Below are 72,089 nucleotides of genomic sequence, written 5' to 3' on the forward strand. Positions count from 1 at the left end.
GCCACAGGACTGGAAAAGGTCAGTTTTCATTCCAATCCCAAAGAAAGGCAATGCCAAAGAATGCTCAAACTACCGCACAATTGCACTCATCTCACAAACTAGTAAAGTAATGCTCAAAATTCTCCAAGCCAGGCTTCAGCAATATGTGAACCATGAACTTCCAGATGTTCAAGCTGGTTTTAGAAAAGGCAAAGGAACCAGAGATCAAATTGCCAACATCCGCTGGATCATCAAAAAAGCAAGAAAGTTCTGGAAACACATCTATTTCTGCTTTATTGACTATGCCAAAGCCTTTGACTGTGTGGGTCACAATAAACTGTGGAAAATTCTGAAAGAGATGGGAATACCAGACCACCTGACCTGCCTCTTGAGGAATCTGTATGCAGGTCAGGAAGCAACAGTTAGAACTGGACATGGAACAACAGACTGGTTCCAAATAGGAAAAGGAGTACGTCAAGGCTGTATACTGTCACCCTGCTTATTTAACTTATATGCAGAGTACATCATGAGAAATGCTGGACTGGAAGAAACACAAGCTGGAATCAAGATTGCCGGGAGAAACATCAATAACCTTAGATATGCAGATGACACCACCCTTATGGCAGAAAGTGAAGAGGAACTAAAAAGCCTCTTAATGAAAGTGAAGGAGGAGAGTGAAAAAGTTGGCTCAAAACTCAACATTCAGAAAATGAAGATCATGGCATCTGGTCCCATCACTTCATGGGAAATAGATGGGGAAACAGTGGAAACAGTGTCAGTCTTTATTTTTGGGACTCCACAATCACTGCAGATGGTGACTGCAGCCATGAAATTAAAAGATGCTTACTCCTTGGAAGGAAAGTTATGACCAACCTAGATAGCATATTCAAAAGCAGAGACATTACTTTGCCAACAAAGGTTCATCTAGTCAAGGCTATGGTTTTTCTAGTGGTCATGTATGGATGTGAGAGTTGGAATGTGAAGAAGGCTAAGCCCTGAAGAATTGATGCTTTTGAACTGTGGTGTTGGAGAAGACTCTTGAGAGTCCCTTGGACTGCAAGGAGATCCAACCAGTCCATTCTGAAGGAGATCAGCCCTGGGATTTCTTTGGAAGGAATGATGCTAAAGCTGAAACTCCAGTACTTTGGCCACCTCAGCGAAGAGTTGTCTATTGGAAAAGACTCTGATTCTGGGAGGGATTGGGGGCAGGAGGAGAGGGGACAACAGAGGATGAGATGGCTGGATGGCATCACTGACTGGATGGACGTGAGTCTGAGTGAACTCTGGGAGTTGGTGATAGACGGGAGGCCTGGCGTGCTGCGATTCATGGGGTCACAAAGAGTCGGACACGACTGAGCGACTGAACTGAACTGAACTGAACTGAATTACCAGTTAAAAAAAAAATAATAAGCCAATTGAAAAAAGGAAAAACTCCCAGTGAACAAAAGCCCAGGACCAGATAACTTCACAGGAGATTTCTACCAAACATTTAGTGAAGAGTTAACTCCTAACCTACTCAACGTTTCCCATAAATCTGCAGAGGAAGAAAGACTCCCAAACTCATTCTACAAGGTCTCTCCAAAGTACATGCTTTTATTTATTTATATACTTTTGTTGGCAATACTTTGGTTTGCATGTTTGTGGAGGGCTGTTAGGTCTTCCCTGTGGCTCAGCTGGTAAAGAATCCACCTGCAGTGCAGGAGACCTGGGTTCAGTCCCTGCGTTGGGAAGATTCCCTGGAGAAGGGAACGGCTACCCACTCCAGTATTCTTGCCTGGAGAATCTCACGGGCTGTAGCCCTGTCTGTGGGTTCACAAAGACTCAGACATGACTAACACTTTTACTTTTCAGAGGGCTGTTAATCATACTCCTCACTTCTTGATGCTCTGTCTTCATCATTCCCTGTAAGAGTGTGGGTTTCTCTGCTCCTTTTTTCTGTTTTTCCTTCATCCCAGATTGTGATCTTCCCAGTCCCTTCTTTTACACCCACTGACTCACTCTTTTTAATACATTTCTACCTGTCTTTAAATATTTGTGAAACTTCAAGAATCTCATTTTCAAAGAAATTTCCTTACACGCTGTTGTGCCACAGACCCCATTCTGTTTATTGCTTTTATTTTCTTATTCAACGCTACACTTTTTAAAATGTGCCTACCTACCTCCAGGGACTCCTGATCTTTGGTTCATCACTTGCACCTCCCACATCCCCCACATCTTACCTGCTCTCTTTCTCTCCCACGGACACTTGGGTATCTCTGGTGACCTCCCCACTCTCCCCTCAAACACTACGACCTTGTGTTTGACCTCTCTTGGTTCCCACCCAGGACAGGATTGCCGGGTCCTGCGTCACACGGTCAATCTCCCAGGGGCAGCCACCTGCTCTCCATGCTGGCGTGACGGGCTGTATCCCACCAGCAGTGCAAGAGGGCTTCTTCTCACCACATTGTCACTGACGTTTTCAGGCTCTCTGCAAGTTGTGCCAATCAGAGGGATGGGTGCGGAATGTAGTCTTAGGATTGCTTTAACTGGCACCTCTGGGGTTCCGGAAGAAGCTGTTCGTCTCTCCATCACATAGCAGCTGTTCAGCTTTCCCCTTCTATATGCTTCATTCACTTAACAAATGTGTGATCGTCATCTTATTGGGTTTTAACCATCCCTTGCACATTCCAGGTGTCAATTTCTTGCTGACTTCTTTTAAGAAGCACACTTCCCTGATCTGTCATCTACCTGTTTAATGATGTGATTCTGTAACTTGAACCCAAGTCTTTAATATGGTTTAATTGTCATGGTTAAATCCACCTATTAATATTTTTTACTAGATTTTATATTTTTGAGTATCATATGAAAGTGCGTATTCAGTTCAAGATAACATTTTTTTCTAGCACTTATTCTATTAGCATTATTATTATACTTACTGCATTTGTTTCTAACCAAGCTAGGGATCATTTTTCCTAGGGTGTGAGGGAATTTGTGTTTTATCCACAAAGTGAGCTCTTTGTACCCAATATTATCAATTAAAAAAATCTATTCATCTCACTGAAGTGTGACGTCATCTTTCTCAGAAAATAGGTCCCTGAATACACGAGTCTGCTGTTGAGCCTTCTGTCTTATTGTACTGGTGAGGAGAAGGGGGTGGCAGAGGTTGAGATGGCTGGATGGCATCACTGACTCAATGGACATGAGCTTGAGCAAACTCTGAGAGACAGTGAAGGACAGTGAAGCCTGGTGTGCTGCAGTTCATGGGGGTCACAAAGAGTCAGACACAACTGAGTGATTAAACAATTCAGTAATTCTATACCCAAACCACATTTCTTTAAAATCAGTGCTTTGTAGAATTTCTTCATATCTTGTAGGCCAAGTCCCCTTTCACTCTTCTCCTCTTTCTGAAATTGATTTCTTTCATAGACTTTATGCTTCCATATCAATGTTAAAATAAGATTGTTGAAGTTTGCAAAACTTACTCTTGAAAAATTTCATTGAACTCTCATTAAAATAAGGCTTTTGCAAAGAATTAGAATTGCCATCTCTCTGAAGGCTAAGCCATCCCATCATTGGATATGGTATGTTTTCCCTCTATTTTGATCTTTCTTTATATCCTTGAATAAATTTTACAACTTTTTCCATCAAAGTGTCATGAATTCTTTATTATATTTCTTCTTGGACACATTGTAGCTTTTCTGGCTATTGTAGAGGTTATACTGTTTTGCTATGATGTGTTTTAGTTAGAAATGACCAGTGGGAAGGAACACGATGGCATTGTAACATTGAACCTCTTAATTTTGTGGAACTTTTGTCAATTCTGATATTTTATCTATTGATTCTGATGACTTTTCTGTTTATGTGATCATATCATCTACAAATAAGGACCACTTTCACTCTTCTTGATAAGTTCTTCTAACTCTAGCTAAATTAAGATTGTTCTCTTAATTTTCCCTTGGTCAGGGTATTGCAAGGAAAGATAGAAATGGTTGATTTTTTGTTCAGGTCTTTAAGGAGTCATGTCTCAAATTAATTCACTGAATATGGTGATTGCTATAGAATATAAGTTCATGCTGCTAAGTCACTTCAGTTGTGTCCGACTCTGTGCAACCCCATAGACAGCAGCCCACCAGGCTCCTCCGTCCCTGGGATTCTCCAGACAAGAACACTGGAGTGGGTTGCCATTTCCTTCTCCAATGCATGAAAGTGAAAAGTGAAAGTGAAGTCGCTCAGTCATGTCCAACTCTCTGTGACCCCATGGACTGCCGCCTACCAGGCTCCTCCATCCATGGGATTTTCCAGGCAAGAGTACTGGAGTGGGGTGCCATTGCCTTCTCCATATAAGTTCACAGTTATCTGATAAAGAGAATTCCCCTTTATTTCCAGTTTTCTGAGTTTTTATTTAAAAATATGTTGTGTATTTCCAGGTACAACTTTTTTGGACTTCTACTGACCTAGTCAATATTTTTTGCTTTATTAACTTAGTACCTTACAGTGATAAATTGCGTTCATAGATTTTCTGATGTTCAACCTTCTTTTCATTCCTTTGATAAACGCTACTTATGATGATATATTATTTTTGACGCAATGTTAAAGTCAATTAGAAAATATATAAATAAGCTTATTTATAAGTGAAATGAGTCTGCACTTTGCTTTTTGAAGTGTTTTTTGACAGCTTTGGAATCAACAGAAGCCTAGGTGTTTAAAATTAATAAAAGCGTTCTCATTATCTGGAACAACTTGAAACTTCTGGAGACAGAAGTTCTCCTTTGAACTTCCGACGTGACTTTCTGTGGAGCTTTCTAGGCCTGGTTCTGTGGTTGTTTTGTTTTCCCTTGGGAGGAGTTTAATTACCATTGTACATTTTCAATTGAAATCTTCTACTTCTTGCTGCAATTGGGGATATTGTCTCTCTGAGGGATTGATCCATTTTACTTCTCTTTTCAAATGGATGGCTTCATCTCAGAAAATCTCTGCTGCTCATACAGCTGTTTTCTCTTTCGGGTTCTGTGTTCTGTAGATTTGCATCTTCCCCTCACTTTATTGATCAGGTTTCCCAGAGGTTTGTGTATTTTGCTAATCCTTTAGAGACAGAGGTTTTGGTTTTGCTAATCTTCTCTATTTCATTGATTTCTGTTCTTATCTGTTGCGCTTCCTTTCCCCTTGTTTCTTGGGTTGCTTCTGTTTCTCTTTTGTTTTCTCCTTGAGTTGAATGTTTAGCTCCTTTCTTCCGTGTTCTTCCTTATTCTCTGATGATGTTTAAACACGGGCAGCAGTCGCTATAGTCTGGCTGTATTGTCTTGCGTGTTTTTTTTTGCTTTACTCTGTCCTAGTGCTTTTTAAGCAGAATGATTGATTACTTTGTTTGTGGACATATGGGGTTTTATTTATTTTTAATCATCTTTTGTTATTGATTTCTAATCTTATTGCTCAGAGAATATATTATGCCTGGATGGATTGTTTGGGTGTCAGACCTTCCAATCTGCTTCCTTATCTGTGGTTGTGAAAGGTCCCCTATACACACACAGACACACACACACACATTTTACTTAGAGCTTTTTATTAATCTTGTCATTCAAACTTTATATGTATTTATGCCTTTTTGGTTTTGGCTTTTTTGTTCCTCTGATCTCCCAGTTTCTAAGAGGGCTTTGTTAAGATCTTGAATAATAAATTTTGCTGCCTCTATTTCCCCTCATAATTCTGTCAGTTGTTACTTTATATATTGTGATGTGATATTTTAAAAGGCATATATATTCACAACTACTATATCTTCTTGATCTATTATTCTGTTTTGTCAGGATATAACATTACTCTTTGTCACAGTGATGCTTCTTGCCTTAACAGCTACTTAGTCTAATAATGAAAAGTGTTACCTTGTATTTTTACAAATTTCTTATTGTAAAAATTGAACCACCTTTGTAAACTTTCCATACACCTCCTTTTAAGTGAGTTCATTCATTAGCTTATGTAGATGGTCAAACCTCTTTTTATTTCTCAGTATAAATGAATGCATAAGTACTCTGGACTTAGAGTCTTGGAGAACCTGCTGTTGGTGGCTGAGTAGTTCTCAGTGTGGGGGGCTGGAGCCCTGCTGAGGACCACAGTTCTGTCTTCTCCTCAGGTACTCCCTGACGCGAATCTCTTTCCCATCCCTCCCCCCTCCATCCCCCCACTCCCCTCCCTCCTCCCTTCTCCCCCCTTTCTTGCTTGCCTTCTTCCCTCCCTCCCTCTGTCCTCCCTTCCTCTCTATCTGATTTTTTACTTCTTCTCCTGAATTTTAACACAGATACGTTGTAAAGGGCACAGAACACATATACAGGTTGACAAATGGGTAAAGGAGACTCCCTTGGAGCCAGCTCCCTGGCCACGGGGTACAGTGTTACCCGCAGCCTAGGATCCCCAGCCCTTGCTCCTCTAGGTAACAACGGCCTTGGCTTTTGAGATATTCTTGTCCATGCTTTGTTGCTTTATCACCAGACATTTAATTCTGCATCGATGAGTTTCAATCTTCCCAGGTGGCGCTAGTGGTAAAGAGTCTGTCTGCCAAGACAGGAGATTTGAGAGATGCAGGTATGATCCTGGGTTGGGAAAATCCACTGGAGGAAGGCACAGCAACCCATTCTTGGACAGAGGAGCCTAGAAGGCTATAGTCCATAGGGTTGCTAAGAGTCAGACACAACTGAAGGGACTTAGCAAGCATGCCCTGATGAGCCTCACACACACGGAACCATCACCTGGATTTCACAAGGTGGAATCACAAATCTTCCTGTTTCGCTGAAAGGTGTGTTTTGGCATTGCATCCGTGCCTCACATGCATCCGTACCTCTCTTATATCCGGCACAGTCTAGTAGGTATTGTGAGTTTCACCGTGCTGATGGCTGCTGGTCAGTTTCCCGTTTCCGGCTTTGCAGGCCAGGCTGCTGTGAGCATGCCCGCGTGTCTTGGTGGGCATGCTGGTGAGAGAGGCACGAGTTGGCACGGTCTGCCTTGCCTTTCCCTGATTACTGATGAGAGAATATTTGTCATGTGCGATGCTAGCCACTCTGCTTCGCTGTTTTTAAGTATCTGAAGTATCTGTTCGCATTCTTTTACCCATTTTTCTTTTGAGTTGTTTCTCTTTTTTATTGACTGGTAAGATTTTTTTTTTTAAATAATATGCTCTGAATATGAACTTTTTTGGTTACAGGTACTGCAAAAATCTTTTCTATTCTGTGTCTTGTTTTTTCATTCTCCTAGAGTGTCTTTTGAGGAACAGAAGCTCCTAATTTCACTGTAGTCAAATTCATCAATCTTTTCATATGCCTGACAAATCTTATCTTACCCTAGCATTAAATAATAGATGAGGTTGCTCTAAGTCTGAGCATCATTTTTCCTTTAATATGTAAAGATGATTGTACCATTGCCTCGCTTGTGACACTGACACGTACAACTTGATTCTTATTCATATTTACGTGCAGGATTTTAAAAAACTTTTTCTGGAAGCATTTAGATGTTTTTATCTTTGATGTTTTGATATTGACTTTATCTACTTTTGCTTTCCCCCCCTATTTGTTGTTTTAGGGCATTCTGAATTCTTTCAATTCAAGGTTTACTATTTTCTATTTCTTGCTAATTTTTGGTGGTCAGTTTTATTTATTTATTTTTTTACCGCATTTTCTGTCTTCACTGTCCTCCTGGGACTACGATGTTCTTCTGGCATTTTTACCATTTTAAAAATAAGTATGTCTTGTTTCTATTTTGTCTATATAGATCCTTGTATTTTAATCACGGTCCCTCAATATCATTATTCACATTGTGACCTCAATTCCCTGGGGACATTAGCCACCTTAGCTGGTGAGGGGCTGTGGGCAGGGACGGTGTTCCCTCCAGCTGGTGGCCTTTCCCGCATGCTTGGCTCAGAGGAGTGAGGTCCTCCAGGGAGCAGCCGCCCGCTTCACTCTGAGCCTCCTGCTTTCTCGGGTTGCCTTTTATGATGTCTCCAGTCTCAGCGCTACCCGCCAGGTCTGGAGCCGGGTAGGGGTGGCTCGCCGCTGGGGGCTCGACCCCCAATGTTTAGTTCTTCTCTCTTACCTGTTGTGGCGCCCACGTTTGGACCCGCTAAGAGGGAGTAAAGGCGGAAGCCAGGGTGTGATCTTCATTTTGGAGGCTTGTTAGAGGACCAGGGCTCAGGTGGAGAGCACGCTGGGGGTTCTGGAGCGTCGCAGGGTCTGGGGGACCTTCAAGCTCAGGTGAGGTCTGGGCAGGTAACCTGCACAGGGGTCTGCGAGGACTCTCACCCCCGGAGGAAAGAGGCTCCCTCTGCAGCTTCCTGGGTCCCTTCGGCACGGCTGAGGGGGCTTCCGGGCTGAGCCCAGAGCTGGGCAGCCAGCGGCGCTGGGGGCTTAGGAGAAGGCCAGCCCCCCCCAGCCCTCACAGGAGATTCGAAATGATTCCAGCAAGGCCCCCGGTCTTGGCTCTTTTCAGGGAGTTACAGCAATCAAGAGCACGGGGAGGATCTCTTAGATACTTATCTATCTCCCTTGAAAAGTCAGTAGCTGCAGAAGAAGGGACGGATTTTAAAACTGCAACTGTAGTTGGCAGAGGGTCGCTGTGACTCACTCCTCACCCCTCCCTATTTCTGCGTTTGTCTGCAGCCTCCAAACACCCCCTGCGCCGCGCTGTCTTCTTCCACCCGGTGACGGAGAGGCGTCCGGCTGGTTTGGACTCCACTGGGAACTCACTGATTTTGAGGGATTAAAAAACACTAAACTTCCCCCCAGGGCAGAAATAAAAGGGAACCCCCTTTCTTTCTTCCTTACAAATCCTCCCTCCTTGCCACTAGAGGGGAAGGGCTGGGTGGAACCAAGGGTGGGGTTCGGGACGGGGAGGGGTGGCGGGTTGGGGGATGGTGGTATGGGGGAGGGGCAGCTCCTTGACTGACAGCTCCTGACATGTCCCACCCCCCACCCGCGCTTCCCCGCTTCCCCGGTGGCTCAGACGGTAAAGAATCTGCCTGCAATGCAGGAGGCCATGCAAGAGACCCGGGTTGATCCCCGAGTCAGGAACATCCCCTGAAGAAGGGCATGGCAACCCACTCCAGTGTTCTTGCCTGGAGAACTCCATGGACAGAGGAGCCTGGCGGGCTGCAGTCCACGGGATTGCAAAGAGTCAGACACAGCTGAGCTACTGACACCTTCACCCGCTGCCCAGAAAGTGCCCCCAGGACTCTGGGAAAATGTCTCTGACTAGTGCCACGCCCAGAGTTTGCACCTCCTTACCTGCCCCCTACTACTCCATCCCTGGTACCGTTACCAGAACCATCCAGAAGGCAGATCCGAGAGCGTCCACCCTTCTGGAAGCCCCAGTTAGGGCCACCTGACTTCTCCCAGCCCGGCTCCTGTGCACCTGCCCACTGCCTGGCCTCACCCGCCATCCCGCCCCTGGGGCTTCACCTCTATTGAGATGCAAGCGCTGGGTGCATTTTTCATCATCTGTGGTGGAGGAAGAATTTTTCTTTTCCCCTGTCCATCACAGATGGTATTTTGAAAATTACAGCAAAAAGAAATTACTCAGAAAATGAAATCAAAAGGCAATACAAAACAGACTCCACGCTTTTATTAATAATTTCAACAGACATAAAATTATTCTGTCAATTTTCCATAAACATCTCTAAATGCCTGCGCTCGATTTTCGTCCTCTCCCCCGCGCTCTGTGACAGCCCTTTTGGGGACCGGCGCACCCCACAGACCCACCGGGAGAGGCGCTTAAGGAAGCTTATGGGCGACCCTGATGCCTGCTGTCCGAGGGCTGATCCCGAGCGCCCTCTGCTGGGCGCCGCCCGCCCTCCGTGGACCACCCGCCTCTCGCCCCTTGCCAGTTGGCAGTCTCCCTGGGGCACGCTCCTGCACCCTCGTCCAAGCGGAGAGCCCTCCCTCTGTGCTTGTGCCCGACCGCTGCTGGGCCCTTCTGGGGATGCTCACTATGTGTTTCTTAAGTGAATGGATGTGCAGCTGAGCACAGAAAGATCCAGGTGGGCCCTAGATGAGCGCGCCTCAAGGTGTGGGCCGCGGTCTTCACCTGAGTGTTGCCGCTTCCGGTTCAGAACAAGCGAACGCTTCCCTCCTGTGATCCAGGGAAGGACACAGCCTTGGCTGCGTGGACTCTAGGAGGTGATTTGCAAAGACGCCTGGCGCCGTCTGCCTACATGCCAGGAAAGTGCGCCGTGCTTGGTCGTCCATTTGTAGAGTCTGATGAGAAACATTAATGTGATGGGCCTTAGCATATGGCAGCCACAGCATTAAAACAGGATCACCGGAATCCATATGTTGAAAACGTCCCACAGAGGCACTGTAGATACCAAAAAGGCCCACATTAAACTTCTAGAGATGAAAGCTGCAACGCTAGAGGTGAAAAGTGTACTGGAGCAGGTGAAGAGCAGACCAGACCTCGCAGGTGATAACCTCAGCTTGAAGGTGTTCCTAGAGGAGCAACCCAAGATGAAACAGCAAGAGAAAAGAGGGAACTTTGGAACCCTCTTCATTAAGGAGAATTCCACTGTTAAGCTGGCTGACGCGCTGATGCTCTGTTCGACAGTGGATGGACCCTGGGCTTGTTTCCAACTTTGTGCTATCACAAGCAAAGCTGCAGGGACGTTTCCAGAACAAGCCTTTGTGTAGATAGATGCTTATGTTTATCTTGTGTGGAATCGATGCGTTTAGGATGAGTTGATTGATTTTTTTAATCGTGACATTTAAAAGTTTACTTGTTTGTCCGGTTGCACGGGGTCTTCGCTGATGCTCCCGGGCTTTCTCTCCTCGCGGGGGGCAGTGGCTGCTCTTTGCTGCAACACGTGGGTCTCACCGCGGTGCCTTCTCCTGTCCTGGCCCACAGGCTCTAGGGTGTGTGCGCTCCGTAGTTGCGGCTAACAGGGCTTTAGCTGCTCCGCGGCCGGTAGGATCTTCCTAGACAGGGGACTGAACCCGTGGCTGCTGCATTGGCAAGCTTAGAATGATTACGGTCAGGCCTCTGATACGTTTTGAGTTAATTCTGCAGACGGTGTAAGGTGAACATCTAAGTCTCCCTCCCCTGAACACCCATTCCTCCACAACTGACCCTGAATGTTGGGATTTATTTCTAGACTCTTAATTCTGTTCCAGTGATCTTTAGGTCTATCCTTATGCCAATACCACCAATGCCTAAGTTTGGAAATGGGGAAGAATAACTCCTCAAACGTTATTCTTCTTTTTCAAAATGACTTTTGCTCTTTTAGGACTTTTGTATTTGCATAAATGCTTTAGGGTCAACATGTCATATGAAGGAGCTTCCCTGATGGCTCAGATGGTAAAGAATCTGCCTGCAATGCAGGAGACCCAGGTTCAGTCTTTCGCTTGGGAAGATCCCCGGGAGAAGGAAATGGCAACCCACTCCAGTATTCTTGCCTTGGAAATTCCATGGACAGAGGAGCCTGGCAGGCTACAGTCCATGGGGTTGCAAAGAGTCGGACACAACTGAGTGACTAATTCTTTCTTTCTGTAATATTAAAAAAAATCTGAGAATATTATATTTAGGGCTTCACTGGATCTGTTAATCAGTTTGAGGAAGAATTATCATCCTAGCAAATAGAGTTTTTCAATCCATGAACATGGAATGTTTTTTATTTATATCTTTAATTTATCTCAGAAACTTTATAGTTTTAAATGTACAAGTTATACTTTTTTTGTTAAATTTATTCCTAAGTCTTTCGAAGGAATGATGCTAAAGCTAAAACTCCAGTACTTTGGCCACTCATGCGAAGAGTTGACTCACTGGAAAAGACTCTGATGCTGGGAGGGATTGGGGGCAGGAGGAGAAGGGGATGACAGAGGATGAGATGGCTGGATGGCATCACTGACTCCATGGACATGAGTCTCAGTGAACTCCAGGAGTTGGTGATGGACAAGGAGGCCTGGCGTGCTGCGATTCATGGGGTTGCAAAGAGTCGGACACGACTGAGTGACTGATCTGATCTGATCTGATTTTATTCCTTTCAATGCTATTTTGAGTGGAATTCTTTTTTAAAATTTCACTTTCAGTTAGCTCATTACTAGTATGTAGAAGTGTAATTAATTTTTGTGTATGGAAATTTTATCTTGTGATCTTGATGAATTCATTTTATTTGTTCTGTTGGGTTTTTGATGACTCCTTAGTATTTTCTTCATTGTGGAACCATATTGTTAATGAATTAAATACATGAAGCAGAAACTGGAAAACTAGAGGGAGAAAAGATATATTTATAATCTTATGTGGACATTTTAACACCTATATTTCTGTATGATAGAACAAATAGACACAGATTCATTAAAGATATGGAAAATTAAAAAAAAAACTATCAACAAACCTGATCTAATTGACATTTGTGAACACTCTGTTTGACAATTGCAGGGTACACATTCTTTTCCTCTATAAATAGGAAGTTCACCAGGGTGGAATGGCCATATGCTGTGGTGTAAAATAAGTCTCAGTAAATTTTGTAGGATTGAAATAACAACCATACTCTCTGGTCACAGTGCCATTAAATAGAGCAGGAGGGAATCGTTCACAGATTGTTCTGTGATGCCAGCATAACCATGATACCGAAACACGACAAAGACATCACAGTTAAATGAGAAATTAAATAACAGTAAAATACCCAAATAGTTGGCAAGTGGGTACACAGTTACAAATAACCCATGAGTCAAAGGCCAGATCACAGTGAAAATTTAAAAAATATTTTTAAATAGAGGAAATGATAGCACCACACATCAAAATTTATGAGCTGAGGTCAAACCAATGCTTGGAGAGAAACTGATAAATTTACATGAGTAATTATAAGGGAATAAAAATTTGAAGTTAATGATCTACCTTAAGAAGCTAGAAAAATAAGGGCAAATTATTTCCAGAGAAAGTAGTGTAATAAAAACAATAAAGGTAAGAGCAGAATTAAATGAAATAGAAAACCTGCAATTAAGACATTAACACAGTGAAAAAAGTTCTTTGAAAAGGTTAATAAAATTGGTAGAACCTCAGCAACACAGATAATAAAGAACACATTTACACACACATACACCCCACAAAGGGGAAGGGGAAAGAAAAGCTGCAAACGACCAATATCACGGTGAAGGCGAGGATATCACTCAAAGGTCCACAGTCAATGAACAATAAGAGAATAGTATGAATGTCTCTATGTCAGTTGCTTTTACAAATTAAAGATAATGAATACATTTCTTCAAGCAAAATATTTTTTTTTCCAAGCAAAATATTTATCAAAAAAAGAAGAAACAAAAACTTTGAACAGCTCTCTGTCTATAGTAACATTGAGTTCATCATTAAATACCTTTCTGCAATGAAAACCCTAGGCCAGAATAGTCTAAATAATGAATTCAGCCCTAGTATTGATGATGACACCACCCTTATGGCAGAAAGTGAAGAAGAACTAAAGAGCCTCTTGATGAAAGTGAAAGAGGAGAGTAAAAAAGTTGGCTTAAAGCTCAACATTCAGAAAACGAAGATCATGGCATCTGGTCCCATCACTTCATGGGAAATAGATGGGGAAACAGTGGAAACAGTGTCAGACTTTATTTTGGGGGGCTCCAAAATCACTGCAGATGGTGATTGCAGCCATGAAATTAAAAGACACTTACTCTTTGGAAGGAAAGTTATGACCAACCTAGAACAGCATATTAAAAAGCAGAGACATTACTTTGCCAACTAAGATCCATCTAGTCAAGGCTATGGTTTTTCCAGTATTCATGTATGGATGTGAGAGTTGGACTATTAAGAAAGCTGAGTGCCGAGGAATTGATGCTTTTGAACTGTGGTGTTGGAGAAGACTCTTGAGAGTCCCTCGGACTGCAAGGAGATCCAACCAGTCCATCCTAAAGGAGACCAGTCCTGGGTGTTCATTGGAAAGACTGATGCTGAGGCTGAAACTCCAGTACTTTGGCCACCTCATGTGAAGAGTTGACTCATTGGAAAAGACCCTGATGCTGGGAGGGATTGGGGGCAGGAGGAGAAGGGGACAACAGAGGATGAGATGGCTGGATGGCATCACTGACTCGATGGATGTGAGTTTGAGTGAACTCCGGGAGTTGGTGATGGACAGAGAGGCCTGGCGTGCTGCGATTCAGGGGGTCGCAAAGAGTCGGACACGACTGATTGACTGAACAGAACTGATTGATTATAAGAAGTATTACCAATCTCACACACTATTTCAAAGCATAACAGAAAAGAGACTGTGTTGCAAATTGCTGCATGATGCTAGTATAGCCTTGAGAATAAAGCCTAACAAGGATGTTACAAAAAGTAAAACCATAGACCAATCTCCTCGTCATTATAGGCACAAAAGCCCTAAACGTGACATTAGCGAGTAGAAAGCAATAATATATAAAAATAAGATATACCATGACTAAATGGCATTTATCCCAGGAACACAATGCTTGTTTTTCAAAAATCAATCAGTGTAATTCATCACATTAACAAATAAAGGGCGGATATGAAAAATCTACAGCTATGATGATGCTGTGGTGAGATGTTGAACATTTGTACTGTAATGACAGGAACAGGCAGCAGCATCTGCGTTGATCACTTCTATCTAACATTATACTGGAGGTCCTGACTGGAGTAAGGAACCAAGAAAAATATAAACGGTATGAATATCTGAAGGGAGAAAGTAAAACTATCTCTGTCCATATTATAGCATTATTGGCTGCATAGAAATTTCTTAAGTAATCTTAAAAAAAAATCAGATAATTTAGTACACTTAAGCATGGTCAAGGGAATCAAATCAACATAAAGTCCCTTTTTAATATAAAATAGCAGCAATCATTCTCTTTTAAATATCATCAATAATTTTTAAAGCAAAATAATTTGTATCAGGAAATAAAATACTTAAGGATAACATTAACAAAAGACGTATGTGACCTTTCTAATTAAAAAATACAAATACGGATTACTGATTTAAAGAAGAGCTAAATAAATGCAGAGATATACCATATTCATAGATTTGGAGAAATAATATTATTAGTATGTCAGTTCTCCCCAGACTGATGTGTAAAATAAATGCAATTTCATTCAAAATCTCGTCTCTCTCTCTCTCCCCACCACCTCCCTCTCTCTCTCTCTTCTTGTTTTTCTACTTGCTCTTTCTCTTCTTTGGTAGTAACAAATGACTCTCAAGCTTATAGTACCAGGCAAAGAAACTAGAATAAAATATTTTTAAGAACTAAGTTGGAAGTCTCGTAACAGTTATTGGTACTTATGCAGGAGATGCAAGAGACTTGGGTTTGATTCCTGGGTTTGATTCATCCTCCGATCCCCTGGAGGAGGGCATGGCCAGTATACTCGCCTAGAAATACTCCAGTATTCTCGCCTAGAAAATCCCATGGACAGAGGAAACTGGACGCAAAGAGTCAGACACGAACGCACTTTAAGGTTGTAATAAATAGAATAGTGTGTTAATGGCATACATTTAGATACATGGATCAATGAAAAATAATAGAGAATCCAGATCGACTCATACATATAAAGCAATTGATTTTTGACAAAGATGTCGAGATAATTCAATGGAGAAAGGAAAATCTCTTTAATAAATGGTACTCTAACAATTGGATATCCATACAGAAAAAAATGAAATTCAATCCCTATTTCACACCACTCACAAAAATTAATTGTGATTATAGTCTTTCGTGTAAAACTATCACTAAGACACTTTTAAAAGAAAATCAAAGAGTGCGATCATGATTTTGGAGTGGGCAAAGTTTCTTAGCAGGTTACAAAAAGCAATAACCATAAAAGAAAATAAATTGACAATTTGAGCTTCCTCAAAATTAAAAGCTTTTTCTCATCAAAAGACACCATTTCATTAAGAAAATTAAAGGCAAGACACAGACTGGGAGAAAATATTGGCAAAACAATATAGCAGCATGGCAGACTTCTATCTCAAGACAAATGGCTTATTTTACATAGTATATAAGAATATCGTTTAAATCAGTTATAAAAGGTCAAGAAAAGCAGAAAAATACTGAATGCCTTTCATAGCTACTGCACAAATGCAGATATCAGTGTATGGCAGTGCTGCTGTTGTTCAGTCGCTCAGTCATGTCCAACTCTTTGCGATCCCCATGAACCGCAGCACACCAGGCCTCCCTGTCCATCACCAACTTCTGGGGTCCACCCAAACCCATGCCCATTGAGCTGGTGATGCCATCCAACCATCTCATCCTCTGTCGTCCCCTTCTCCTTCTGCCTTCAATCTTTCCCAGCATCAGGGTCTTTTCCAATGAGTCAGTTTTTCACATCAGGTGGCCAAAGTATTGGAGCTTCAGCTTCATCATCAGTCCTTCAGGGTTGATACGTCAGTATGTGAATGGAAATGGGTTAAAAACTTGACTAGTAAGTGAAATACAAATTAAAACCACAACTAATTACCTCTTCCCATCCATATTAAAGATTGACAACAAACTGTATTCAGTATCCTGTAATAAATCCCAATGGGAAAATATGGACGCTGTGTACATACATAGATAAACACATACGTGTATATGTATGTATGCCTGAGTCACATTGCTGTACACCAGAGACTAACGCGACATTGTGAACTTACTATACTTCAATTGAAAAGAGATTGGCAACATCTGATGTTGTCAAGAATATAGATATATTAGAATTCTTTCATGTTGCTTGTTGAAGTAAGGGGTGATGCTTTGATTCTGGAGAACTACTGGTCAATTTCCTGTAAGTTTAGTGTATACCTACATGGCAATTTCTGTCCCAAGAGGAATAGAAATGTACTTTCTCAGAGGCTTGTGAATGAGTGCTATATTCATTTTATTCATAGAGGTCCAGAATGGCAAACAACTCAAATAGCCATCAGCTGGAGAAGGAATAAACAATTTTTGGAACACGAACGTAATGACGTATTCCTTATAAATAAAAATTTTATTTTTATGGAAAGACATAAAAACATGGGGAAACATGAATGAACCTTGGAAGCCTTGTGGTGAGTGAAAGAAGCCCGGTGCCAAGAGAGCACGTCTTCTGGGCACACATTCATGCAAAGCGCAAGAAGAGGCCAGTAAACCTGAACGGTGTGATGGAAATCAGAACAGCGATTGCCTGCAAGGGTGGGAGCGACTGGAGGGGTAGGTGAGGAGACTCTCGAGGTGATCAAAATGTGCTAAATCTTGATAGGTGTGTGTACTCCAAAATCTGTACCATCAACGTCTCTGCAATTCATAGCATGTAGATTTTTACCTCAAGGTTTTGAAAAAAGGGAATATGGAGAGCCTGATATAACTTACTCAGAGTGAGTCTACATTCTTTTCCCAATGTTCATTACATGCTTCCCTTTGAAACTACGGCCAATCATAAACCACTCTCCTGCTTCTTGTTGAGTCTCTAAGTCATGTCTGACTCTTTTCTACCCCATGGACTGTAGCCCATTAAGCTCTTCTGTGCATGGGATTTCCCAGGCAAGGATACTGGAGTGGGTTGCCATTTCCTTCTCCAGGGGATCTTCCTGACCCAGGGATCGAACCCATGTCTCTTGCATTGCAGGCAGATTCTTTACCAGCAAGCCACTTGGGAAGCCCATCCTTCTTCCGCTGACAAACATCAGGATGTTTTGAGCACTGACGATAAGGCAAGAGGACTTGGCCCTTTCCCTCAGATGATCTGTGCTTTCTCCCCAGCACGCTCCTCTGAGGATCACTGTGGTGAAGGAGGGCTGCTCCTCTAGTCCATTTTTTCAGTGGGAACCCCAATCCACAGTGGTACTCATTTAATTTCAAACGAAGCTCTTCACTGCTCCTGGAGTCAGTGGAAGAAGTTTGGAGACAGATATCTTGTTTTACTCAACGCTTGCGGAAGAACTGATGGATAGTTACTTGAAGGTGATGCTAGCGCCTTGGGAGGAAAGTTTCTTTAAAATACAGATCCATTCTCTCCTCCACAAAGAGGAAGGGGGATCCATGGCTCATTCTCCCAGCTCTGTCTTAGCTGTCCTGGTGGAGCACTTGGCCAGATCCTGTCCTTCCTGGGAGTAGCTCTCTGAGAGACCCTACATGTGATGGTGAAGTTTTCTGATGTTAGTATTAGGAAACAAACATCAGCCAACAACACTCCTTTTGTGAAAGGACAGACTTTTACATAAATGTGTAAACATAACTGTTTTTCAAGAATGTAAGCGGAGGGACTTCACTATGGTCCAAGTGGTTAAGAATCGGCCTTCCCGTGTAGGGAATGTGGGTTTTATTCCTGGTTGGGGAACTAAGACCCCATATGCTGCAGGGCAACTAAGCTGGAGCATGGCAACCACTGAGCCCATGCCCTGGAGCCTGTGCACCGCAGCTAGGGAAGCCTGCATGCTGCAATGAAAGGTCCCATGTGCCGCAACTGAGGCCCGATGCAGCCCAATAAATAAATATTTTAAAAAAGAATGTAAGTGGAAAAGAACACACACAGTTGTGATGTCTTCTCTTACAAATCCTGTCCACTTTGCTACTTTCTCCCCCCCCCCCTCCTTTTCTCCATTTTGGTCGCCATGAAAATGGGCTGCTTAAAATCTCCTGCTGAGAGGACCCTCATTCACTCATGGACCTGGATGGTGCCCCGTGGAGGCCCCACCATCTGTGACTCCATATCTTTTTGCATGATCCCTCCATCCGATGGTTGAGCACCGCAGGGGTGCTGATCTGGGCCCACGCATGCGAGAAGGGGACTCATCTGATGGGCAACTTCGGCTTGAGGACTTGCCATCAACCTGGCCAAAACTTTCTTGGAATGTGCTGCCGTCTGAGACTCTACATAATCCTCCTTCTTCCTCTCCCCCAAATTTGACCCACGCCACAGTCTGAAGCTTCTCCTTGCCTTCTCCTGCTCTCCGCTTTGTCCTTCACAGGCAGTTGCTCAAATCCTGACTTGGGGTCCATTTCTCAGCAGGTACCACTTAACATATTCCTCTTTATCCTCATCTTTTTCTCTCTTTTCCATCTACCTTTCTCATCCCCTTCTCTTCCTTTAATTCCTCCTTTGTCTTCCTTTGGGTTTTTTGCTGTGTTTACCCCACTTGACTATCTGTGGAATTCTGTTTCCAGAGATCTTGGAAATCAAACTGTCCATGGGATGGAACATGGCTGGATGACAGAACAGAGTTGACAAATTTGCCTTTTCTAGCCCAAATCAATAAACATGTGTTTAATTGACCATGAAGATATGAAGAACTGGGGAAGCTTGACCAGAAGATAAACACCTGGGTGGAGTTTGAGAGGGCAGGGATTGGTTAGGGTGCACAAACTCTCCAGAGGACAGTGTAATATGGAAGAATATTTTGGTTCAAGATGAGGAAAAATGTACCAAAGAAAGACTTACGCTTAAACAAAACCATTGCCTTAGAAAACCAACAGTTCTCCACTAGCAGACATTTTCACATTGATTCAAACTGAGAATTGGTTACGATTTTTAATGGCAAATGAGTTCTGGCAGGAAAACGTGAATGCAAAATCTTCCAAGCAGGGAAGTTCTTTCCTTGTCAACTGCTGGAAATTTAAGTGTACAACCACTGAGGATACTTTAACTATTTTGATAATTAACATTATGAATCAGCAAATAGTTGTATCAAAATACCCTTTGGTTGAGTTAGGTTATAACAACAGCAGCTGTAATAATAACAACAAAATCTTTAACTAATTTCACTGTCTGATGTAATAAATACAATGACTCAACTTGGTTTTCTGCAAGAAATCATGGTATACAACCTACTGAATAGTGAACATTCAGAATCCTTAATGGGAAGTGTCATGTATATGCAGATATGCTGCTAGTCAACATTTTTCTGAATACCTTGCCCAATGCAATAAGACAAGAAAAAAATTAGTATGTAATAAGGAAGAAATCAATGGCCATTTTTGAAGACAAGATGTTTGTCTATTTAAAAGTATCAAGCAAAAGAAAATAACAACACACTTGAAATACATTTTAGTAATAAAAGAGTTCAGTAAGAGGGCTGGATGAAAAAAATCAACATATGATAAAAGGTTTCCTCCTACAGAAAACCCCAATTCCTTCCTGAACTCTAGATTCATATATACATGATGCCTGCTCAGGAACACTTCTTGCATTTCTCCTTTCTTCCTTCCTATCACAGGTGTCTACGCAGCCCGTATTATGTGTCAGACCTTCTTTGAGTCACTGGTTAAGGAGTATAGTAAAAGAGAAAAGCAAATTCCTGCCCTCATGGATCTTGCACTGTAGGGTAACCAGATGATTGAAAATAAATATTACATACGGTGCATTTGATGGTGATAACCTCTAATGGAAAAATAAAGCAAGGAGAAGAAAGGGAGTATTTATGGGCAGGGGGTTAGGATTTTAGGTAGGATGGAAGAGGAGGCCTTACTGAGAGGGTGTAGTGATCTGAGGGAATGGAAAACCAGAAATCTGGCAGAAGAGCTGTCCAGACAGAAAGTATAGAAGCGTAAGGGCCCTGAGCTAGTGGCCATACTTGCATATTCTTGCAATGTTGAGAGCCACTGGATCTGGAGCAAGGGCAGGGGAGACGATGGCTGCAGGAAAGAGGGTCGTTTAGAAATGCCAAGCCACTGGAAGGAGGTTGCTTTAGTGAGAGAGAGGAGGATGCTATTGGCAGACTCTGAGTGCAAGAGTGGCCTGATTTCTACTGGACACTCAAGACAGGCTCTGGGAGGCTTCCTAGCACACTCTGAAGCTTGCTCTCTCCCAGCATTTCCACATGCGAGGTGGGTTCTCCCTTCCTGTCTCTCAGGCCCTGGTCCTTGGCTCCTCTGTCCTTCCGTAGGTCCACATCAAATCCACCATCACATCCTATTGTCCTTACCTTTAGTATATAAATGTAATCTTCCTTTCAAGATTTGGGCTGCTCATCTGAGATATAATTCTCTCTCTCTAGCGCTAGAGCAGGAGACTTTAACTGGTCCCCTACTTCCGTTCTTGACCATCTACACTGTATGTTTCATGGAAGTGTTCAGAAAGATTCTTTAAAATATAAAAACCAAACCACGCATTCCCCTGCTCAGAACTCTTTGATTGCTTCATATCACATTTGTGAAAAAACATCATAGTCTTTAACATGGACTGAAAGGCGTAGAGGATCTTCTCCTGACGCCTCCCCACCTCATCGCTTCCGTTTTTGCGTCGCTCCCTTTAGTTCCAAATCATCACACACCTTGTTATCTCTCAAACATTCTTAGCTCATGCCCCCCTGAACACCATTCCACTTTCTGTAACCTCTGCAGAGAATGCCCTTCTTCATGATTCACTAGCTCACTTAATGCCAGTCTCTGCTCAAGCTTCATCTCCTAAGAAAAGACTTCCCATGTAGCCTATTAAATAGAATCTCCTTATCAATGTATTTCAAATATGAAAGTTCTCTACAAATTAATCTACAGGATCAGAGAAATCCCTCTTCTAAAAAAAATTCCAATGAAATTTGTGTGCTGCTTGAAAGATTGATTTTGAAGTTTGTATGAAAGAAAAATTGCAAGATTAAGTAGACCAAAGACTAGAGATCTCTTCAAGAAAATTAGAGATACCAAGGGAATATTTCATGCAAAGATGATCTCGATAAAGGACAGAAATGGTATGGACCTAACAGAAGCAGAAGATATTAAGAAGAGGTGGCAAGAATACACAGAACTGTACAAAAAAGATCTTCATGACCCAGATAATCACGATGGTGTGATCACTAACCTAGAGCCAGACATCCTGGAATGTGAAGTCCAGTGGGCCTTAGGAAGCATCACCACGAACAAAGTTAGTGGAGGTGATGGAATTCCAGTGGAGCTATTTCAAATCCTCAAAGATGATGCTGTGAAAGTTCTGCACTCACTATGTCAGCAAATTTGGAAAACTCAGCAGTGGCCACAGGACTGGAAAAGGTCAGTTTTCATTCCAGTCCCAAAGAAAGGCAATGCCAAAGAATGCTCAAACTACCGCACAATTGCACTCATCTCACAGACTAGTAAAGTAATGCTCAAAATTCTCCAAGCCAGGATTCAGCAATATGTGAACCATGAACTTCCAGATGTTCAAGCTGGTTTTAGAAAAGGCAGAGGAACCAGAGATCAAATTGTCAACATCCGCTGGATCATGGAAAAAAGCAAGAGAGTTCCAGAAACACATCTATTTCTGCTTTATTGACTATGCCAAAGCCTTTGACTATGTGGATCACAATAAAAGGTGGAAAATTCTGAAAGAGATGGGAATACCAGACCACCTGACCTGCCTCTTGAGAAACCTATATGCAGGTCAGAAGCAACAGTTAGAACTGGACATGGAACAACAGACTGGTTCCAAATAGGAAAAGGAGTACGTCAAAGCTATATATTGTCACCCTGCTTATTTAACATATGCAGAGTACATCATGAGAAATGCTGGGCTGGAGGAAGCACAAGCTGGAATCAAGATTGCCGGGAGGAATATCAATAACCTCAGATATGCAGATGACACCACCATTATGGCAGAAAGTGAAGAGGAAATAAAAAGCCTCTTGATGAAAGTGAAGGAGGAGAGTGAAAAAGTTGGCTTAAAGCTCAATATTCAGAAAACGAAGATCATGGCATCTGGTCCCATCACTTCATGGCAAATAGATGGAGAAACAATGGAAACAGTGTCAGACTTCATTTTTTTGGGCTCCAAAATCACTGCAGATGGTGATTGCAGCCATGAAATTAAAAGATGCTTACTCCTTGGAAGAAAAGTTATGACCAACCTAGATAGCATATTCAAAAGCAGAGACATTACTCTGCCAACAAAGAGGTCTGTTTAGTCAAGGCTATGGTTTTTCCATTGGTCATGTATGGATGTGAGAGTTGGACTGTGAAGAAAGCTGAGTGCCGAGGAATTGATGCTTTTGAACTGTGGTGTTGGAGAAGACTCTTGAGAGTCCCTCGGATTGCAAGGAGATCCAACCAGTCCATTCTAAAGGAGATCAGCCCTGGGTGTTCTTTGGAAGGAATGATGCTAAAGCTGAAACTCCAGTACTTTGGCCACCTCATGCAAAGAGTTGACTCATTGGAAAAGACTCTGATGCTGGGAGAGATTGGGGGCAGGAGGAGAAGGGGACGACAGAGGATGAGATGGCTGGATGGCATCACTGACTCAATGGATGTGAGTTTGAGTGAACTCTGGGAGTTGGTGATGGACAGGGAGGCCTGGCGTGCTGTGATTCATGGGGTCGCAAAGAGTCGGACACGACTGAGCGACTGAACTAAACTGAACTGAACTGAAGTAGAGCAAATCATTGTTTTTTTGTCTTGATTTTATAAAGGCAAAGAAGAGAAGAGATGCTCCATGGAATATCAAAATATAGGACAATGCTTAAGTAGGTAAAGCAGCATTCTATTTGTGTGATAAATAATATTTAAGTGAATGGAACAAGGGCAAGAAATACAGTCATGTAAATATCAACTTCTAGTGTACGATATGGCTGTAAAGGAGGCATTTCAAATTCATGGAGAAAGGTTAGATTACTAAATAAAGGACACTGGAACAAATGTCTAATCATATAATGACAGATAATATCATACATCATAAAATAGGAGAAGAAAAGGTAAATGTTTTCTGTGTTTATTTGGTATATAAAAGTTCTTCCAAAACAAAGTACAGAATTTAGAAACCATGAGAAAATGAGAAATATAGGAAGATTTGACCTAATTAAAATAAAAATAAAATCTGATTAATAAATGACAACATAAACAAAAAAGGAATTTTTACTCCAATAAAAAATTATAATTACCTGGGATATTAAAAATAACACCTATTAACTAATAAGGAAAAGGTCACCCAGTGTGAATGGTCAAAGCATTTGGCTAAAGAAATTTTGTTTATGAAATATCAAATAGCAATGAACAAGATAAAAGATGATCAATGTCATGAATAGTCATGGGAGTGAAATGAAAATATTAATGCAACTTTTTCTGCTTATAAATTGTCATTTGAATGGACAGCATCAAGTGTTGGTCATATTTTAGTTTTGGGCTCATGAGTTTCCTTAATGTAGCTGCTAGATGAGCAGGTGCAGCCGTGAGAGTGACCACTGCTACTTGGACTCCTTGATTCCCAGGCCATGCGTTACGGGGAGAAAGTCCGTATGACTGTCTGACTTGCAGCGTGGCTGTATATCCTGTAGGATGCAACCATCCTCTCAGGACCTTGAATCCCACGGCCCCGTAGCTGTCTCCAGTGTATCATCTTACCTTTCACTCAGGCCATCTGCTTCCGGATGGGTGATGGAGCATGAGGTAAGACCACTTAATTCCGTGGGCACGGGCCCTCGACCGCCCCCTCTTTGCTGTGAAAGGGTTCCCTGACCAGCTGCAGTGCTGGGAGGAACTTCATGTTGGCAGATGATGCCTCCTGTGAGCCCACGGACGACGGTGGTGGAAGAAGCGTTCCAGGCAAGGAAAGGCAGATTCCACATCCACAAGACGTGTTTAGTGCGGCTGCATCTCTGCCTCCTCCGTGATGTGCGGTCCTTAATGTAATCAGCCTGTCACCAGGTGGCCAGCCAGTCCCCCAGGGATGGTTCTAAACCCTACGAAGCCCTAGCTATGGCCTCACGGCAAGTGGTGATGGGATGGGAATGGTGCTGGGTGGGTCTATGATGCTTGCTCAGTCTGGAAGGATGAGGGAAGGAAGGGCTCTGGGATGACCTGCGGCTGGAGCCCAGTCTCGTGAGATGAAGAGGAGTTTCTTGGGAGATGTGGTAGGTGAAGGTATGCCCAGCTGGATGCCAGAGATACTGCAAAAGGGCAGGGTAGCAGACCCTGGCATCAGTGCGGTTTCTCCCAAGAAATGGCTGCAGAGTTTGTGCAATGAGGGCTGGGGGCTGGCAGGTCTGTGAATCACAGGCCCTGGCATATCACTTGCTCTTAAATATGAGTGTGATTCACAGGGAAATAGGCTGAGAATCAATTCAAATATATTCAGAGTCTGTCCACATCTCACGCTGTCCACAAAGGGCTGTGTGTCACCGCTGAGCTGAGGGTTCCTGTGGTCCTTCCAGGGATCCCGGGTGGAGCCTGTGGGGAGGACCATGTCACCTGGGTCTTCCTCACCACCTCTGCTTCTCAGGGGCTGCTGGAGGCATGAGCTGAGCCAACACCAGCCCCGTCCTGTCCCTCCCTGGGACCCGGAGCAGGGGTGACCGGTGTTCTAGGTATGCCAGGTATTCCAGGGAAGCCACAAGTGTGCCTCTGAGGTATCGACAGAAAAAATCCTGGCTCCAGCTACTCCCTCGAGGAGCCAGAAATAGAAAAAAGAAATAGTCCATCTGTACGTATATAAACACAGGTGGCTCAGTGGTAAAGAATTTACCTACCATGCAGGAGATGCAGGTTCTATTCCTGAGCCGGGAAGAGCCCCTGGAGAAGGAAACGACAACCCACTCCAGTATTCTTGCCTGGGAAGTCCCATGCACAGAGGAGCCTGGCAGGATACAGTCTATAGGGGTCACAAAAGAGTTGGACACGATTTAGCCACTAAAACAACAGCAGTGATGTAAATAAAAGACCTCTGCATGTGAGTGTTATCCTGGATCACCCTGCCTAGTCTCACCCTTCAAGGGCAGGATGAGGAATCTCTGGGCTGCTCTTTGTCGAGCCTGGCAGGGGAGGCAGCTTCACGAAGGCGCAGGACCACATGCTCTCCCCAGTGCTCTGCTCACCGGGCCGTTTGCTTTTAGCAGGATCCAGGCTCCTCTTAGAGCAAGAGCAGTCTTGCAGAAATGCACGTGGTCGGTGTCCCGCAGGCCAGGCTCCGGGGCGATGGCCCTGCCTCTCTGGCCCATCCTGGCAGCAGCGCAGACTCCTCGCCCAGGCTGCTGAGTCATCTCCTGGGCTCGAGTTAGGATGGCCCAGGCCCGCTCCTGGCTTCTGGGTGAGTCCGGAGAGGTGGAGGGCTGCCTTCCGTGTGCTGTGAGCACAGTTCACTGCCGGCATGAGTCACCCCTGAGTGGCATTTTAAGGGAAAAGGAAACCGCACTCGGGACACGGAATGAACCCGCCAGACACCTTGGTTAGGATGTAGGGTGAGGCTGCGGGGGGCTCGGTACCGGGGCTGGGGGAGGGGCTCATCTGTGGTCAGAGAGGCCGTAGCAGGGACATCCGGAGACTGGTTGGCCGGCTGTGTGGAGGAGCCCGAGGGCACCCACGGGCTCCAGTGTCACCCGCTGGCTCCGGAACCAGCCTCACCAGGAGGTGGGAGGCATCCTCCAGGTCACCTGGAGGTCCCGGGCCCCTGGCTAGGTGTTGCCAGCTTGGGTAGTTCATCTTCTCCACCATCCTTTAACACTGGTGTGAGCAATCTCTCTTTTAAAGAAGTTTTTAAACACTGGAGTATTGTTGATTTATAATATTGTGTATGTTGCAGGCGTACAGCCCAGAGATTTAGTTTTAAATGTATATGTATATGGGCGTCACTGACAGCTCAAACAGTAGAGTCCGCCCGAAATGCAGGAGACCCGGGTTCGGTCCTTGGATTGGGAAGATCTCCTGGAGAAGAGAATGGCTACCCACTCCAGTGTTCTTGCCTGGAGAATTCCATGACAGAGGAACCCCACTCCATGGGGTTGCAAAGAGTCAGATGTGACTGAGCCGTTAACACTTTCACTATAAATATATATATGTACTGGTTTCCCAGGTGGCTCAGTGGTGAAGAATCCACCTGCTGATGTGCAAGGCGCGGGTTCGATCCCAGGATGGGGAAGATCCCCTGGAGAAGGAAATGAGAACCCACTCCACTGTTCTTGCCTGGAGAACCCCATGGACAGAAGAGCCTGGCAGGCTACGGTCCATGGGGTCACAGAGTCAGACATGGGTGAGGAACTGAGCAACAGCAAATGTATCACATGTCCTTTTCAGATTCTTCTCCCTAAGAGGTTATGCAGTTCCCTGTGCTACACAGTAGGTCACTGTTGTTTATCTCGTTTAGATGTTGTTGTTGTTTTTTGGTTGCTCAGTTGTGTCTGACTCTTCGTGACCCCGTGGACTGCAGCCCACCAGGCTCCTCTGTCCATAGGATTTCCTAGGATTTTATATGAATATGAAAATCACAGCCTCCTAAGCTATCCCTCCCCTCAGTCCCCTTTCTCTTTTTGTAACCGTAACTTTACCTTCTGTATCTGTTGAGTCTCTTACTGTTTTGGAAATCAGTTCCTTTGTGTCTTTTTCTTTTAGATTCCAAATATAAGTGATACCGGTTTTTCCAGTCGTCATGTATGGATGTGAGAGTTGGACCACAAAGAAAGCTGAGCGCCAAAGAATGGATGCTTTTGAACTGTGGTGTTGGAGAAGACTCTTGAGAGTCCCTTGGACAGCAAGGAGCTCCAACCAGTCCATCCTACTTAAAGGAGATCAGTCCTGGGTGTTCATTGGAAGGTCTCATGCTGAAGCTGCAACTCCAATACTTTGGCCACCTGATGCGAAGAACTGACTCATTTGAAAAGACTCTAATGCTGGGAAAGATTGAAAGTTGGGGGAGAAGGGGACGACAGAGGATGAGATGGTTGGATGGCATCACCGACTCTGAGTATACTCTGGGAGTTGGTGATGGACCGGGAGGCCTGGTGTGCTGCAGGCCATGGGGTCACAAAGAGTCGGACATGACTGAGCAACTGAACTGAACTGAACTGATAAGTGACATCACATGACGTTCGTCTCTGTCTGACTCACTTCACTTTGTAGGATAATCTCTAGGTCCATCCACGTTGCTTCAAACGGCATGATTTCATTCTTTTTTATATTAATCTCTCTTAGGAGGCAAGGACACAGACGGAAAGAGAGGAAGCAACTCACCTGTGACTATCGGGGCCTCAGGTGAAGGAGCCAGGATCATCCAGGGGCCCCGCCCTGTGCCCTTCAGCCGGCGCGTCCCCCCACCCCTCTCTGTGCCTCTGTCTCCCTCTCTGCCTCTCTCTCCCTCTGTACTCCTTTCTCCTGACTGCCCAGGCACCTGGGTGGACGTCTCCAGAGGCTCTTTTTCCATCGGGCCCTCAGAATGGCTTCTGTCTCTGGCAGCCTCGGGGACTGGGTCTTCCCCACCTGCCCTCGGAAGCCTTGTCACTTAGGTCGACAGAAGGTGCAGCCCACTTCCCCCATCAGCCAGCATGGCAGGAACCCAATCTTCCAGCAACGTCTGTTGAAAGAATGCCCACATGTGAACTGCTAAGTGCCCCCTCTCCTTAGCTGCGTGGCTCAGAGATGAGAGGCTGGGCGGGCCATGCCATGGACCACTTCTCCACAGCTCTGGATGCAGGGTGGAGGGCTTCTCACCTGGTGTCCGAGCTGCGATTCTGGGAGGGAGTCTCATGGCAGCCTGAGTTCCACGCGAGTCTGTCCCTGCTTCCCACTGGAAAGAGGTCTCCGTGCAGAGGACGGTGGTCACCGGGTCAGGTTTATTCCACGTGTGCCTGGTTGGCACTCACAGCGTGATGTGAGAGAGGAAGCCCAGCCCAGTAGTTTAGGCTCCAGGCTGCCACAAGCAGAGTGCTGGGGTGGGAGGAGGCCCCCCAACCTGTCCCGTGCCCCCAGGATTCCTGAGAGCTCCTGGTTCTGCTCTGCACCCCAGCACTGCAGGTCCGACGTCATGGGCTGGGAGTAGGTTGGCATTCAGCATGGTCTGTTCTTCCCCTTGAAGACTGCCTCAGACACGGTGAGCCATTTTTCTAATCTTCTCCGGTAAATCGAAGGTTCCACTGTCCTGTAGACCCGCGCCATTTCTGAGTCTCACCTGCCCCCCCGGCATTGCTCCATGAGATTTCAGTGTTTCCGTTCGAGGTGGGCCTGATGGTGGCCCTGCAGACCATGGCTCCCAACACCCCTCAGATCCCGCCCATCGCATCACTTCCTGCTGGGTCCTCACTTTCTGGAGGAGCTCTGGCGTGAGTTTTTGGCATTGCTGACGCCCTTAAGGGCTTCCCAGGTGGCTTGGTGGTAAAGAATCTGCCTGCCAATGCAGGAGCCACAAAAGACATGGGTTTGATCCCTGGGTTGGGAAGATCCCCGGAGAAGGAAATGGCAACCCACTCGAGAATTCTTGCCTGGAGAATCCCTTGGACAGAGGAGCCTGGTGGGCTACAGTCCATGGGGTTGCAAAGAGTCAGACACGACTGAAGCGACTTAACATGCATGCACACTGCTCTTAAAGGTGTCCCTCTCTCTGGAAATTTGACAGCTGGAAGCAGCTCCCTTGACCATCACTTCTGGGGAATCTAGTGATGTGCTGGTGACTCTTCTCTTGTCCTCAGCTTTCTAGTCTGGGAGGACATTTATGGTCCAAGGGCAGGAGGTACCATCCTGTTTTACCCCTGGACTCAGTGGGCTCACACTCGGCAGCAAGTGGGTCCCTGGGATCTCCTTCTGGTCCTTTGATTTCCTGATGCCTGGGATCCAGTGTGGGAGTCCCAGATGCTGGAACTGGTCCCAGGTGGACACAGGCTGTTAGGTGAGGCCGTGGGCAATCACCCCCATCCTGTCATCCCGTCACCCACCCCCGAGCTCTGACCTGCTGGGAGGGGAAAAGGGGGAGGACACAGGAGCCCCGAGCTGTAATGGTGGCCTCACTCTCGGCACATTAGGAAACAGCGGGGTCCAGTGGAGACTGCAGAGGTGTTGGGCTCTGATGAACTCAAGTTCAAGTCTTGGCTCCACCACCCACGACGGATCACTCGTGTCTAGAAATAGAAGTTCTCTCCGTCTCGTTTGCCTCATCTATACAAGAACGATGATTGTAGAATAAGAATTAACCATTAACAGTATCTCAGTAAGCACTTCTGTGTGCCACCAGGGAGCCCTGAATGCGGGCTCCATCTAACCCCACCCAGGAGGGTGGGGGGCACACCACAGGCAGCCAGGGCAGCTGAGCCTCAGGGAGACTGACACTTGTCCAGGTCCCACGGAGCCATGGAGGAGGGCAGGGTGCCCCCCATTCTGGGGCATGGCACCCACCCCCCAGGGTTGGTGCTCCACCGGGGAGGCAAGCAAACGTGAGCTCTCAGAGGGCGATGAAAGATAGCATCAGGGACACATGTACAGAGCCACCATTCTCAAACTCAGGTGAGTTTGCACAACCCCTGGGCACTGTGTGGGCAAGTGGTCTGGGCCTTGGCAAGGGAGGCATTTGAGACCCTGCCCGTGTAACCACATCCAGCTGGCCTGAGGGGCATCCTGTCTGGAGGTGGGCATGGGGGCTCCCTGTGAGCTGGGCGCTGCCCAGACACATGCCAGGGGGAAGCGGTTTATTCGGATCCTGGGAATCGGAGCCTTGGGAAAAGTGGGATGTCCCAGCAGGGGGGCCTCAGGGCCTCCAGCCGCCCTCCACCCGCCTCCACCCCAGCTGCCCCGTCCACAGCCAGTGGCTCAGACCCCCAGCCGCCAGCCTCTGCGGCCCCCTTCACAGCCCTTCCTGGGTGTGTGAACCCCGCCCTTCACTCCTCTTCGGGCTGAGTGCTCTCTGCAGCCCACCCGCAGGCGGAGGGGACGGGCCGCCCTGGCCCTGTGGGAAGCGGGGCTGGGCCCGGGGACATGTTTGAAGGGCAGCCACAGGGGACTGCCTTGTCTTGTCCAGTTTCTGCCTGACCTTGAGCTTACGGGGACCCTGGACATCTCACCTCACTCTGGTCCAGATGCCTGTGTGTGTGTGTGTGTGTGCGCACATGTGTGCGTGGCCGCGCCTGTGTGAGGGCACACGCTTGCCAGGGACCCACCCCGACCACATCCGTGCTGGATAAGGAGGGGGTCTCCCGGGGGTCTCCCCGCGTCTCCCTTCACTCCCTGCTCTGCTGACGGTGGTTCACTCACTGCCCAGGCCAGGGAGAGGAGTGGGCCGTCTTCTCCCCCACAGTCCCTCCCTCTGTGCTTAATAGTCTGGAGGTTTACTTATTGCAACGGCCTTTTTTTTTAACCAAAATAAATGTTCTTTGCTTTTCTGCACTCCCATTAATCATGATTTATATGAATTTAAAAGTCTTCCAGAACAGCATTTGTATTTGGAAGCCCTAAATCTCAAGAAGTAGCTTTCTCTCAGAACACACACCATCACACAAACACACACCTCACACACATACCATCACACAGACACCATAGCACACATGATCACGCAAACCCCATCACACACATCAAACATACATACACAAAACACACAACCACACACAGCACACAAACTTACACCCCATCACACGCATCAGACACCCCACACACACACCATCACATGCACACATCCCATCACACACATCAGACACACATACACATATGCACGCACACACCCTTCTTTTTTTTAAATTAATTTATCTTTTTATTGAAGGGTAATTGCTTTACAGAATTTTGCTGTTTTCTGTAAAAACTCAACATGAATCAGTCATCAGTTCGGTTCAGTTCAGTCGCTCAGTCATGTCCGACTCTTTGTGACCCCATGAATCGCAGCATGCCAGGCCTCCCTGTCCATCACCAACTCCCAGAGTTCACTCAGATTCACGTCCATCGAGTCGGTGATGCCATCCAGCCAGGTGTACATGTATGCCCTCTGTTTTGAAGCTCCTTCCCCATCCCACCCCTCTAGGTTGATACAGAGCCCCTGTTTGAATTTCCTGAGCCATACAGCAAATTCCCGTTGGCTATCTATTTCACATATGGTAATGTAAGTTTCCATGTTACTCTCTCCACACATCCCACCCTCTCCTCCCCTCTCCCCATGTCCATCAGTCTATTCTCTATGTCTGTTTCTCCATTGCTGCCCTGTAAATAAATTCTTCAGTACCATTTTTCTGGATTCTGTATATATGTGTTAGAATATGGTATTTATCTTTCTCTTTCTGACTCACTTCACTCTGTATAATAGCTTCTAGGTTCATCCACCACATTAGAACTGACTCAAATGTGTTCCTTTTCATGGCTGAGAAATATTCCATTGTGTATATGTACCACCACTTCTTTATCCATTCATCTGTCGATGGGCATCTAGGTTGCTTCCATGTTCTAGCTATCGGAGATAGTGCTGCAATGAACAATGGGATACATGTGTCTCTTTCAGTTTTGGTTTCCTCAAGGTATATGCCTAGGAGTGGGACTGCTGGGTCATATGATGTTTTTTCCTAGTTTTTTAAGGAATCTCCATACTGTCTTCCATAGTGGCTGTATCATTTTACATTCCCACCAACAGTGCAAGAGTGTTCCCTTTTCTCCACACCCTCTCCAGCAGTTATTGTCTGTAGACTTTTTGATGAGGGCCATTCTGACAGGGGGGAGGTGATATCTCATTGTAGTTTTGATTTGCATTTCTCTAGTAATGAGTGATGTTGAGCATCTTTTCACGTGTTTGTTAGCCATCTGTATGTCTTCTTTGGAGAAATGTCTGTTTAGGTCTTTTCCCTGCTTTTGGATTGGGGTGTTTGTTTTCTTGGTATTGAGTTGTATGAGCTGCTGTATATTTTGGAAATTAATCCCTTGTCAGTTGTTTCAGCTGCTGTTATTCTCTCCCATTCTGAAGGTTTTCTTTCACCTTGCTTATGGTTTCCTTTGCTGTGCAAAAGCTTTTAAGTTTAATCAGATCCCACTTGTTTACTTTTGTTTTTATTTCCTTTGCTCTAGGAGGTAGGAGGTGGGTCATTGGAGAAGGCAATGGCACCCTACTCCAGTACTCTTGCCTGGAAAATCCCATGGAGCTTGGTAGGCTGCAGTCCATGGGGTCACTAAGAGTCAGGCACGACTGAGCGACTTCACTTTCCCTTTTCACTTTCATGCATTGGAGAAGGAAATGGTAACCCACTTCAGTGTTCTTGCCTGGAGAATCCCAGGGACGGGGGAGCCTGGTGGGCTGCCGTCTATGGGGTGGCACAGAGTCGGACATGACTGAAGTGACTTAGCAGCAGCAGCAGGAGGTGGGTCATAGAGGGTCAAGCTTTGATTTCTGTCATCAAGTGTTCTGCCTATGTTTTCCTCTAAGAGTTTTATAGTTTCTGGTCTTACATTTAGGTCTTTAATCCATTTTGAGTTGATCTTTGTGTATGGTGTTAGGAAGTGTTCTAATTTCATTCTTTTACATGTGGCTGCCCAGTTTTCCCAGCAACATTTATTGAAGAGGCTGTCTTTGCCCCATTGTATATTCTTGCCTCTTTTGTTAAAAATAAGGTGCCCATAGGCGCATGGGTTTATCTCTGGGCTCTCTGCCTCGTTCCATCGGTCTATGCTTCTGTTTTTGCGCCAGTACCATACTGTCTTGATGACTGTAGCTTTGTAGTATAACCTGAAGTCAGGAAGCTTGATTCCTCCAGCTCCATTCTTCTTTCTCAAGACTGCTTTGGCTATTTGGGGTCTTTTGTGTTTCCATATGAGTTGTGGAATTTTTAGCTCTAGTTCTGTGAAAAACGCCATTGGTAATTTGATAGGGATTAGGGATTACATTGAATCTGTGGATTGCATTTGGTAGTACAGTCATTTTCACAATATTGATTCTTCCTACCCAGGAACATGGAATATCCTTTCATCTGTTTATGTCATCTTTGATTTCTTTCATCAGTGTCTTATAATTTTCTGTGTACAGTTCTTTCATCTCCTTAGATAAGTTTATTCCTAGATATTTAATTCTTTTTGTTGCAATGGTGAATGGGATCGATTCCTTAATTTCTCTTTCTGATTCTTCATTGTTAGTATATAGAATGCAACTGATTTCTGTGTATTGATTTTGTACCCTGCAACTTTGCTAAATTCACTGATTAGCTCTAGTAATTTTCTGATACTATCTTTAGGGTTTTCTATACACAGTATCATGCCATCTGCAAACAGTGAGAACTTTACTTCCTTTCCAATCTGGATTCCTTATTTCTTTTTCTTCTCTGATTGATGTAGCTAGGACCTCCAGAACTATGTTGAGTAACAGCGGCAAACGTGGACACACTTGTCTTGCTCCTGATCTTAGGGGGAATGCTTTTAGTTTTTCACCATTGAGAGTAATGTTTGCTGTAGGGTCATCATATGTGGCCTTTACTATGTTGAGGCAGGTTCCTTCTATGCCCATTTTTTGAAGAGTTTTAATCATAAATGGGTGCTGAATTTTGTCAAAGGCTTTTTCTGCATCTTTTGAGATGATCATATGGTTTTTATCTTTCAATTTGTTAATATGGTATATCACATATAGACTGATTTCTGTATATTGAAGAATCCTTGCATCCCTGGAATAAACGCAACTTGAGCATGCTGTCTGAGCTTTTTGATGTGTTGCTGAATTCTGTTTGGTAAATTCTGCTGAGGATTTTTGCATCTCTGCTCATCAGTGATGTTGGCCTGCTGTTTTCTTTTTTTGTGTGCTGTCTTTGTCTGGTTTTGGTATCAGGGTGATGGAGGCCTTGTAGAATGAGTTTGGACGTGTTCTTTCCTCTGCAGTTTTACTCACACCCTTCTTGATCCCAAAGTTGTTTCCCAGCTCTGTGCTCTTGTTCTTCCCTGGCCTGGGTGGGATGCAGGGCAAACGTTGCTGCCATTTTTAAGACAGGCGAGGCCTCATTCATGTGGCACCATGGCTGGGATAGGAGCCTCCAGATCCAGGCTTTTCCTCTCTGGCCAGAGACCTGGCCAAGAACTGAAGGCGGGCTCAGTGGTTTGTCCCTGACAAACACAGTCCAGGATAAGTCTTCAGCTGATTGAACGAGGCCCACCCACGTTACAGAGGGCGATCTGTTTTGCTCAGAGTCCAGATTGTAGATGGTCACCACAGCTGAAAAGTACCTTCTTGGCCACATGCAGACTGGTGTTCAGTCAAACATCTGTGCACTTCAGCCCAGCCTGATGGACGTGTGGAATGACCCAGCACTGTGCTCAGCCCTTACTACATCCAATGAGACAGGACACACTCGATTCTTAGTGATTATTTTTAGCTTGTACCAAGGGATACTTACTGTCTACGGAATTATTTACAAGACAATAGATTTCAATATGTTCATGGAATTAGACCATTGACATTAAAACCTAATGCAAATTGTACACAATATTCTATAGCATTTCAGGATGAAGTCTTGCTGAAAAAGCAATGTTCTGTCTAGATTAAGCACTCAGTAAAGTCCTTCCTGGTCATAATTTCTGTGATTTCATTGTGCTATTAGGCTTCTTTTGGCAAAAAAGCATCATTTGGGGGTAATAAAGAAAGCAAAACCTATATACCTGTGAGGTTATAAGCAAGCATAATGTTGTCTCTACTTGGAAGCATTTTGCATGCCTGCTCCCTAGCGTGGACATGACACTCACCCAGCTAGAGCTTCATCCTCACGGCCAGTGTGATGCCTTGTCTGTGAGGATGAGCAGAGGAAAACTGTAGAAATCCTGATTCCATGTAAGCAGTTCTGTGGGGAGGTGGTGTTTTCACAAAGAAGAAACACTTGCCAGTGAAGTGGATGGAGAATTGCATGACTTTTCCTTTTTCTCTTTCAGACTTTCAAGATATTGAAAAAACCCCACCAATATTGATATAATTATTATACTTTTCTTTCTTATTTGTTCAGAGAAAAATTTTTTCAGCCCAAATTGTTTCACAGGTAAATGTCCTCAACAGACTTTTGTATTAAATTCCCTAAAACTTTTAACTCTCTAAAGGAGAATGATGGTGGTGTATCCTAGCGCCACTGTGATTTTCTGCATGAGCTGTTAATGGCCCCTGGAAATTTCTAGCAGTGGATGGGGCTTCAGGATGTGCAAAGCCATTTTGGAATTATTGTTGATACTGTCGCACATGCTTAAAGTAAACAAATGCTTGTTTACATTGGACAAAATTTAATTTAAAAAATTTAGCAGGAATTTGTGTGAATTTCACAAATATATCTTACACGTTTGAATAACTTCCTCATTCAGATTATGTTCCCTGACCCAAGATGAGGCAATACGATATTTTCATGACTCTACAACTCTCATATAAAAAAGATGAAGTTACACCATTGTACTTTGGAAAGCTTCTTGAATTCTCCATACTCTGCAGAAACGGGCAGACTCCTGCATCCTTGTGGCACATAAAGTGAAAGAGTGGGGAAAATAAGACAGCAAAGGAATTTTCCTGGTAGCGTTTGAACCAAAGAGATTTGAAATCTCTAAAAGCTAGACATTTGTGCTAAGAAATAGTTGAACTTTAGGCTGGACACATTGAACTTGTGGTAAATATTTATTTTACAGGTTTTATTTTTTGCATTTTTACTGAAAGAATCTCTAACCACTGTAAAGGATGCATGGGATAAATCTGATACATTAAAGCACATGCTGCGATTGTCTTTTCTGTTAATTTGACTGTTAGTGTACTAGCATCGCACACTTAGGAGAGATCTCTGGTCATTGACATGAAGCACACAAGAAGCACCTCTCCATCTCTACCTCTCTGTCTCTGCATCGTCACCTGCAAACACATGTGTCCACAGAAAATCTTGGAGTGGACCCAGGAGAAACTCCAGAAGAACCTCGCGCCACCTGCACACAATTGCTTGGGATGGATCGCTGCGTGGCGGGATCCGCTGGCACCTGAGACCTGAGGGCTCGCACGTGGGGCCAAGTGAGCAGGCGGACGAAGCCTAGTGTGCCATGTCTGACATCAGCACATCCGTGTCAAGCTGAGCTCTTCGGTTCCAGGTGAATAACCCTGCTGACTCCAGCCATGTTTGCTGAAGGGAGGGACTTGCTCCTCAGACATCAGCAAGGGAGAGGCGGGGCCCCAGGACTCACCAGTGCTGTAGGGACTCTGTCTTATCACCATCATCTCACTCCTCTCTGAGATCCCACCATATTCCCGGGGTTCTCTTACATACCTCTGAGGTGGGGCCGCCAGCGCCGGGGTCTCATTGCAGGGCTCCCAATGGCAGAGGCGCTGTGTGTCTGTATCTCCAGGTATTGAACATAGGGGAGCCCCAGAGCAGGCTTCCCATAGCAGGTCCAGGAGGAGAAGGCCTGGTGGCTGGCCTGGCTGGGTCCCTGGCACTCACCTGTGGGGCACTGGGCAGGAGGCAACACTGCAATGCACAACCCAGGCAGGGGAAGCACCATCACACCAAGAGAAGAGGTGGGGCCTGCTGGACAAGCCTGACCCCTGAGTCCACTTCCCCATTGCTTCTCAGACGCAGGTCTCTGAGAAGAGCACAGAGGTCCCCCAGGATCTGTGGGGTGCACAGAGGTCTGGTAGGGGAGGGCAATGATGTGTCAGTCAGCCTGGCTGGGCTGCGCTGTGTGGCAAGTACATGATGAAATCTCACACACTCAGCAGAAGAAACGTTTAAGCTGCTTCCATCACCCTCCCCAGAGGCTGGCGGTCAGGGCCAAGGGCACCTCCTCCATGCAGCCTTCCAGGGACCAGTGCTCCTTCTGCCGCCCTGGGATGGTGTCCTCCCCAATGCTTGGCTTCAGGAGTGTTTTCTAGGGCAGTGCATGAAGCTTCATATCATCATTTTTTTTCCTGCTGGTTGGAGGTAATCATACAGCCCCGTCCGCATGCAGTGGGGTGTGAGATGTGGCTTTCCTGTGTGCTCGGAGTGGAGGATCAAAATGTGTGAATACGCAGCATCAGCTCTGAAATAATAAGGAAGGCTGCTTCAGGCACAGGGGCAGATTTGGCAAAGACTCAGAGGCACGGCTGAGCCAGGCAGTAGGTCACACAGTGCCCTGGGCCAGGGATGAAGGGCGGCCGCTGTGTGGGGGCAGGCGAGTCAGGGCGGATGGAGCTGCGGATGCAGAATTTGCAGGAGGAGGACACGCACAGCACGTGAGCGTGGAGCTGTGTGCTCCAGGAAGGCCTGGCTCGTTGTGACCCAGGGACCATGATCCTGGTGGGATTGGCCATGGTGAGGATTCCAGGAGCCTATCACAGGCCTCCTTGCAAAGGAACATGGGGTCTGAATTTGGGGTGTCCAGAGATCAGCTGATGGCTGAGAAATATTTCCAACCTGGGAGACAGACTAGAGTCTGGGACCTGCAGGGGGAGGCCACTGAGGGCTTGGGAAGAGCAGCTAAGAGGAATCTAGTCTTGCATCTCCAAGAAGAAACGAGAAAAGTAATTGGAAGAAAGTGGTGGAAGAGTCAGCAACATTGGACCAAGACTAAAGAATGTTCTAGTCCATCAGGTCGCCGGGCTTGGCCCCCCTGAGTCTGGTTCTCTGTTCTTTCTGAGATACTCCACCGTCTCCTGTTACTTAAATTACATGTCTGTTTGACATGGACCCCTGACTTCCCGTGTGTGGCCTAGACCTCGCCCATGAGCTCCTAACATGTGTTTGCAACCGCCGACCAGAAAATTCCACCTGGGTGTCTCCCAAGGGGCATTGGCTCAATCTGTCAGAAACTTGTCTCGAAAACTTGTCTCAGAAACTTCCTTTCCAAACCAGTGTTCTCCTCCCAGGACTGATGCCTGTCTCCTCGGTCGCTCATGGCAAGAATGTAAGAGTATTTTCACATCAGTCTCTACTGAAACCCGAGTCGCCAAGGACCAAGTCCTGCCCGTTGCTCCTTCTGAAATCGGCCCTGTGCTGTCCTTCTCTCTTCATCACCACCTCTAACGCCTTCCTCGGACTCAGCCCTGGGCTGTTCCCTCACCTGGGCCTCTTGCTCACCTGGACTCTCACCTGGGGCCTTGCTCACCTGGACGCTCACCTGGAGCCTTGCTCACCTGGATGCTCACCTGGGCCCTTGCTCACCTGGGGCCTTGCTCACCTGGACTCTCACCTGGAGCCTTGCTCACCTGGGCCCTTGCTCACCTGGGCCCTTGCTCACCTGGATGCTCACCTGGGCCCTTGCTCACCTGGGCCCTTGCTCACCTGGGCTACTCACTGCTTCAAGGCTTGCTTTCCTTCAGTGTGTTTTCTACAACACAAACAAATTGATCCATTAAAAATGCAACTTTACAGCTCTGATCATGCTGTTCCTGTCAATCCTTCCATGACTTTCCATCACTCATCAGTTAAATTCCAAATTTGTAACCTGGACATATTTTAATGTAACATGATCTGGTCCCCACTGAGTTCTCTTCCCTTTCTCTCTGGGTTTTCCTCCGGAGTAGATACCAGCAGTTGGATGACCTTCTTCCAGTTCCCTGAATGGTCCAGGCCCCTTCCAGCCCCACCTTCAGCCTCAGATCCTTGTGCATGCCAGTTCACCTGCTCTTGATCTTTCTAACAGGATTCAGCAGAAATGTTACTTCCATCAGAAAGCCATCTTTAGCCCTCCAGACGAACATGCGCCCTTGGCATGCTCCTTCCAAGTTTGGCATTCTCTCAGCTCAGTTCAGTCACTCAGTTGTGTCCGACTCTTTGCAACCCCAAGAATCGCAGCATGCCAGGCCTCCCTGTCCATCACCAACTCCTGGAGTTCACCCAGACTCACGTCCATCGAGTTAGTGATGCCATCCAGCCATCTCATCCTCTGTCGTCCCCTTCTCCTCCTGCCCTCAATCCCTCCCAGCATCAGGGTCTTTTCCAATGAGTCAACTCTTCATGTGAGGTGGCCAGAGTATTGGAGTTTCAGTTTCAGCATCAGTCCTTCCAATGGACACCCAGGACTGATCTCCTTTAGAATGGACTAGTTGGATCTCCTTGCAGTCCAAGAGACTCTCAAGAATCTTCTCCAACACCAGAGTTCAAAAGCATTCTCTACTTAACTGCAATTAAAAGCTACAGGTGTAAGCTTTGATGGGAGTCTTTCCTTCCCATAGACGAGGACTCAGTAGGGACAGGGGCCATGTGTAACTTTTGTTAACTTTGAGCTCCAGATTTTAAAACCATGAAAGTGAAAATGTTAGTCTCTTAGTCATGTCCGACTCTTTGTGACCCCAAGGATTGTAGCCTGCCACTCTCCTCTGTCCATGGGATTCTCCAGGCAAGAATACTGGAGTGGGTTGCCATTTCCTCCTCCAGGGGATCTTCCCCCACCCAGGAATCTAACCCAGGTCTCCCACATTGCAAAAAGATTCTTTACTGTCTGAGCCACCAGGGAAGCCATTTAAAACCATGATTGAATATAAATATGTTTAGTAAGTGCTTTTGCTTCACATTTGTGGAGTTAAAGGAGGACAAAAACATCTGTTGCTTGTGTGCTTGGGACCTCCCAGGGTTCCCAAGGTTGTATTTCAAGATCTGAATCTTTTCATGGCCTTGTGCAATCTCAGTCTTTGGCAGCTGTCCTACAACTGACAGGAAGCAGCAGAGCGCCTAGGAGCACAGAATGGGAGTCAGGCGGCCTTAGCCCAACCCCTGCTCTGCTGGCTACTAACCGTGGGACCCCGTGGGTGGTTCTTCATCTCTCTGTGCCTCACATTCTTTCTGTGTGAATGGGGGTCACAACAGTATCTATCCTACAGGTTTGCTGTGAGGAGGAAATGAAATAATTGATACAGAAGACTTAGAACCAAACGACATATGTTAATTGGTTGGTACGTATCCGTGGCTGTTGTTGTGTTATGATTATCATTATTAATATTACTATTCTATGCACCAAATTTACAAATAATGGCATCAATCAAAATGTCAGTGTATTAAATCAACTATCAAATATGCTAGAAAAACCAATGTCTGCTGTCTACGTGAAGCTCAATTATAACAGCAAAATATTTAATGTGAAGTTTTGATTTTGAAATATTGTCCTTAAGATTAATAGAAGTAATCATCGCTGTAATACTTTGTGAAGTATTTTAATTGTGTTGGTTGTGTTATTGGACACCTGTTCCGCAATATTCCCTGAATCAAATCACTTTCGCGTTTCTCGTGTTAGGATCACAGAAACCCTGGGAAGGATGCAGTCCCCTTGTAGCTATGATCAGCTGGCAGTAACGGATCATTCTTCCAACGGAAGCTTGAGGATATGGATTAAAAGAGAGCTTGGAGGCACGAGAGATGCAGCAGCATTTCTGGGGTAGTTTCCCAGGGAGAAAGAACGGACAGAAAAGTAAACCTAATGCTCTCAAGCCTCAAGCCATTAGCTGTTAGGCGGCCAAGAGCGAAAGCAGCAGAAAGGCTGGTGGAGGTCTGGACGGTCACCAGAGCTGGCGACCGAAGGTGGGTGTGGCACGTGCCGTGGAGGACACAGCCTGGAACCTTCCTCCTCACCCGCGGCCCGGCTATCAGCCAAGGCTCCGCAGCAGAGACACACAGGAGTGTCTGGACCAGGAAACACGTGACTGAATCCCAGCCTCGAAACACCTCATGGCCTGGCTGCGTTGTTCTCCTCTCCTCATATGGCTTGGGAGGCAACCAAGCCAAAGGCTTCAGGGGACAGATGGCATACAGAACCTCTAAAACCCCACACAGGGCTGGAATTGGTTTAAAAACTAATGGGAATGTCAGGAAATAGGAACAAGAGAAAGTACCAGGGATAGACTTAGATGCGTGGGTGACCCTTAGATCGGAGGTACCTGACGTGGGTTTAAAATAAAGAGTAGAAGGAAATAGCGCAAAATAACCAGAAGCCATGTGACACCGTGCTGTAGGAGGAGCCAGAACACTAGGTCCTTGCTTCAACTTCGCCTTTCACTGGTCTTATGAATGGAGCCAAGACAGTTCTTCCCCAAAGCTTCAGTTACTTACCAGCTAAGTTGGTTAATGCCCGTTGGCCTGGCTCAGGGCGTGGGGATGATATGAGATCTTGGGAAATGCACTCTCCAAACCCAAGACAATCCTGATGTTGCTGTTGATTGACCAGCACCTGTTTGGAAGTAAGAGAGGTGTACCCCTGGGCCCCTCTCCTGGTTTAGCAGCCAAACAATCTTGCCTGTTCTACAACGTGAGCGCTTCATAAAGGTTTAGTGATGAACTGCTTTTGACTTGAGAACGTCTATTTTCTTTTTTTACACCTATTTTAGCAATGAAAATATTTATTCTTATAGTTCATAAAAAGCTGAAGAAAAACATGTTTCTTTTTTCATATTTTCCCATTATGGTTTATTACAGGGATAAACCATATTGGGTAGAGTTCCCTGTGCTGTACAGTAGGGCCTTTCTGTTTATCCATTGTTTTTGGTTGAGTGTATGTTTTTCTAATGTTATATTTGTTTAATTAAAAAAGTTATTTGAATTATAACATTTGTTTTATAAAATAAATTGATGAGTTTATTTAAAAATTATTTGGGTGATACAAACAGCTCCTTAAAAGGCTTTTCTTTTTTTTTTTTAATTTGGCCAGGCCACATGGGATCTTTGTTCTTTAATTAGGATGGAACGCTCGGTTGCTCCTCTGGAAGCATGGAGTTTTAACCACTGGACTGCCAGGGAAGCCTATATAGTAGTTTGTATCTGCCAGTCCCAAACTTCTAATTTATCCCTCCCCCAAGAAATTCTATTTTCTCACTAACAATCCAGGTTCCCTTTTATTGATTATCATATTTTATTTATCCACCTGTCTATGTGTTTATTTATTTATCTGGATTGGATATCTTTATCCAAATGCATATTGGTAATAAATCAAAACATTTTGAAGATTCTAAAACTCTTTTAAAAATCTCCTGTTTTGGTAGATACTGCTCATTCCAAAAAGAGTTACGAAATGAATGGGCATGAGTTTAACAAGTTAACATGAGTGAAAGGAAACATTTGGAAGACTCATGTACAGTCATAGGTGAGCTAGACATACAGAATATGATTCTTGCCTCTGATTGTTTTCATTCAACATATATTCCCTTTTTGTGTGCATTTTCCACAGCTTCTGGAGTAATTGTTTCTGACGAGTTAAGCAGGGATGGAGGAGGAAATGGCAACCCACTCCAGTATTCCTGCCTGGAGAAGCCCATGGACAGAGGAGCCTGGCAGGCTACAGTCCATGTGGTCACAGAGAGTTGGACACGATGGAGTGACTAACGATGACGACAGCAAAGCAGGGAATATAAGCTGATGCACAAGTACACTGACTCTTTGGATTCGAAGAGGAAGCAGAATTGAGTTGCAGATTTTAGAGCATTTGGAGAAGTTCTTAAGCCCTAAATCTCCTAACAGAGTTTTCTGCTGTTGAATATGCACCAGTTCTTTCTGTGATAGTCAAGTCCACGTACTTACGCTCCATTCTGTTGGTGCTTGTCTTCGTGTTACTACTACTACTATTGTACTTGCCAAAAGGTCTTGTTTTCCTCACCCACCTGTGGAGGATGTTTGAGCCAAGTGAGTAGTACCAGGGTCACCGGGATGGATGCTGTTCACACAATCCTTGTGAAGGAAAGGTCTGGAGCCCAGGGCGGGTCTGTGCTGGAACATTTCCTGGTGTTTCAGCAAAAAGGACCAAGCATGTGGCTCCTGAGAAGCCAGGCAAGTCCCAAGTGCCTCCTATAAGCTTTGAGGTGAAAAATGGCCTTTGGCACAGCATTTCTAAAGGCAGAAAGAGATTAAAAAAGCTGATCAGCCACCATTTCCAGAACCTTTCAAGATGAGACCTAGAAGAAAAATAAAGAACTTTCTGAGGGAGAAGCTAAAAGTCAAAGAACAAGAGAACAGAACTTGGGCTTAAAGCAAAAAATCTCCACCCTCTACTAGAGGACCTCGCATTGCTCAGGACCTGGATTGCAGGATGATTGTGGACCAGGGACTCTGGGTACCTGCTGCTCTTCCAGTTTCAATGCAAGTGTCAGAGACAACAATCCTGTCTTTGGGCCACCATTGCTTTTTCTATGTGTGGGAGGCAGATAATTAAAAAAGCAATCCCCAGGTCCCCAGGTCTAGAGGAGTTACATCCAAACCCGCTGAAAAGATAGCTATAACTTCTGGGCTTTCAGGTCCTTTGGGGATGTCTTGCCTAGGGAGGAAGCAGGTGCATGTACAGACCAAGAGGATGCCTTTGGAGACTGCAGTATTGGTCAGAAGGTACGCACTCTCTTCTGCTGAGTTCTGCGCACTTCTCCTGCCCAAGAAGAGAATCCTTTCTGCATCACTGACATTGGGCTTGGCCACCTAATGTCTTGGCCATTGGAATGCGGGTGGAGACGACAGCAAATCAAACAAAGGTTCTAGGAGACAAAGGCCAGTCTTCCTTTCGTGCTCTCCCCTCGACCAGGAGGAATCCCAGCTCAGAGAGTGTCCAGTCCTTTAGGCCAGGCCCTGAAACTGGATAAACGCAGAGCGTACCTGAACCGCTTCCCTGCTGGAGCTGAAGTATCAAGATCTGGGCTGTTAGTGTGAAGTCGGTGTTTGTTGTTTTTAAGCTTCTGAGATACTGAAGGGCTGTTTGTGAAGTGACATCATTACAAGTAAACTGACTAATGCAGGTAGATTAAGCAATAAATGACACGTTGGATGTTTGGAAGACTAATCTTCACTTACGCTCTGCACCAAGATGTACACAGGAATTAAAAATGCAACATGTTTAAAGTACACAAACCTATGAATAAAATATGGGTGCAAATAATCAACTGATACCAGAGCAGGGAAGACCCTTGTAGGGATGAGCTAATGGAAGAAATCACAGAGGAAATCAAAATAGTTTTGACTCCATCAAAATACTTGAAATTCTAAAATGGATAACCAACACGGACCTTCTTATAGAAAAATAATAATGATGATAATAAAATAAAATTTGTAAAAAAAAAAAGTCAAGCTATCTTTTAGCTTCTGGGGTTGTGATGGAGGAGGAATCCCCCTGTATAAATAATAACTCTAGAGAAAGAAAAAAGAAGAAAAGAAGGGAGCCAGTGCTGCCCCAAGCCAAGTAAACATCATGTCTGATCCTAAAACTTTTGCCCTGAGAGATAAACGACAGCATGTAATAAGGCAGTAATAATCTGCGCATGGAATTAGTGATATTTTATTTTGACTTGATTGTAGAAGATAATAAAACACAGTTGTTAAATTTAAAAACGCTTAAACTTCTGTAGATCTTAAAAAATCATCAAATAAAAATTCACAAAATATGGGGGGAAATGTCTACGAGGTAAGAGTCATTTAATCCACACTTGATGCATGGAAAAGTGAGGCTCGGAGTGGTCCCATGACTTGCACTTTAAGTCGACATAAGCCGAGTCCTTGTGACGACATCAGACCTTGAGAGGACAGTTAGGTAACAGCACACCTGACACCCGGAGGCTGGCCTCACCCCTGCGTCCTCTTGGATCCAGTCCAGCTTTACAGAAGTTACTAATGGACTGGGCAGTTTCCTTCTTCTGTGAAGGAGTCTGAGTTATCGTGTATTAAATTCCACGTGGACGATTGACTGCCCAGCACAAATTACACCCTTCAGATGTGTGCCTCACCGAACAGTATAAAAGCCATTCCCAGGGTGGAAAATACGAAGATTTCTTATTACAGACAAAGAGACTGGAAAACAAAATCTGGTGCAATGAGGTTTTAAGTTTGAGGTTGTTTAAGCCTGGCAAGGACCACACTGGAAATCTCATTCACCATCACCCCAAATTCCATCTTCAGCAGAATCTAGACGAGAGCTGATAGCAAGTAAAACTCAAGTTTTCTCTAATTGGAACTGAATAGAATATCCTGGACAATGAACCCGTGGGAGAGAGTTGTGAAATATTTGAGAACCTTTCATATTGTGTTGGGCACTTTGAAAAACAGATAAAATACTCAGTGCTACTTTATTCTGTTTAGATTAAGTCGGAGGTTTTCTCCCATGGGTCAAGCGTGTGGCACAGGTCCTCCACAATCTGACCAGGATCCTGGCTATTTTCCTCTCTGTCTGTGGCAGATGACACATGGACCCAGGTGTGGAGGACTCCGCGAGATGGAGGGAAATGAGAAGGTGGGGCAGACAGACCCTGGGGTGACTCCTTGACCCCATCTCCTGGGGTGTCAACCCCCCGCCGGAATGTGGGACAGGGGGCTGTGAATTGCGGCTAGCAGTGGAGTATGGCACGTGCCTCGCACTCCAATGGTGGGTGAGACCCATTTTGCTGGCACACTCTTTGCTGGCTGGAGACCTCAGTGACCAGGTTGGGGGATCCCCTGTGGCAAGGTCCTCTGCACGGCCTCTAGGGGCTGAGGGTAGTCTCCTGCATACGGTCATCAAGAAACCAGCACCTTCGGTCCTGCACAAATAAGAAAATGAATTCCTCTGATGACTCCAGGGAGCTTGCAAGCAGACCCTTCATGCTCTGATCCTCCAGGGAAGCCCCCAGACTTGGCTAATGCAAGGAGCAGCCTCTTGAGACACTAAGCCGAGCGTCTAGCTAAGTTCTGCTAGACCCCTGATCCTCGGGGACGGTGAGATAGCAAACGTGTGCTGTTTTAAGCCATTAAGCTTGTGGTTGTTGATGATACGCGATGGACAGCATACAGAGGAAGAGAGACGCAGGCATGCAGGGAGGGGACGGGGCGAGGTGCGCCAGGCGTGCCCGGGGCTTCCCGGCTGCGCTGTGCTCACTACCTCGGCGTTTGCTTGGAGTGGGATGGTGCGGTGGTCAGTTGTTCGTCTCCACCTGACCGGGTCTGGGATGCCCAGGACCTGGCCCAGCTTTTGTTCTGAATGTACCTGTGAGGGTGTTTCTGGAAGAGCTTAGCCTTTGAATTGGTGAGCCAAGTAGATCAGACTGTCCTGCCGAAGATGGCGGACTCTTATCCATCCACCAAGGGCTGAACAGGACAGAAACGTGAAAGGAGGAGGGGTTTGCTGCCTCTTCCCGACAGCTTGAGCTGAGACCTTCGTCTCCTGGGCTCAGGCCTTCAGACCGGGACTGGAGTCCACATTTTGGCTCTGCTCGGTGGTCTTCCAGCCACACTGTCCTCTGTAGGGCTCGCCATGCAGACGGCAGACCGTGGACTTCTCAGCCTCCATCATCCGTGTGAGTCAGTTCCTCATAACAAATGTCTTTCTAGGCGTCTGTATATACTGTTGGTTCTCTTTCTCTCGGGAACCCTAACTGACACAAGTTTTGGTTCTGAGAGGCATTCTAGAGGACAACATTTTAAAGATGGCTTTTTTTTCTTTTGAACTCTGTGTTTTGTATGGGGTGTGCGTGTGTGTGTGTGTGTGTGTGTGTGTTAAGTCGCTCAGCTGTGCCCCACTCTTTGCGACTCCATGGACTGTAGCCCGCCAGGCTCCTCTGTCCGTGGGATTCTCCAGGCCAGAATACTGGGGTGGGTGGCCGTGCCCTTCTCCAGGGGATCTTCCTGACCCAGGGATCAAACCCGTCTCTTATGTCTCCCGCATTGGCAGGTGGATTCTTTACCACCAGTGCCACCTGTAAAGCCCATATTGGGGTACAGCTGATTAACGATGCTCTAATAGTTTCAGTGAAGGGACTCAGCCATACATATGCATGTATCCATCCTCCCCCAAGCTCCACTCCCATCCAGTCAGCCACATAACATCGAGCAGAGTTCCCTGCTCTACACAGTAGGTCCTTGGTGCTTATCCATTTTACATATAGCAGCGTGTAAAGATCAGCTTTATTGAACTGGGTCTGGGGTTCCTGGAATCTGCTCTCTAATCCAATTAGACTTAAAGACGTCACTCTGGTGACTCTATTTCTGGTGGTAAGTGGAACACAGGCAGCCTGTGTGGTGTAAACCAGCAGTAGACACACAGAGTATCTGCATTGGATTCTCTTAGTCAACGGCTTATAAAAAGCAAGGAGCTGGGTGGTTCTGTAAATGATACTTTCAATTATTTTTGGAAAACCAACAAATGCAATGATTTTGGTTGGTGGCTCCTGATATTGTCACCTTGCTTATTTAACTTATATGCAGAGTACACCATGCCTCATGTCAGACTGGAGGAAGCACAAGCTGGAATCAAGATTGCCGGGAGAAATATCAATAACCTCAGGTATGCAGATGACACCACCCTTATGGCAGAAAGTGAAGAGGAACTGAAGAGCCTCTTGATGAAAGTGAAAGAGGAGAGTGAAAAAGCTGCTTTAAAACTCAGCATTCAAAAAATTAAGATCATAGCATCCAGTCCCAACACTTCATGCAAATAGATGGGGAAACAATGGAAACAGTGGCAGACTTTATTTTGGGGGGCTCCAAAATCACTGCAGATGGTGACTGCAGCCATGAAATTAAAAGACGTCTGCTCCTTGGAAGAGAAGTTACCAACCTAGACAGAGTATTAAAAAGCAGAGACATTACTGACAAATGTCCGTCTAGTCAAGGCTATGGTTTTTCCAGTAGTCATGTATGGATGTGAGAGTTGGACTATAAAGAAAGCTGAGCACTGAAGAATTGATGCTTTTGAACTGTGGTGTTGGAGAAGATTCTTGAGTCCCTTGGACTTCAAGGAGATCCAGCCAGTCCATCCTAAAGGAAATCAGTCCTGAATATTCATTGGAAGGACTGATGCTGAAGCTCTAATCCTTTGGTCACCTGATATGAAGAACTGATTCATCTGAAAAGACCCTGATGCTGAGAAAGATTGAAGGCGGGAGGAGAAGGGGATGACAGAGGATGAGAGGCTGGATGGCATCACTGACTAAATAGACATGAGTTTGAGCAAGCTCCAGGAGTTGGTGATGGACAGGGAAGACTGGGGTGCTGTAGTCCATGGGGTCGCAAAGCATCAGATATGGCTGAGATGGAATTACGCTGATGTCCCTGGACAAAGTAAAGAAGAAAAGGATGAGCTCAGGAATGGATTTCCCAGCTTGAGCTCAGCATAATCACGTGGAAGCTTCTGTGTGTGTCCTGGAGAATCTACCTCTCGTTGGAGCTGAGGGAGGACTTTGTGCAGAGGAACGACAAGATTTGATTTCTGCTTGTTCAGAAAGGACCATAGGAAACTGGTCAGAGCATCCCCAATGGTCCAGGTGAGAGCGTGGTGGCCTGAGTGAAGCAGGAGAGTCTGAGCTACTGTTGGGCAGACACTGGGGTTCTGGGTCTGTCCTGGATGAGGTTGGGGGGTGTTTGCCAATGACTTGGTCTTAGGTTATGGAAAGAAAAGAAGGAAAGGAAAGTTATGGATGACTTCAGGGCTTCCAGCCGCAGGGTGGATGGGATGGGCTGGCCTGGCCTTTGCTGCTGCGGTGCAGAGATTCAGTGGACCAGCGTCAAGAGCCCTGCATTGGCCATGGTGAGTCTGAGCTGACTGTGGGTCATTCCAGTGGAGATGACAGCCAGCAGACATTGTCACACGAGTGTCAAGGAGTCAGGGAGGAGCCTGGGCTCAAGACATGAGGCTGGGTCCGGAGAGGGCATATTTAAAGGCAGAGAGAGGTTGATGGAAGAGCAAGTGTAGCTCTGAGTCTCGAAGCTGCTTCTGTGCTGCTTGGATGACCTCATAGAGCATGGACCTCGCTGAATCACAGAGGCCGAGTTAGAGGATGAAGTCTCTCTGTGTGTGTTCCATCAGTCACTCTCGGTCTCAGGTGGTGGCGATGGGGCGGGAGGATGGGGAAGCCCGTTCTCCATGGACTGAAATGTTCCAGGCTCTCCGGCCTCAATTTTGCTTTCCAGACACTGCTGATCTGCCCACCATGACTTCCTTCTGAGGAGCAAGATTTCAGTGGGAAGCCAGGAGTTCACGGATTGCTGTAAAGTGAGGGATTCCACTTGGAGGCAGAGAAGAGAGCCTCCTCTCCCCGGGTGCTCTGCGTGCACTTCAATCTGAGGAGACGTGTGTCTTTAAATCCCCATCTTCAGTCACCTGCTGCCAGCACACTTCTGCACCCAAAGTCGGTTCCCATCAGATGCTCCTAAAATAGGCCCGTGCTGACCAGCCAGGCTGCTTATGTAAGATTCCGTGGAGTCCTCGGCCTGTGCCCATCAGGGATGCAGTGTGACAGGCTACGCTGGAGCAGCTCCTGGTGATGGATTTCCAGCCAGATGAGAGCTGACTCTCTGGGTGCCGAGGGCATGCCACGGAGGCAGGGGGAGGGGGGTAGGGGGTGGGGGAGGTGGGTGAGGCCTTGCCTTGGTGGGGAGGGGGGCCTGCCTCTTGGGAGGAGTAGGGGTGAGGCCCTGCCTGGGGGGGATGGGGTGAGGTCCTGCCTGCTGGGGTGGGGCGGGGAATAGATGCCTAGCCTCGCACGGGGCTCACACAGGCCCTCCTGATCACACATGGGCAGCTCTTAGGCTGTCACAGCTGTCAAATGTGCTCATGACTGATCCACAGTGAGGACCACAGAGAGGGCAGAGCCCCCGCCAAGTCCAGCAGGAGGGGGGCACTCATGGAGAGCCCTGCCGCACCCAGTCCAGGGTAATGCCAGGCTGGTGGAGTGACCACTGGCCGGACCAGGGTGGTGGTGAGACCCACGCTCCTCCCTGACCAGGAGAAGAGACCTGACGGTCTTCTAACCTGGACGCAGGAGGAAGCCCATATGGGTGCTGGTTGAGACGCATCTCCTCTGGTGTCCACATCTCTATCTGGGGATAAAGTGAGACCGCACAGCCGAGAGCACTTCCAGGGGGTCCTCACCCACTCTTCTCCCCCAGCCCCATGACCTCTGGTCCTCCCGCCCTGGGACCCCAGGGTGGACCGCTCAGCCCTCCGTCACTGTGTGGCTCATAGCACAGCAGCCTGGGAGGCTCTGTGGTCAGCTCTCCGCTGACCCTTGCTCCTGGTTCCTGAGCCCCTTCCTCCTGCTCTCTGGAGCCAGTGTTCAGGGTCAGCCGGCTCCCTGCATCCTAGCTCTTCTCCCTTGAGCTGAGGTCTCACCAGCAAGACTCCAGGCCACCCATCATCGGTCTTCCCGCCTGTGCCTTCTCATCTCGGATGGCCACTCTGCTGTCCCCACGTGACCGACTCTCAGATCCCATCTCGTGTTGCAACACGAATGCTATAATCAGGCAGAAACTTTCATTTCTCTGTTTTTTTTCTATTAAATTCATCTCTTGTGATTTATTGATTTTCTTAAAAGGAAAGCAAATCCATTTTTTATTTTTCTCAGCTTATTACCAGACACTTGGGTCTGGGACACACTGAACAAGAATTCTGTTAAAAGTGTTCAAAAATGTTTCCAAAGCAAGATCGATAAGGCTGCACGAATATATATATTTTTTAATCTTACAAAGAGCACATGTAGAAAATTTCATCAAAACATGCTACTTGACACCAGCAGGTAGAGCTCTGGTCTGAGCAGACATACAGCACGAGGGCTGAACAGAAGGAGCTCGAGAAGAACACGTGTGAACATCTCTGATGCAGAGTCAAGCATACTTGGCTCTGAATCTGGGTAAGTTGGATTAGCCACATTCCCCCTTGACTCTCCCACTGATTACCCCCATAAATGCTGGCTGGAATATGCGAGACAACTATTTAAAGACTTGGGAAAGTGGGGAGCAGCAGGTAACTTGGGAAAGATCTCCAGAATTTAATGCCACCGGATGAAAAGAGTTTACTGCTCCCCGCTCTCCGCCAGTCTACTCCAGCTTGAATTCACTGCACTGTGAACTCACAAATGGGCAGGTAGATGAAGCTCCAGGAGACGTTCCAGCTACGGCTCAAGGAGCAGGAAAGGGGACCCCTAACACAGAGGCAATTCCCTAGTGCTGTTTTCTTCCCTATTTTTAATTCTGCATGCTCCAGTTCCTCAAGCAGTAGCTTAGAGGTGGTGGCAGCAGCCAGAAATGAGAGTCCGCAGGAATCCTCACTGGAGGCAGGTAACTGTCCTCTGTACACAGTGGGTCAGGAGTTCCCGGAGGGGGAGGCCACACCACACGCTGCCCCCTCTTCCCTCTTCCTGGGCTGCTCGACCACAGATTAGAGTGGTCCAAGGAGTGGAAGGCAGAGCGGATGCTCTGAGAGCAGGATCCCTGTTTTATAGCTTGAAGAACCTGGGAAAGTGATCCTTTAGGACAATTTCTTAATTCCCAGGGCCAGTACCTCCCTCCACCAACAAGCTGTGCAAACATTTTGGGGACCGAACTAACAGAGAGATCACAGATCAGGTCCTAGGCTGGCTGCTGAGGGGCACGTGTGCAGAAAGAATACACCAGAGTTGCAAAGGCTTGGAAACCTGAACCGCCCATGTAAATACTGCAGAGGGCCCAGAGAAGGCAAGCTGGAACTCGTGGGCCACGTGTGAACAGGCCAACTGCCTGCGTCAACAAAAACCCAACATTCTCCTTTAGAGAATGACCCAGAGCCTCACAACGTAACATGGCACACGTGCAAGGTATAACCCAGGATGACTTGGCATATGGTGAATGAAACAGAGAAGCGGGCAGCAGAGGATGAGATGGTTAGATAGCATCATCAGCTAAATGGTCATAAATTTGAGCAAGCTCTGGGAGATAGTAGAGGACAGGGAAGCTAGTGTGCTGCCGTCCACGGGGCCGCAGAGTCAGACGTGAATTAGTGACTGAGCAGCAACAGCTGATGTACAATGTCGTGTTAGTTTCAGGTATACAGCAAAGCGATTCAGTTACACGCGCACGTGCACTCGCTCACTCTTTTTTTAGCTTCTTTTCCAGTACAGGTCATGACAGAGGATTGAGTAGAGATCTCTGTGCTGTACAGTAGTATCTCCTTATTAGTTACCTATTTTATGTGTTCAGTTCAGTCGCTCAGTCGTGTCCGACTCTTTGTGACCCCATGAATTGCAGCATGCCAGGCCTCCCTGTCCATCACCAACTCCTGGAGTTCACTCAAACTCATGTCCATCGAGTTGGTGTTGCCATCCAACCATCTCATCCTCTGTCGTCCCCTTCTCCTCCTGCCCCCAATCCTTCCCAGCATCAGGGTCTTTTCCAATGAGTCAGTTCTTCACATCAAGTCGCCAAAGTATTGGAGTTTCGGCTTCAGCATCAGTCCTTCCAATGAATATTCAGGACTGATTTCCTTTAGGATGGACTGGTTGGATCTCCTGGCAGTCCAAGGGACTCTCAAGAGTCTTCTCCAACACCACAGTTCAAAGCATCAAATCTTTGCCACTCAGCTTTCTTTATGGTCTAACTCTCACATCCATACATGAATACTGGAAAAACCATAGCTTTAACTAGATGGACCTTTGTAGATAAAGTCTCTGCTTTTTTAATATGCTGTCTAGGTGGGTCATAACTTGCCTTTGAAGGAGAAAGTGTCTTTTAACTTCATGGCTGCAGTCACCATCTACAGTGATTTTGGAGATGCCCAAAATAAAGTCTTCCACTATTTCCACTGTTTCCCCATCTATTTGCCATGAAGTGACGGGACCAGATGCCATGATCTTAGTTTTCTGAATGTTGAGTTTTAAGCCAACTTTTTCACTCTCCTCCTTCACTTTCATTAAGAGGCTCTTTAGTTCTTTTTTACTTTCTGCCATAAGGATGGTGTCATCTGCATATCTAAGGTTATTTATATTTCTCCCAGCAATCTTGATTCCAGCCTGTGCTTCATCCAGCCCAGCATTTCTCATGATGTATTCTGCATATAAATTAAATAAGCAGGGTGACAATATACAGCCTTGACGTACTCCTTTTCCTATTTGGAACCAGTCTGTTGTTCCATGTCCAATTCCAACTGTTGCTTCTTGACCTGCATGCAGATTTCTCAGGAGGCAGGTCAGGTGGTTTGGTATTCCCATCTCTTTCAGAATTCTCCAGTTTGTTGTGATCCACACAGTCAAAGGCTTTGGCATAGTCGATAAAGCAAAAGTAGATGTTTTTCTGGAACTCTCTTGCTTTTTTGATGATCCAGCGGATGTTTTGATCCAGAGACAATTTGATCTCTGGTTCCTCTGCTTTTTCTAAAACCAGCTTGAACATATGGAAGTTCATAGGTCACATACTGTTGAAGCCTGGCTTGGAGAATTTTGAGCATTACTTTGCTAGTTTGTGAGATGAGTGCAGTTGTGCGGTAGTTTGAGCATTCTTTGGCTTTGCTTTTCTTTGGAATTGGAATGAAAACTGACCTTTTCCAGTCCTGTGGCCACTGCTGAGTTTTCCAAATTTGCTGACATATTGAGTGCAGCACTTTCACAGCATTATCTTTCAGGATTTGAAATATCTCCACTGGAATTCCATCACCTCCACTAGCTTTGTTTGTAGTGATGCTTCCTAAGGCCCACTTGACTTTGCATTTCAGGATGTCTGGCTCTAGGTGAGTTATCACACCATCATGGTTATCTGGGTCATGAAGAGTTTTTTTGTACAGTTATTCTGTGTATTCTTGCCACCTCTTCTTAGTATCTTCTGCCTTTGTTAGGTCCTTGCCACTTCTGTCCTTTATTGTACCCATTTTTGTATGAAATATTCCCTTGATATCTCTAATTTTCTTGAAGAGATCTCTAGTCTTTCCCATTCTATTGTTTTCCTCTATTTCTTTGCATTGATTGCTGAGGAAGGATTTCTTCTCTGTCCTTGCTATTCTTTGGAACTCTGCATTCAGATGTTTATGTCTTTCCTTTTCTCCTTTGCCTTTCATTTCTCTTCTTTTCACAGCTATTTGTAAGGCCTCCCCAGACAGCCATTTTGCTTTTTTGCATTTCTTTTCTATGGGAATGGTCTTGATCCCTGTCTCCTGTACAGTGTCACGAAACTCATTCCATAGTTCATCAGGCACTCTATCTATCAGATCTAGGCCCTTAAATCTATTTCTCACTTCTGCTGTATAATCGTTATGGATTTGATTTAGGTCATACCTGAGTGGTCTAATGGTTATCTACTTTCTTCAATTTCAGTCTAAATTTGGCAATAAGGAGTTCATGATCTGAGCTACAGTCAGCTTCTGGTCTTGTTTTAGCTGAATGTACAGGGCTTCTCCATCTTTGGCTGCAAAGAATATAATCATTCTGATTTCGGTATTGATCATCTGGTGATGTCCATGTGTAGAGTCTTCTCTTGTGTTGTTGGAAGAGGGTGTTTGCTATGACCAGTGCGTTCTCTTGGCAAAACTTTGTTAGCCTTTTGGCAAAAGTGTGTATATGTTAAACTGGGTTTCCCTGATGGCTCAGACAATAAAGAATCTGCCTGCAATGCAGGAGACCTGAGTTTGATTCCTGAGTCAGAAAGATCCCCTGGAGAAGGGAATGGCTACTTACTCCAGTATTCTTGCCTGGAGAATTTCAAGGACAGAGGAACCTGGCAGGCTACAGTCCATGGGGTTGCAAAGAGTCAGACGTTACTGTGGGACCAGTGCACACACACACACACACACACACACACACACGTTAAACTAGTTATGGTTAAATATTCCCAATGGGCAATCACAAACATATTGGAAATCATTAAAAATTTAGAAAATGAAAATTAAAGCTCTGAAGAAAAGAACATTAAAATAACAAAACTTCACAGATCAGCTCAGTAGCAGGATGGAGATGATAAAAAAAAAGAAGTCAGTGAACTCAGAGACAGATCAATAGAAAATACCCAATCTAAACAACAGAGATGAAGATTTGAAAAGTGAACAGAGCCTCAGGGACCTGTGGGTCAACACAGAAGTTCTAGCATCTGTGTCATCAAAATCAAAGGGAGGAGTGCAATGATGAAAAAATATTGACTGAAACTTCCCAAATTTGGGAAAATGCATAAACCAACAGAATCAAGAAGCTCAGCAAACCCCAGAGAGAATAAACTCAAAGAAATTCACGCCCAGACACATAATAATCAAACTGCTGAAAACTAGACACACACAGAATTCTCAAAGCAGCCAAAAAAAAAAAAAAAAATGTGTTCCCCATAGGGGAAAAGCAATTCAGTTGGCTGTGGATTTCTCATTCAAAAGCATGGAGGCAAAAATGGAGTGGAGGAATTTTTAACGTGCTGAAAGAAAAGAATTGTCAACCTAGAAATATATATCCAGAGATAAATATTAATACCTTCAGGAATAAAGATGAAAGAAGATATTCTCCACTGAAAGAGAGCTAAAAAAAATTCGTTGCCAGCATCACTGGTCTAAGAGAAATCTTTACAGAAAATGTTCAGATAGAGCAGCAATGATAGCACTGCAGACTGGAGTGTACACGGCGTCACATCTTACACAATAGCTGACTCAGAAAGTGTCATTGCCCTAAGTGAAAGCAGAGCACTGTAAGACCTTTCAAAGACGCTGTCAGAGACGAAAGGCTGGGAAAGCGTTCTCAGATGTCACATGACACCCAAAGGTGAAAAGTGGATACATTGGACTTCACCAAAACCCAAAGCTTTTGCTGTAAAAGACCTCAGAGAATGAAAAGACGAGGCTTACGAGTTCAACGTTTTCCCTCTCAAACCCACGTGCTGCAGCCCAAATCCCCAGGACCTCAGAATGGGGCTTTATTTGTCAATAAAAGTGATCATCACAGTGGGTCACAATCCAATGCGGCTGGCATCCTTATGGGAAGGGGAGTGATGGACGCAGAGACAGATGCTGAGAGAGGAAAGATGACGTGGAGAGACTCAGGGAGGAGTGGGGGGCGGCAGGAGCACCCCCTTCTGGCCCGGACCTCACGCTTTGTCCTCAGGCTTCCGGCCCCTGCACCCAGGAGAAGCAACGCCTCGGTGTCTCAGCACCGAGTCTGTGGCAGTCTGCTACAGCGTCCACAGGAGACGTACACTGCAGACTGCAGACTGGGTTAAAATACTTCATGTTTGTAAACTGCATGTTCAACAAAACACTTGTATCCAGAATTTTTTTTTTTTAAATAAACTCTCAAAAAAAAAAAAACTCTCCAAACTCAACAGTTAAGAAAAATAAATACTAGATGATCTATTTGAGCAGACACGTAATCCCAAAGAGAACACAAGGATGGAAAAAGATCACATGAAGAGATTTCTAGATCACGTGCCAGAGGGCAGAGGGTGAGCTGGTTGGAGGGCAGCACTGACGCGATGCACATGAGATCGGACAGACTCCGAGAGACAGTGAAGGACAGGGCAGCCTGGCATGCTGCAGTCCACGGGGTTGCAAAGAGACGGACACGACTGAGCGACCGACAACAGTAACAAACGAGACACCAGCACGCACTCTTTAGGATGGACGAAATAACGCTGGCCACGCCGAGTCCTAGGGTGACTTCGGTGTGTGTGCTAAGTCACTTCAGTCGTGTCTGAGTCCATGACCCCGTGGACTGGAGCCCTCCAGGCTCCTCGTCCATGGAATTCTCCAGGCAAGACTACTGCAGTGGGTTGCCGTGACCTCCTCCAGGGGATCTTCCTGACCCAGGGATCAAACCTGTGTCTCTTGCGTCTCCTGCACTGGCAGACGGGTTCTTTACCACTGGTGCCATCTGGGAAACCCCCTAGGGTGACTGGGTCTCTCACGTTTTGCTGTGGGGATGCAAAATGACACATCCAGTCTGAGATACAGATTGGCAGTTTCTCATACATTTAAACAAGCACCTACTACACGACCCTGGTATGCTATTACCAAAGAAACTTCTGTTTGCACAAGTGCAGGGGTTCTTGTTGGAGAAGGCAATGGCACCCCACTCCAGTACTCTTGCCTGGAAAATCCCCATGGACGGAGGAGCCTGGTGGGCTGCAGTCCATGGGGTTGCTAAGAGTCGAACATGACTGAGCGACTTCACTTTCACTTTTCACTTTTGTGCATTGGAGAAGGAAATGGCAACCCACTCCAGTGTTCTTGCCTGGAGAATCTCAGGGACGGGGGAGCCTGGTGAGCTGCCGTCTATGGGGTCACACAGAGTCGGACACGACTAAAGTGACTTAGCAGCAGCAGCAGCAGCAGCAGCAGCAGCAGGGGTTCTTGTAGAAATTTATTAATAATCATCCCCAACGCAAATAACCCACATGTCCTCAGCAGGTGAAAAGATAGACAAATTGCAATACTCACACTCAGCCGTAAAACGAATGAACTCGTGATTTTTGTAAAAAGGTGGATAAATTTCAAGGACATTATGTTGAAGGGAGGATGTCAATCTCCAAACTTCATATTCTTCATGATTCGATTTATATGAAACCCTCAAAAGTGCCACTACAGCACAGCTCTTTCTTAGCGTCCTCATACGTAAAATGGGATGATTGTAACTACCGTATCCCAGATCTATGGTAAAAAGGAAACCATGGTGATCCAGGACTCAGCACAGAAAGTGCTGTTTCTCATGCGGGGCTAGTCCTGTTGTTGTTCAGTCGCTCAGTCGTATCCGACTCTTTGTGCCCCACAAACTGCGGCACACCAGGCCTCCCTATCCATCGTATCCGACTCTTTGTGCCCCACAAACTGCAGCGCACCAGGCCTCCCTATCCATCACCATCTCCCAGAGTTCTCGTAAACTCGTGTTCACTGAGTCGGTGATGCCATCCAACCATCTCGTCTCTGTCACCCCTTCTCCTCCTACCTTCAATCTTTCCCAGCATCAGGGTCTTCTCCAATGAGTTGACTCTTCGCATCAGGTGGCCAAAGCATTGGAGCTTCAGCCTCAGCATCAGTCCTTCCAACGGATATTCAGGACTGATTTCCTTTAGGATAGACTGGACTAGCAGGGCTCGTCCTAGAACTGCTATTATCATTAAAAACAGGTGCAGACATCAAATATGCCACTGTCATCAATGCTAAAACCACGGGCTCTGGGTCTATATTCTGATTCTCCCATGCTATTAGGGCTCTTTGTTACAAGAAAGGAGATAGAATTTAAATTGCTTTAAACAACAACCACCATGAAATGTAGTAGTTCATGTAACTGGACAGTTCAAGGGATGGCTTGCCTTCAGGCACGGTTTGATCCAGAATCCCTGATGACATTATCAGGACTCTGGTTTTACTCTTCATTCCTCCATTGGTCCTGCTTAACCGTGTGGTCTTATCCTGTCCACATAAGGGAAAGGTAGTCCCCAGCAGCTGAGGGGCTACCAGAGTATTCACCAATGTATCTGTGAATGGGTGCAAAGCTTCCCAGAAGTTCTGTTAAGACAGAACTGTGAGCAAGGTCCTGTTTAGGTCACGTGCTCTTCTCTCCTGCACCAGGTCGTTTTTCACTCAGGGAATTTGAGTTCTGGTCCGTGAGCTGGTTGGTCAGGCGGAGGTCACGTGGCCACCTGCATGCCTGACATCAGGGTGGGTGGGTATAAGGAGAGGTTGGGTCAGCATCTTTTAAGTGGGATGGACGGGCAGGGCCAGAGGTCAAGGCTGGGATGCAGCATCACGGTACTGCTGGAGTGGCTCTTTAGAAGCGGGGCTGCCTCAGGAGGGGAGCGTGGCCGGCGGGACAGACCAGGGGCCATAGCTGGCGTGTAGCTGCGCGTCCTCAGACAGTGACCGAGACGGGGATGATGGCAGCGCCTCCCCCAGGCTTGCAGGGGCCCTGGGGGAATAAAGTCTCCAGCAGAACTTTGCAAGAGTCTGTGTTGCCATGAGGAATCAGTCACTGAGGCTTCTGTTGCTATATTGTTGTTATTATTATACGTGATTGCTTTTGTATTGCCTTGCAAATTACACCATCATGCAAGAACTAAGTTAATATCAGTGGCCTTCATTTGCAGTCCCACAGACACTTCAAGCACTTTAATAACTCAGCGCATTTGCAAATTCCGGTCCTTCTGCCTGGGAAGCTCCTGCCCAATCCACAAATGAACGCCCCGTGTTTCAGGAGTGACGGTGTTTTAAACGGCACTTGCAGTTTTGCGAGTCCTCCGCCTGCCCCTGGTGCCAGCATCACAGTCGTCCCTGCTCCCCTTGACACCGGTGACACGTGTGGTCCGCTCAGCGTGGCGAGGGCATCAGCCCGTCTGGCTTGGCAGTGCGCTGCTCACCTTGTCTGCACTGGCTCCTCGGCCTGCAGAAGGCAGGATCCGGGACCCGCCCGTCACTGTGTCTTAAGATCTGGGTGCACCAGGGGCTCCAGGCAACAGTGCAGTCGACCCATCATGAGATAACACAGAATGTGCAGCACGCGTGTGCGCTTGGCAGTTACGACGGCCGGCATCTCTGTTTCTCGTCAGGGCAAGGAGCACAACCGGGAAGAAGGGGAGTGCTCTGGGAGGGCGTGGCATGGAACAGAATCATGGGACCTGCGCCTGGACCACTGCTTCCTGGGGGTCCCATGTCTGTCTTGGTTTCCTCAAGCCCACAGGAGACCTCATTTTGGTGTGGCTGACACAGCACCGCGGGATGGGTGAGATGTAGACTGGTTGGCTGGGGGCATGGGAGCAGAATGGGCTGGCACGGACTCCTTGGAGGGTGCTTCTAGAAGGAATCCTTCTCCATCCATTATTGTCTGTTTCCTCCCCACCTGGCTGCGGCAGGGTAGGGTCAGATGGCCTTGCGGCTTTGTGCAACGTGTCCAGGCTTCACAGGGTGATGAGCCTGCCTTTGCACCATGAACACGATGCGGCTTCTCAGCGCTTCAGCCTCCCCATCAGTCATGCACAGGGAACGTGACTGCCCGGTGGGCCTTTTCAAAGATTAAATAAGGTTGAGTGAGAAAGAAGCGTATCGACTTGATTTTACATCCCTTAGAATCTAAATGCTATTGAAACATTTCAATGATATTTTTAAAAATCCTGAAAAGTAAGAATCATTTCAGCTGCCATGCTTAGCTGCTGGGATTGCATCTGAAAACCAAATACAATAATGAGGGAAAAAAGGAAGTGAATGGATCCTACCAGCTCAGCGAATGTGTGTCCGTTGCTGGAGTTGAATAGAGGCTGCCAGGCCGCAAGAAATTCTTTTTCTTTTAAGCTGAAGTACAGTTGATTTACAATGTCGTGCTAACTTCTACTACAAGGCAGAGTGATTCAGTGATGCAAATGGACAGATTCTTTCTCGTATCCTTTCCCACTATGGTTTATCCCAGGATATTGAACAGAGTTCCCTGTGCTGTAGAGTAGGACCCTGTTTATCCATTCTATAGATAACAGTTTGTGTCTGCTAAGCCCAGACTCCCAGTCCTTCCCTCTCTCATGTCCTCACCCTCCTTGGCAACCACAGGGATGTTCTCTAGGTCTGTGTGTGTTTCTATTTCCTAGATAAGGTTTGGATTCCACAGCTAGGTGATATCATACGGCATCTGTCTTTCTCTATATGACTTACTTCTCTTTGTGTGATAATCTCCAGGCCCATCCGTGCTGCTGCAACTGACGTCATTTCCTTTTTTATGACTGAGTAGTATTCCACGGCAATGGATTCTTGGCCAAGCCAAGTCCGTGCTGCAGCCACCTCTTGGGAACACACCTCTGATAATCTCTTCTTTGGTAAACACTGGGGTGGCTCCTCATGGCCCCAGAACTCACACTGTCCTCTCCTTGGGATGACACAGGCTTTCTGAGACCTTGTCCCAGCCGTAGCTTCTGCCTTGCAACACTTTCCCTCTCCTGGAACGAACGAGAACAGCATAAGAAGCAAGCTGAGGACATCTCCACATGACTGTTGACAGGAGCAGACAGAAGGGCAGAAGGTGCGTTCAGCTCAGTGATACGGGAAACCTGGGCCCCGTCCTGAGGAGCTGACCCCTCCCTTAGCTCACGGCCGAGGACAGCTAGCAGCAAGCCTGCCCTGGAGGTTTTCTGGCTTGAACAAAGCTAGGTTTCCTGTCTCCAGGAAGAAGCTGGCCTCAGATGAGGATGTGAGGGGGAAGAGGAAGACCGCCTTCCCATGGAAAAGCTGCACCAGCCCCCGAGTTCTGCGCGATAAGGACCTCAGTGCCGGGACTGGCCGCTTGATCACATTGCCGACTTGGGACCTGCTCACCGAGCGCCGGGAATTGGGGGCATCTCTGCCAACAGCCCGGTGGGGCCCATGCCAACGAGCTTTATCTGGTCCTCGGGGAAACTTTCCCGAGTTGTCCGAGCCAGGATGGGTTCTGAAGGCTGCCAGCTCCCTGTGGTGGAAAGGCCAGAGAATCTCCATCTAGGAGACGTCACCGTCGGGGGAACTCGGCGCAGGAAAGCCTGGGACTGAGTCCCAGAGGCTGCTCACCAAGCTCCCTGGTAGGAACGGAAGGATTGTGGGCGATGGAGCTTGGGGCCCCCAGGGAGACATTTCAGGACGATGTGAGCGGCCACATGGGTCCTGGTCCAGGCTGTGTGCCAGCACCTGCGGAGCTCAGGGAGAGCTGTGCCTCCCTGGTGGTGGGTGTCATCTTAGGAAAGCTGCGATCCTTCGCTGTCTGGACGGAGTCCCCCTGGGGCTCAGTTCGGTCACACACCCAGATGGGCAGCTCACGACAGACAAGTGTGAAACCTGGGGCTTTGGTTTTCAGCTCTAGGAGGCTGCAAGTCAGAGCCTCCCAGTCTCTCTATGGAGGTGGTTACTGGTTGGTGACATATTCAATTCACTCCTGCTGCCCTTCCACCCTGAGAGCATCAGCAGGTCTCGACAAGACCCTGTAACGGGGTCCCAGACCCACTCTGCCCCAGCCCTGCCACTGTCAGACCACGCGCTGCAGGCCAGCTGCCTTACTGCCCGTGGACTACAGCTCACTGACAAGGACTGTCTTTTATCTCTTCTCCAGCTGGATGGATTTCTAGCTCTGGACCATGCCCAGAGGGCCTGACATGGACAAGGCACTCCCCTCCCCATAGAAAGGCGACACGGACCCCTGTCTGCGAGGTCAGGACCAGGGCCTCAGTGGGGACATGGTGTCCGACACGATGGAAAATTCCATGCAGCTGGACACCCCCGACTTCCAGGCTGTGTGCGAGGGCATCTGGGCCCCTCTCTGGTTCCCCCAGGGCTGGCCTGCCATTTGAAGACAGGAGCACAGGGGGCTTAATATGACGCCAAAGCTGTGGTAACACTGCCTGGCCACTGACCTCAGTGCGCCCAGCGGTCAGTATGGATCGGCTTAGCAAATGAATGGTGAGTGAGCGCCCAGTGCTCCCCTCTGCTGACTGAGCGCCTGTCTTGTGCCAGTTCTGCCCCAGGCTCATGGGCACCAGGGAGGTGCTCACGCTGATGCCAAACCTGGAGCCTCAGTTGCCCAGCTGCCCAGGTGCTGCCTACGGTGCCTTCCGGGCTCAGAGAGAAGACTGGATGCAGGAGTCCCAGGCAGACAAAGAATCCCACCCTACGGGGCTCACCGCAGGCAGACACAGACACGGACGCAGTGCAGTGAAGGACGTGGGGCTCGCTCTGTGACAGCCGGGCTGGGCAGCCTCATGTGCCCCTCTCAGGGATGGTTGACTCGGCTGCTGTGTGCCTGTGCTCGGAGGTGGCGCGGGCTCCGGGTGGGAACCCCTCCTGGCTCTCCTCCCTGCAGAGGCGCGGGCGGTATTTCTGGCTTGGTTGCTATGTCAACCCTAAGCTGCACCTCCGTGTCTGGCGTCAGGGCTGGAGGCAGTTTGTCCACGAGACCCCTCTCTGCCCTCGGATGTGGATGGAGGCACAGTTGTGGGCATTGGACAGTGGCCACCCACATGGAAATCTTCTCTCTATCTGGATGTGTGATCTCCATGCCCCGGTACCCACTGGTAGGATCCAGGCCCAAGCTGGGCTGTGGCCCCCACTGACGGCTCAACAGGATGTGTCTGATGGTGGGGCAGGTGCTGTGAAGGGGGGGACAGTCCCGGCAAGCAATGGATGACAGCAGGGAGCTGTGGAAAGAAGGAAGGTCCAGATGAATCAGTGACCTGGGAGAAGCAGGGCTGCGTCCAGCGTGGGGCGGGGATGGGGAGGGGTCGTCAGCAGGTTCCTTTAGCAGAAGACACATCCCTCCTGGGCCTGAAACGGTGACACCACGTGAAGTGTAACACACAGGATGGGCACAGCATCCGACAGGAACGGAGTCTTCACGTGAGCTGGGGATGGTCCTAACCATACTGTGTGAATGCACTTGTCCTGATCCTGCAGCAAACCGCTACGCAGGCTTTGGTTTGTCACCGTGGCCACTTTATACACCACGGAGCGACACAGAAAAGGCAGGTGGAACTTTGAGATCTGAGGCATGCATGCTGTCCAACTTGGAGGAAACTTGGGGGCGATCAGCCGGCCTTGGGCAGGGGAATGAGGGCGGCTCAGTGTCGAAACAGTCGAAGGCTGGCTCAGCGTGCACGTGCAGAGCTGGTGGTCTGAGCGGCAGGAGTGGAGTGCTAGGGGGCTGGGGTGGGCAGTGTCCAGGGACAGAGCAGAGGTGGGACCGCGCTGGACATGGACAGGGAGACTCCAAAGCCTCAGGGCAGAGCCCGCTCACAAACGTGCACTCAGAGCTGGGGGAGAAGATTCTGGGGAAGCCTGGAGTCAGAAATGAGAAGGCCTGCTTGCCCCCTGGGGCCACCCTGCAAGGGAGTGGCCTTGGGCTCCGGATTGGGTTCATGACTGTCTCGCAGCAGGCAGCCCATCCACCCTGCATCACGGAGCCCCATTGTCTGACGGGGGGTAGAACCAGGTCTCAGGGTCCAGTGGGTCCAGGGCACTTTGCCGCCATCGGGTCCCATGGAGTGGCTCAGACTCCTCCCAGGAGGAGGGTGCAGGGAGATGTGAGACAGCGGGTGATGCCACTCCGCAGAAATTCCAGCCCTGGCCTCTCCTCCTGCACCGCTTCCTGCCTAGCCCCTCGATGCCCCCTTGGGCTCCCCACTGCCCTGGCTTCTTCTCCGGGAGGAAGTAGTCACTGGATCTCGGGACATGCGGCTCCTCCTGCCCAAGTGTCCTGGTCTGAGTTCTCACTCTACCCGATAGGACCACAGGGTCCTGGCTTCCCAAGACCACCCTTCATGCCAGGAGCAGAGTGGTTGTAGGACCCAGGCTCTGATTATGCCAAAGAGGCCCCTTTGACACATCTGAGTCACCCCTTGGGTCAGTGTGCTCTGGCCTCTGTGACAAAGGCCCACGCATGGGGCAGTTTAAGCAGCAGATCTATCTCCTCACATCCTGGAGGCTGCAAGTCCAAGGTCAAGGTGTTTGCAGGGCGTCTTCCTCCCGAGGCCTCTCTACTGGGCATGCAGACGTGGTTTTCTCCCTGGATCCTCATGTGGTCATCCCTCTGTGTGTGTCTGGTCCTAATCTCCTCTTCCTATAAGGACACTAATCCTGTGGGATCAGGGTGCCACCCTGTGACCTCATTCACCGTAACTACCTCCATAAAGACCTTCTGCAAACATAGTCACCCTCTGTGATTCTCCAGGTTAGGGCTTAAGCACAGAACTTGGGGCCACAGCTCCACCCTCCATGACCCTCTGGGGGGCTCTGGCATCACCCCCTCCCCTCCTGCCTGCCCCATGGCCAGCGGCTCCAGTCCTGGGTGGGTGGTGGTCCGGGACCACCTGCCGAGCCTCCTTTCATCCCCTGCCCCCTCCCCAGAGAGAAACCCACTAGAGCAGAGAGTGTTTGCTTAAAGCTGAGCGTTCCCCATGGGGACGCCCGTGGGGAGTCCTGCTCGGAGTCTGTGTTCCAACCACACGTCCTCAATCCCCAGTGGGCAGCGACAGCAGGGAAACTAGGGGGTGGGTGCAGGGAGCTGGGTGGAAGCTGAGAGCCTCAGACATCTCAAGTCTGTGAACCGCAGGGGCCCGTCTGGGTTTTCAGTGTTTAATTTGCTTTATTAGCGGGCTCTAGTAGTCTAACCGGTACACATGTTTCCTCACACAGGAGGATAATTCTCCTCCGATCCCAGGAGAGAAACACATCCCTGGTCTTGAGACAGTATTTTCATGGTATTTCTTAATGTCTTCGAGTATTAAACTTTGATGATGGTTTAAAAAATTCAAGAAGGAACTTGGAAACTCTGGGCATCGTGTGATCTTTACTTGTCAGGGAGGCAGCTCTCTGGAGCGGGAGAAATGGCCGGGTTGGAATCAGACAGCAGTGGATTCAAGTTTAGCCGGACCTCTGACCAGTTCCCTGTTTCCCCAGCCTCCAATTCCACAGCTATAACGTGGATGGTGAGGCCTGGGGGAGCCTTGTGAGACCGTGTTTGAGGCGCTCAGCAGACGGTACCAACTCACGATTGCAGTCAAAGAGCTGAGTTGATGTAGCCATGATGCGTGAGCCACTGGGAGTAAAAGGTTTCTGCCCGAGTCAGAGGCAGCCGCCTCCTGGGCCTGGCTGCACCTGCCCCCACGCTGGCGGTCAGGAAGGTCTGAGCCTCGGCACAGCCAAGCTTGGACTTGGACTCTGGGCTTGGCGGTGGCGCTTGGCGGTCCTGGCCTTATGGCCCTCGGATTAGAGTCACATCTGTGTGGTCGCCTTTGCCACCGTGCTCCACTGGTTTTGAGGATGTAATGAGCTGCTCTTCTCTGTCTGGCGTTTTCCAGGGGCCAAGAAGGGACAGAGCAACACACTAAAAGCATCATCATCTCTGCTCAAAGGGCCTCCCTGCTGCCGGGGGAAGCAGTCTTGCACAGCGCAAGTAGAGCTGTTATGGAGAGGTCTGGCCCGGCCCTGAGAGTTTGCAGCTCTCAGGGCAGAGACGTGCAGGACCTGAGGTTTAGAGATGAGACAGGTGGGCCAAGGACCTGGGCACTGGACGGGCAGGGGAGGAGCTAAGGATGGAGTCGCTTTCATCTGCTGAGCGAGGCTAACAGAGTGTTTACAGCACACCACACACTAATCAATCCTGAAGGAAATCAACCCTGATTACTCATTGGAAGGACTGGAGCTGAAGCTGAAGCTCCACTACTTTGGCCACCTGATGCGAAGAGCCGACTCATTGGAAAAGACCTTGGGGCTGGGAAAGATTGAGGGCAGGAGGAGAAGGGGATGGCGGAGGATGAGATGGTTGGATGGCATCATCGACTCAACGGACATGAGTTTGAGCAAGCTCTGGGAGCTGGGGATGGACAGGGAGGCCTGACGTGCTGCAGTCCATGGGGTCACAGAGCCAGACACGACTGAATGACGGAACAACAGCAGTGCACTCTTTTTTTCAGAGGATATAGCAACGCAATCCTAACTCCCTGCCTCAAGACAGCCCCGCTCTAGTGTCAGATAAAGATGCACGAAGGAATGGTTTTAATGAAATGCACAAGCCACTCGGGGACAGTTAGTTTTTTCACAAAGGAGAGGTGCTGGCCTGCAACAAACTGAACACCCACCATGTGTGTGTCCTGTGAAAGGACCCTGAAAGCTTGATCCCTGCCTTTCAGAAGTAGAAAGTCTGGAAAATGCAGAAGGACCCTTATCCACTAAAGCTGCACAGTATGAGAGATGCTGTGCCAGAGACCATCAAGCTCACCACAGGAGCAACATGTGGTCCCTTCGACACATTTAGGAGATTCCTTGCAACCCTGGGGTGGGCCTGGCTGTGGTGAGCCAGGGCCAGAGGAGACCAAGGCGTCTAGTCCTACAGAGGCTCCTGAGCCCAGTTAGAAAGTGTAGACAAGATACCAGCATCAATGAGGAACTCGCAGCACTCTGGAGTGAGACAATAGTACATTCAGAAAGATGACTGTATAGGACTAAAATGGTCTACTGAGCAACCCAATCACTTCCTCTCCCACCAGAAATGCCATAAAAATGACAGACTAAGAAAGAAAAAGTGAGAATAAGCTATCCGAGTGATGACAACCAGGGTGGATGTCAGGGAAGAAGTAGAAGTGCCATAGAATTTCTGGGGATGGAAAATCGCATCAGATTGATGGGGAAGCCAGAGGAAACCCATCAGTGAGAGTGAGCAGGAGGGTCTACTGCTGAGATCAGAGCGGTCCTCCCCCAGGATCCGGGCCGGCATCAGGCAGAGGATGCACGTGGAAGCCGTCTCCCGGTGATTCTGAACAAACAGGCCTGGGGAAGAGCTCCTGAAGCTTTTTTCTGAACAAAGCCTGGGGCTGGCGAGGCTGCATGACCCCACGGTGGAGCCCTGTTTGCTCTGGATCAGCCTCTCCGGGTCTGAATCCCAACTCTGTTCAAGGTTCTTATGATGGGAATCCCAAGAATTGTCTAAGTCCAGGTGTCTGGCTTGCTGTCAGTATCACCGGATGTTAATTCCTTTTGGGTTTGTTTTGGGGCAGATTGGTAGCTAAGAATGAGGCTGACAAGGGCAGAGAAGCATCAGAAGGAAGCGGAGCTCTGCTTGGGGGACCATGTGCCTTTCAGGTAGGTCTTCAGAAAGTTGTGATGGTGGGCCTTTATTCAGGAGACATCCGCAGATTACGTCCTAGGACATAAGAAGAAAAAGAATCAGCAATAAAAATGATCAGAGTACTTGGAGATTAGATATCATTAAAATCCTCCCAAATGGCCAAATAGCAGAACGGTTAGAGCCAAATACTGAATTGTTTACCCAGATGATTGTTATGGGACTTTACTAAAAATAACGGAAAAGGAGAGGCTAGAGACTAAAAGAGAGAAAGTGCTCATAGATGAAAAGAGTTTCTCCCTGAATTTAGAAAAGCTATGAATTTTTCATCCAAAGTGTCTAATATGGGACAAGAAGATTAAGAGAAAAAACTGAAGCATGTGGATACAGTCTGGATAAATGCCAGCACTCAAAAAATCAAGAAACTGCCTAAAAATCTTCATAGCTGCATTCAAGACAGATTCCCATAATGGAACAAAGATCACACTGGTGTCAGATTTTTAATAGCAGCACCACAGCCTGTAAAAAATAAAGAAGTCTTCAAAGATCCAAAAGAAGTTTGGTTTTATAATTCCATGCCTGGGAAAACTATTCCTCAACTAGCAGAGAAGATCAAGCAATTTTTGTGTATGAAAAACCAGAAAATTAAATTTAGCTTCTATGGGCACTTTTTTAAAAGTAGCTTGAATCTATACCTGTACAAAACAACAGTAAACAAAAGTCATGAGTCCAATAGAAGGTGGATTTGGGACTGAGAACCATGGTGAGGAAGAAGCCAGTCAATCTGGTAGTTAATGTAAATGAAGTTTTAGGTATAATGTTTAAAATGAGAACATATTTAATTCAACTTGTTTATTTTAAATAATAATCGTACATATTTAAGGTATACAATATGATGGTTTGATGTACATATTCATAGAGAAATGATTACTACAGTCAAACAAATTGATATAGCATTTCGTTACCTGGTTACAACTTTTTGCATATGTGATGAGAGCGCCTGCAGTCCACTCTCGGCACATTTCTGCTGCTCATTACAGGCTTGTAACTTTAGTCATCGTGGGCTGCACCGGGGCTCTAGCCCTAGTCATCCTCCATCCTTGCAATCTGTAGCCTCTACCAAACGTCTCCCCACTTCCTCCACCCCCAGCCCAGGGCAACCACTGTTCTACTCTCTGCTTCTATGGACTCGAGATTTTAGTATCTCCACGTATGAGACCATGTGGGTTTTTTCCTTGGTGTGTCTGGCGTATTTCACTCAGCGTAATATCCTCCAGTTTTGCCAGTGTTGTTGCAAATGGCAGGATGTCCTTTTTTTTCAGGCTGATAAATAAACTTATTTGTAAAGTATATAAAGACGCTTGCTCCTTGGAAGAAAAGGTATGACAAACCTAGGCAAAGTATTAAAAAGCAAAGACATCACTTTGCCAATAATGGTCCATATAGTCAAAGCTATGGTTTTTCCAGTAGTTGTATACGGACATGAGAGTTGGACGATAAAGAAGGCTGAGCATGAAGAATTGAATCTTTCTAACTGTGGTGTTGGAGAAGACTCTTGAGCGTCCCTTGGACAGCAACGAGATCAAACCAGTCCATCCTAAAGGAAATCGAGCCTGAATATTCATTGGAAGGACTGATGCTGAAGCTGAAATTGCAATACTTTGGGCACCTGATGTGAAGAGCTGACTCATTGGAAAAGACTGATGCTGGGGCAGCTTGAGGGCAGGAGGAGAAGGGGATGACAGAGGGTGAGATGGCTGGATGGCATCACTGACTCCATGGACATGGGTTTGAGTGAACTCCGGGAGAGAGTGATGAACAGGAGGCCTGAGTGCTGCAGTCCATGGGGTCGCAAAGAATCAGACACAGCTCAGTGACTGAATGACAACTTGGTTAGTTGGATGTCCTTTTTTTTTAAAAGAAGAATATTAAGAATTACTATGACAACACTAAAAACTTAATTCCAAATAGATTGTACGTCTAAATTTTTAAGTTAAAAATACAAACCTTTTAGAATAAGCATAAGAAAACAACTCTGAGGAGGCAGAGTTAAGGGTATTTAAAGAGGCACATTTAGAGCTAAATAATACAGATTGAAAATACTCAAGTGAAAAATATATCCAGGCAGATCTATATATTTTCAAAATATAAAGCAGATTTGTCAACATTAATGTCTCACAAGGAAGAATTCAAGGCAAAGATCATAGAATACTAGTTTAGCAGTAATGTTTTATTTCTTTTATTAGAAATGGAAACTGAAAAATGTCATGGACATTCCAAGTCAGTCAGTTAGTAGAATAAACACTAGTCTGAACACACATTTACACAGCCCCTGAAAACAAAACAGAATAAAGTCTAGAAGAAGAAATTACAAACTTAAAAGCAGAAATAAATAAAATATTAAAAAACACGAAGATCAACAAAACCAAAAGTAGTTTGACTTAAGAGATTAATGAAACAGACAAAATGTGATGAATAAAAAAAATAGAAACCACAAAATAAAAATAGTAAAATAAAACATAGATACAATGGAGTTTAAAAATATAAGAGAATACTGTCTTGGAGCCAATTTGGTGTCCATAAATTTAATATCTATGATGAAATGGAAATTTTATAGAAAACCATAAAATATCAAAATTTATTAGAAGAGAAAAAATTACAGAAAAGATCTTATAACAATTTTATAAATTGCAGCTTTACTCAGAATTCTTTTCATTACCATTTTTTCTCCAATTCCCAGCTCCATCAAGGCACCAGGAAAGGATTTTTTGAGGGTAAGTGGATAAGTTTCTCAAGACCTTACAGGAACAAATAATCTCTTTCCCATACATAGGGAAAGAAATGAGAGAACTTTCCAGTTCTCTCTACAAGACTAAAATGTCCTTGATTCCGGAAAGGGACAAAGACAATAGAAAAAATAAAATTATAGCTTAATTTCTGTTGTGAAAACAGATACAAAAGTCTTACGCAAAAATATAGCAAATGGAATTCAACAGTGTTTTAAAAAATAATATATATGGCCAGGGAGTATTTGTTTTTCAATTTTATTTCAGGAATGCAATAGTTTTTATAACATTAGAAAAATCTATTAATGTAGCTAATGTATGAAGAAATTAGTGAAAAATATATGTATCACAATTCACAAAGAAAAAAATACTTAGTAAGGTTATAAATACCTAATATTTAAAACAAAATAAGCAAATATGTAACAACATAAATATCCCAGTGTTTTAGCAGATCAAAACGAAAGAAAAGCCTGAATCCAAAACCCTTCTACCCAACCACCCAATTTAACGAACGTGGTGAAACCACAGACGAGTTCCATTTAGAGACAAAAGCGAGCTTTCCCTCAGTGTTGTTCTGAGAGCTTGGAAATCAGAGGGGAGTGAGTTATACATACCAAGGAGGAGGAAACCAAGTTGTCATTATTTGCAGAATAAATGAATGTTTTTTATAGAGTTTGTAACAGAGCATCTACAAAACGAACTCGGTAGTATAAGAAAAGTCTTTGGGGTCGCTAGGTACAAGATCTAGGAAGATACATAAATGGATACAGTTCGTCTTTAACAGGGCTTTTCTGGTGGCTCAGCAGGGAAGATTCACCTGCCAATGAAGGAGACGCAGGAGGCGCGGGCTCCATCCCTGGAGGGAGACGATCCACGGAGGGGGAATGGCAACTCGAACCAGTGTTTTTGCCTGGGAAATGCTATGGACAGAGAACCCTGGGGGGCTACAGCGCATGGGGCCTCGAAGAGTCAGACACGGCTGAGTGACTGAAGCCCATCTTTAACAACATACAAACAAGGCGTGTGGCGGTGAACTTCACGTGTGCCCGCTCAACAGCACTGAGAGACCCCCAGAGAGCCGGGAGTGTCATTTCTGGGTGTTTCTGGAACAGGGCTGCCTCTGAATCAGTAACAACGACCTCCCATCCCCAGGTGGGCTGGCCTCACCCAGCACTTTGTGGGCTGGAGTAGAACAGAAGGAAAGGCGAGCTCCTGCTGTCTCCTCTGGAGCTGGGGCTTCTGTGTTCTTCTGTGCTGGGACACGGGGGCCTCTGGTTCTCAGGCGTCTGGACTCGAGCCGGGCCACCCCACTGGCCCTCCTGGGTCTGCAGCATGAACACAGCAGACTGTGGGCCGTCTCAGCCTCTGCAACCATGTGCCAGTCTAGCGCTGTGCTGTCGCTGCCGGGACAGAAGGAAGCTCCACTCGAGAGGACACGGGGCAGCCAAGCGCAGAGCGCGATCTGAGCTGGGGTCTGGCTGGCCTGCTCTCCCACTGAGGACTGTCACTCCTGGGACACCCTGCACTGAGGAGAAATGAAACGGAGCAAGTCATCTCTGAGCCATTTGGCTGCTACTGCGCTCTGCGCTGCCTCGGAAGCAGAGGTGGTCGTGAGAGTGTGACATCCACAGGCCTCAGGACGTG

The sequence above is a fragment of the Bos indicus genome, chromosome 5 (genome assembly GCF_029378745.1).
Source record: "Bos indicus isolate NIAB-ARS_2022 breed Sahiwal x Tharparkar chromosome 5, NIAB-ARS_B.indTharparkar_mat_pri_1.0, whole genome shotgun sequence".
Lineage (NCBI taxonomy): Eukaryota > Metazoa > Chordata > Mammalia > Artiodactyla > Bovidae > Bos > Bos indicus.